At 40.1% G+C, this 72089-nt stretch overlaps 1 pseudogene; it reads left to right on the top strand.

Annotated features, from left to right (window-relative positions):
- The first annotated feature begins 12748 nt into the window (after positions 1 to 12748).
- On the top strand, positions 12749 to 67886 carry LOC122054770 (annotated as a pseudogene).
- Positions 67887 to 72089: the final 4203 nt, after the last annotated feature.

Below are 72089 nucleotides of genomic sequence, written 5' to 3'. Positions count from 1 at the left end.
ACTTTTTCTTGATAAAATGAGAATAATTTGATGATATTAATGTTTCCTGATACAGCTTATAGTAAGCCCTTTGTCTGCTGCTACTGTTGCAACAAATACTGCAATTACTGATAGAACTGCACCAACTATGGCAATAGCTAGAATGGTCTCTGAATTTTGGTTTCATGAAATTTTATTCTTCTAGTATGCTTTATTTTCTTCTTATACAATTTGTAAATTTATGTTTTAACATTATTTTGATATTAACAGAATGGAGATGACAGAAACCTGGTTAATGTCAAACCTAGAATCACTGATGAATCAATGGAAAAATCAAAGATCTGGAAGCTTACGTTGGGCCTGATATGAAAAGATATCAGACTCACGTTGGACCTAATATCTCTTCATATCAGGCCTATCAACAAAAAAAAAGAAAAAAAGAGAAAAAAAAAAAGAGAGAGATAAAGAGGGAGAGAGATTTAAGTTTTTCAAAATCTCTGGTCCACCACTAGGAATGTCAAAAATAACAATGGAGAGCATATTTGGACTCATTGTAATTTTAGAAATCCACAGGACCTGAAATGGCTGCAATCTGAGGTCTCTAGGTCGATCAGTGGGTTTCGGTCAAAGCCCACTTATGGACCTAGAAAGCTCCGATTGCATCCATTTTAGTTTCTGTAGATTTATGATGTTGCAAGAAGTTTAAATATGCTATCTATTATTTATTTCAACTTCTAAAAGATGTTAAAATATAATAAGAAAGAATTAGCAAAACAAGCCCCATACGTTTTAGGTTTTTCAAAACCTCTGGTCCACCACTAGCAATGTCAAAAATAATAATGGAGAGCATATTTGAACTCCTTGCAATATTAGAAATCCATAGGAACTGAAATGGGTGCAATCGGAGCTCTTTAAGTCCATCAGTGGGTTTTGACCAAAACTCACTGATCGACCTAGAGACCTCATATTGCAGTCATTTCAGGTCCCGTGGATTTCTAAAATTTCAAGGAGTCCAAATATGCTTGAAAGAGAGATTTATATATTAGGCCTGATATGATTCTAATGTTATCAAAAAAATCAATTAAACTTTAAACATTGTGGGCCTGATATCCTATGTTATGCATGCACCCATGGAAAAAAAAAAAGAGGAAAGAGAATAGCGTGTTGATGCAACATCCCTCAGGTCAAGGTTGACCTGGTTGATCAAGCTTGAGTCTTGGTTTGAGTTTCAATATTTCACAACACATGTAGATAACACATGGAGATTGCAGGTGCAATTGTTCATGTGTGGAGGTTGGTTGAAGAAGAGTCAAGTAGGTCAAGGTTGACCAGATACTTGACTGGGAAGTCCTAACTGGGATGTTAGGCAGAAGGAAATCCTAGTGAGTGAAGTCAGGTGAAAGACCTAGTGAGTGAAGCTAGGCAGAAGTAAGTCCTAGTGAGTGAAGCTAGGCAGAAAGGAAATCCTGGTGAGTGAAGCCAGGTGAAAGACCTACTGAGTGAAGCTAGGCAGAAGGAAATCCTAGTGAGTGAAACTAGGTGAAAGTCCTGGTGAGTGAAGCCAGGCAGATTGGAAATCCTAGTGAGTGAAGCTAGGTGAAAGTCCCGGTGAGTGAAGCCAGGCAGATTGAAAGTCCTGGTGAGTGAAGTCAGGCAGAAGAGAAGTCCTAGTGAGTGAAGCTAGGCAGAATGGAAGTCCTGGTGAGTGAAGCCAGGCACGGAGAAATCCAGATGGGTCAAGGTTGACCAGACATCTGGTGAAAGTCCAAGTAGGTTAAGGGAGTGACCGGATACTTGGCATGATGAAGAAAAGTCCAAGTGGGTCAAAGGGATTGATCGGACACTTGGTGAGGGAGACCTAGCAGGTCAAGGGTGACCGGATACTAGGCATGATGAACCAACATGTCATGGATGACCGGATGTTGGTTTGGGGGCTTTGGGACTTGGTTTTGGGCAAAAACTAGAAGCTGGATCGATCAGCCGATCGATTGGCTGGAGCCCAATCGATCGGTCGATCGATTGGGGTGTCCCTGCGAGAAGCCTTCGTCCCAATCGATCGGTGGATCGATTGGGAAGAAGTTGCGAACGCACAGAATGCCTCTGGATCGATCCGTTGATCGATCCAGAGGTCCCAATCGATCAGTGGATCGATTGGGAAGGTGCGTATTGTCGCGATAAGCCCTAGATCGATCAACCGATCGATCCAGGCAAATTCCCAGAGCACAGAGGCGCTCTGGATCGATTCACCGATCGATCCAAAGCCTCCCCGATCGATTGGGAGTATTCCAATCGATCAGGATCCGACCGTTGGCGTCGTATTTAGCTGCAGGCGCTCGATTCCTTTGGTAGACACTTCGCAGATCTTCTCAGAGCTCACACGATTCTTCTCAGCTCCTCCACAGCTCTCTCTCTAAGCTCCAGATCGCCAGTTCTTGAAGGTTCTTGGAGGCTCATCCAAGTCAAGAGGCGGATCAAAAGAAAGAAGAAGAAAGCTAGGGTTAGGGCTTTTACTGCATCTCTTGTAAGCTTTTGCTTATTCTTTACTACCCTTTCGTTCTTCTTGTATTGAGAGTCTTGTAGGGCTTCTCCGCCTTCGGTAGTTACCGAAAATGAGTGTTTATATAGTGGAGGCCAGGTGTGTGAGTGTGTGGATCCTTGGACTAGTCATCTCCTTTGGAGGTGGATACCAAGTAAATCTACCTTGTTAGCGTTGTTGTATTTGTTTCTTGTTTATTTCCGCTGCGCATCTTTGAAGAAACAAGCTACGCCAAGCACACGAGCACGCGACGAGCTATTAATCCCCCCCTCTAGCTTCATTTCGGTCCCAACAGAGCGGAGAGGAAAAATTAGATTAGTTGCATGCATAGGAAAAAGTAAATAAAAGAGAGAGAGAGTGAGAAACGATAGTAAAAAGAAAAAAAGTCAGATTTGTCAGAAGGATAAAATAGGAAATCCACTTAAAATGGTGTGATCTTTGGTAAATGTCAAAGTAGCATACGCCTTTTGGTAAATTTAGATCTCTACGTGCATCCTTTGGTAAATTGCCGGTCATTTGGTGTCATCTTTTCAAGTTCTTCTACTTGTTCTACTCAGATGAGAAGAGGTTGAGAAATTTTGCAAATAAAGCAAGGTTGGTGCAAGAATCAAAAGTCACAATGATCCAGATTAGATATCGGATACAGATTAGATACCTGGTACGACACGCGTCATGAGTGACGTAAAAGTAATATGAGGTTTATAATAAAGGTGGTATGGTAAGTCAAAGTTAAAATAAGATGGTAGTTAAAATTATGATATGTATAGTCGAATGAACCATCTTCCATAAATATATAGAGCTTAGCTTTCCATTTTTCATAAGTCAGACTCCTAGTATAAACCTTGACGGCCTTAGAGCGACTGAACATACGGAGCTTAGCTCCCCAATGTTCATAGGTAAGACTCCTAGCATAAATCCGGAGGGCCCTAGAGGCAACTGAATATTGGTGCTCAGCTCCCCACTTCTCATGGGCAAGACTCCTAACATAAACCTGGGTGGTCCTAAAGCTGATCGGAGCTCAGCTCCCCACTTCTCATGGGCAAAGCTCCCATCATAAAACCAGACGATCCTAGAGTCGGCCGGATATACGAGTTTTAGCTCCTCACTTCTCATGAGCAAGATTCTCAGTATAAACCCGGGTGACCCTAGAGCCAATCGGATATACGGGTTTCAACTCCCCACTTCTCATGGACAAGACTCAGCATAAACTCGGGTGGGCCTAGAGCCAACCAGACATACGGGGCTCAGCTCCTCTCTCTCCTATGCAACTCTTTCATCATACAGTCGATCAGACCAAGAGCTGGTCATACCCTTGGGACTTAGCTTCTTACTTCTCTTATATAAGTCTCTCAGTATATATTAGTCTAGCCCCATAGCCGATTGGACCTGCAAACTCAATTCCTCACTTCTCCTGTGCAAGTCTCTTAGTATACATCTGCCCAGTCTCAAAGCTGATCGAACCTTTAAACTTAGTTCCCCACTTCTCCTGTGTAAGTCTCTCAGTATACATGCACTTGGCCTTAGAGCCAGTCGGACTTCTAGACTCAATTCCTCATCTCTCCTGGGCGTGGCAGCCTACATCCGCCTGGCCTCAGAGCCAGTTAGACCTCCAGAGTTAGTTCCTCACTTCTCCTAAGCGTGACTCCAGTTATATCCGCCTGGTTTAAGAGCCGGTCGGATCTCTTCTAAGGGAATCGTAACTACTCGTCAAAGAATAACAACTACTCACCAAAGAATATTCTCTTATTATGGCATATGCACACAATGGAACTTTCCTCTGTCTAGAGGAAGATTGCTCTACATACTCCATCACCCGACATATTCTAACACCAGATATTCTCTGACACCTCATTATTACGGAGGTTATAAGGGCCAGTATAAAAAGGAAGTCCTCTCTATTGGCTAGGTACGCGCACACACACATCCATACTATTATTCTACTATTCATCTTCTTTTGCATTTTCAGCCTACTACTGTTCTGACTTGAGCATCGAAGTGCCTATGCCAGGGATCCCCTCCTTGGTTCTTGCTCTAACATTCTCGTTGGCTCTGTTTGTGGTGAGCGTGCTATATTTGAGAGGTGTCCTAAGGAAATCACCTTATGATTTATACTTATTTATTAGATAAATCAAGTTTCACTAATTGAGTGCACGTTCTTTATGTGTATGATTTGATTTTAAACTCATATTGAATGTCCGCAATACGCATAAGAGAAGTTGTGATTGGATCATAATTTGTGATCATCTTTACATGTGTAATTATGAATGTATTAAAATAATTCCTAGTCGATGAATTGATGTGTTCAAACATCATCGATTCTGTGAGACTAGCACGGGTTATACTCCTTGGTCTAACTAAGCAGTTATTCCTCACTGACTTGAGACATTGGGATATTGAGAGTTAAATGTGGATGCTAGTTATGGTAACTAATTTATTAGAGTGACCGGCTATGAGACTTCATGTGGTTGTCAACATATATAGATATGTCAATGAAAATATCATTGCAGCTCGAATGCAAGTTTTCTTCGACATAAGGTATTCAAGTCACCTTGGTCATAGAGACTTATACTTGACATCTTAAGTAAGTATCTCCATAGAAGTGTAGACTCGGGATTAGGTGTAAGTCAAAGTGTCTGAAGATATTTGGATAGCCTACAAAGGATTCACCGCTCCTTGCGAGGAGATGTATACCCTATGGTCACTTGTCAGGATTATTACTCAAAGTCTTTGGCAAAAGCATAACATGTTAAGAGTATTGTACTCTTGGACACATGTACGAGTAATTTGAATTTGCAGGATGAGGAAGTATTTCTTGAGCTAGGTGTGGCGTAGTTAGTTAGTGGGGACTGACACATAGATCATGTTCTGAACTAAGTAAGTATAAGACGAGTAAAAGGAACGAGACACGTCTCATTATAGCTACTAAAGGGTTCATAAATGATTCTGGAATCAACTGTGAGTTTCTGATCAATTGGGAATCATGATGTACTACTAAGTCTTACTCATGATCGATCCATAATTAATGATTAATTATGGACGACCAACATACCTGAGAACCTATAATTCTAATTTTGGAAAGTTCTTAAATAATTTAGAAAATTTTAATTTTAGAAATATTCTGTAAATAATTTAGAAAATTTTATTTTAGAAAATTATGAATTTATTAAGAAAATTCTAATTTTGAAAAGTTTCTTAGTTAGGAAATGAAAGTTTCTAAAATAATTTAGAATAATTCTAAATATAAAAGTTTTTGAATTAATTAAGGAATTATAATAATATTTTTTTTAATTTGTTAGGTAATTAAAATTAAGGAATTATTTCCTAATTAATTAGAGAAATCTTGATTTATGAAAAATCAGATTCTTAATCATATTTTATATAAATAAAAATTATGATAATTATGATAATATTTATGTCATGTCATATATGTATGTCATGTAGATGTATTATGTAACGACCACCCTTCTTACTGCTACTACTACCTAAGGATGACCGTTACTTATCTACTAACTCTACTTAACCGATATGATTAGAAATCACATGGAAACCCTACCGAAAAATTTCGACAGAATCTCCCCTGTACCGGTGACCTTAAACTGGCATACATAACATAATATACACAGCCACAGGCGACTGGAACACATATCAAACACACAAAAGGAATAACATCACCACGCAGTTTAATAAAATCAAATCATGCAAGTAATAAATAGCGGAAACAAAATAAAAACATACAATTAACTAACAGCGGAAGACTAAAATGACTTATCTAATACATTCTTAATAAATGACAATCTTAATAAATTCTTAAACTAAGTCCCAAGGCTTCCATAGTCCTGGCATCACACATCCTTCGAACACCTCCTTGTCGCCTTCCTTTCTATATCTTTTTCTTTCCTGTATCTGCAGTAAGAGGAAGTGTAGTCTATAAGCAAAATTTGCTTAGTAAGCGCTATCTAACTCACAAAATCTCGATGTGCATGAGGATATACTGAAATCTAAAACTGAATGCTCAAAAGGAAATCTACTCATGCTCATCTACTAGTGAAAGAAACATACTGAAAGGCTAAACATGTAAAGTAAATCTATACAATCATGCTAGCATAAAGGACTAAACTTACTGAATTCTAAACACCTTCTGAATCTTATTTCACTTGCTTAAAGACTTATTCTTTAATACTTTATACTTATGTAAAACTTGCTTTACTTGTTCAAAAACTTATACTTATAATACTTCAAAATAATAATCAACTTCTTCTTGGGCCCAGACATCGTGCCTTTTTATGTACTACGACCCGACCCATTCGGCGGCCCATTTGGCGACCCTATGGTCGTCGACCGTCGGCCGAGCCGTTACTACTAGGTTATCTAAACCTAGGGACGACTATGGGAGCCCAGCCCAAGGACAGAGAGCCCAACACAGTGCCACTGATAAAAGTAAAATACTTGTTATCTTTTAATACTTCTATATAATGCCTCGGTATTTTCTTTAGCACCTTGTGTGCCAAAATCCCTAAAGTCTTGACTTTGGGATTTACTTAAGGCCTTGGCCTTTTTCTTTCTTTTCTTAATTTTTCTTATACTTTTCTTATAAAAGAATGCTTCTTACAAAACTGAAATGTTTAAACAAATTCTAACATTGCAATGCTTAAACAAAATCTGCATACAAGTTTAAACAGAAATCTGCATATTAAGCTTATCTAAGGTCTGCATACTAAGCTTATCAAAAATCTGCATCTTAAGCTTAACTCATAGCAAACAAAACTGGAAAATAAATCTGCATATTCAAGAACAATAACTCAATAAAGCTACACATCCTAAATTATTTCCAACTAAGCAAAGCAATAAGAAAGATTACTGCTGCTAACGACCTTTACACGTGGTATACTGAAGCATGCATCACTAGATCTACACATGTTGAATTATTTCCAACTAAGCAAAGTAATAAGAAAAAGATTACTGCTGCTAATAAAAGAGAATAATCCTTATACAAATTAGATATGAAGAACAAACCTAATAACCTTCTCTAACAAAGTACTTGAACAGAAAAGATACAGGAAATAGAATCACTTGCTCATTATCCTTAAGTTACCATTCCAAACTCGGAGAACAAGGAAAATTCAAACAACTACTAACCTTTTCGATACAAAGGAATAGACAATCATGCAAAGATAGGGCTACATAGCTCCAACATTCTAACTTCCAAAAAGAATTAGAAATCAAGTGATAACCTATAGAACACTCACGGCAGAAATCTTCAAAGACAAAACTCCTTACAGCATGCTTCAACAATCAAGAAGAACAAGCATAATCTTTACAGCATGATTCGAAATCAAGAAGAACAAGTCCGAAAACTACTCCTACTACATGCTTCAGAAATCTAACTCACGCCAATAAGCATAAAACCAAAATCCTTAAACCATGGCAGCAAGGAAAGAAAATCTCGGAGCAATCCTACTGCAGGTGAGTAGCAACTTACCTTGCTTCTTGGACTCACAACCGAACAAAAAGGGCTTCTAGGACCTGGCTGTCCGCCGGAGATGATGCCCTAACTCCCTTTCGTTTTATGCCCGAGCTCTACCATCGTACGCAGAAGAGAAGGAGAGAATGGTTTAAGTCACGGGAAAACAGAGCATCAACTTATCCCTTTTTATAACTTAATATTTCTGTTAACTCCTTAAATAAATTTGCTATTTTTTCTAAACAGACAAATCCAACATCAACTTATCCCTTTTATAATCCAATATTCTGTTAATTATTTTAAATAAATTCGCTACTTTTTCTAAACAAACAAATCCAACATCAACTTATCCCTTTTATAATATTCTGTTAACTATCTTCAATAAATTCGCTATCTTTTCTAAACAAACAAATCCAAGATCAACTTATCCCTTTTATAATATTCTGTTAATTATCTTAAATAAATTCGCTACCTTTTCTAAACAGAAAAATCTGTTTGCCCACCTGGTCAGTTGGGTTTTGACCGAGTCAAAGGTCGTGGGTTCAATTCTCGGCTTGGACATTTTTTTGTCGAAACTTCCTTCGTTTAGTAAAAATACCAAATGACTTCCAAAAATTACATAAAAATACTCTAAAAATTTCTAAAAATCCCTAGAATATTTCTATAGCATTTTTAAATATTTTTAAATTACTTTTAGGACTCTAATTGAGAAAATTTGGGGCGTTACATATTAGATGTATATATATCATGTGATTGATGCGTTATATTATTATTTATGTCATGAGCATGTTATGGCATGTCATCATTTATGTCATGCGTGTGATGTCATATAGATAGTATAATTGCATGATAATCATGAGACCTAAATCTCTTACATCAATATTAAAGCATATGCCTACTATTAATATGGTAAGAACCAGAGTCTACTTTCTTATTTAGGTTGTTGGACTCACTCCAAGCTCGACCTGAAATTAGATATGTTCTAACCATTGAGATATGATCTCATGATTGATAAGTCGACTTTAACTTGAAACATTAGCTTGTTGGACTCACTTCAAGATGAATGTGGATAGGGATGAAGTTGGGTGATATACATATGATGTATACTTGTTAATGAGTTAACAACCCGATGTTTGTGTGAATATTCAAATAGTTGATAGCATAATGTGATAGTTATGTATAAGCGATGCATAATCAGTATTACTGATACCTACCACTATAGCTAAGAATGACTTGTTGGACTCACTCCAAGGTTGTTCTTATCTATGATGGATATCAACCCATTTGGAGAAAAACCTACAATCTTTCGAATTCAAAGTAAGAGCTCTTGAATTCGATGAATGAATGAGATTCTAAAATGTATGTAAATTGTTTACAAATACATTGTAAAATCATCTCTCTCATATTATTCTAGATTTTGTATTTTCTAGGTTAATCATTTGATCATGACATCTTTGAATTTGTGTTCGATTTTTGATTCAAATAGACTAGCTAGAAACCTGAAATTTGTTCTCAAAGTTGAAAAGCTTGCATATGTCCTTGATGAGCCTCTTCCCATTAATATAGGAGATGATGTAATTGCAGACTAATTGTTGGTCCATCAAAAGCATACGACTAATTCTGAGCTTGCTAGTTGCATCATGCTAGCCTGGATGACTCCTGAGCTATAGAAGCAGCATGAGCATATGAATGCTTATACAATTATCTATCATATTTGTGAGATTTTTGATGAGAAAGATAAATGCAAATGTTCGAGGTCTCCAAGTTTCTCTTTTACTCAAAGATACAGGAGGGTTCATCTGCGATGTAATATGTACTAAAGATGAATGGCTACATTGAGAGGTTGAGATCACTCGGTTTACGATGGATCAAGAATTAAGTATTGACATAATTTTGCATAGTTTGCTCAATAGTTATTCACAGTTTGTGATGAACTATCAGATGAACAATCTTGAATCCACCATTCCCAAAATGATTAATATACTCAAGACTGAGGAGCCTTGTGTTAAGAAAGAGCAAAAGTGTTTAGATCAACCAACTCAAAATTTTTAAAAGAATTATAACTTTAATAGAAAATGAATTTGAAATGAGTTTAGTTGGAGAGTTAAACTATTTTCTAGGATTATAAATTAAACAAACTAAAGAAAAAAATTATATACACCAAAGTAAACACACAAAAGAACTAATTAGGAAATTTGGTATGGAACACTCTAAAGAACTAAAAACACCTATGGCAAGTAACATAAACCTAGATAGTGCCCAAATGGTAAATCAGTTGACTTAAAATACTATAGAAGCATGATAGATAGCTTTACTATACTTAACTACAAGCAGACTTGATATATTATTTGCAGTAAGTATGTGTGCTCATTATCAGACATGTGGCAAAGATTCTCACCTATCTTATGTTAAAAGGATAATTAAATATCTAAAAGGGACCATAAATGTAGGAATGTGGTACCCAAAAATATCATATTTTGAATTAGTTGGCTATTCTAGTTTAAATTATGCTAGCTGTAAGTTAGATAGAAAGAGTACGAGTGCAAGATGTCAACTACTAGGTTCCTCTTTAGTTAGTTGGTTTAGTAGAAAGTAATATTGTGTTGTCTTATCTACTACTGAAGCCGAATATATAGCAATGGGCGAATGCGTAGCTCAATTGTTATGGATGTCGCATACTTTAAAAGACTTTAATTTAAACTATAAAAATGTGAAAACCTATATTGATAATATAAGTTCTATAAATCTAACTAAAAATCCAGTACATCACTCTAGAATAAAATATATAGAAGTTAAACATCATTTCATTAGGGATCATGTCACTAAAAGGAATATAGAACTTAACTATATTGACTCAAAATCCAACTTAGCTAATATATTTACTAAATCTTTACCTGAAACTGAATTTAGCAACTTAAGAAGACAATTAGACATGTGCTTTATAGAATATGTTTATTTATTTCTTATATTTTTGAAAATTATTGATTATTAGTTTTTAAAATTTCCCTTTCAAAACTTGTTTACAAAATAGACTTCAAAATATTTTATCTTTTTGGAGTAGTTTAGGCCTTAACGTAGAATTGCATGCTCCTATAGTTTTAGCAGCCACTATCTCACAAGCACAGTAGAATACCTTGCTTGTGTATTTTTGAAACATAGAATGGTGTGAGATGCTTAGGACTTAGCCTAAGATTTCAGATGCTTGTCTTAATACATCGCTAAAAATCTTGGCTTTAAAGAAAATACATTGATCAATTTAAGTTATCTAGCTAGTAACAAACTAGTTAGAACCAAATACTCTAATTGACCAACCTGAATCAGTAGCTGATATCTTATGGTAGTCAGTTATGTATGAAGGTAGGGCATTTCATCATATGGATATTTTTTTAGTTTTTCAAATTATACTTGGACTTTTAGGAATATTTCAGGTTAAGGGGGAGCATTCAATCAAGATTTTTAAAAAATTTCAAAATGATTTTCTTTTTTGATTTTCAAAATTTTAATATTTTCTAACCAATTCTTTGGAAATTATTTATCTTACAAATTTTCAAACCTTAGAAATTATCAATTTATTTTCCAAATTTGTTTCTGTCTTAGATATTTTTATACTTAGAAATTTTTATAACTATATTTTAAACACTTAGGAAATTTTAACTTTCAAAATTTAACCTTTCAATTCAATGCATCTTGTTCAATTTTACCCTTAAAATTTAACATATTTTTGGTTTCATATTTTTTTACTTTGACATAAAAATTTTTAAATTGTTTTCAAAAATTGAACTTAATTCTTTTTCAAAAACTTTAAAATTTTGTGAAAATTTTCAAACCTTATGTTAACAAACATTTCAAAATTTTCCAAATCCAACACTTTTTTCTTTATTTTGCTAAATTCTCTTTGGTTGTTGGTTCCCCTATTTTGATGTGTGTCAAAGAGGGAGAGATAATGAATTTAGGAGGAAGTTGTTAAACTCAAGGGGAGAGTAAAGTTAAAAGCAAATGCTTGTTTACTTATCTTTACTTATATTTGTATATGTTATAAACTTAACTATGAACTTTGATTGCCAAACATCAAAAAGGGGGAGATTGTTGATGCCGGGTACACTAGTATCGAACCTAAGTTTTGATATTGTCAAAGGTTCAAGTTAAGTCTTGTTGTGATCTAATAAGTTAACTGAGTGTGCAGGATGTTTACTCGACCGGGAAAGCACTACAACAAAATTGCACAAAGACAACACTACAAAGACAATAGTTTTAAGAAAAACTATTGTAAATTTAACAAAAGACAATGATTTTTGATAAAATCATTGTCTTTGATACAACAGTTATCCCAAAAGACAATCTCAACAACATTTAGGACAATGGTGTAATGAACAGTTGTCATTGAGAATATTTTGCAATGCTTGAAACAACGGTACATAAATCATTGTCAATGAAATCACAAGCGTTGCATTTTCTTGCCACAAAACTCACACTAGAAATTGGGGCGTGTGTCCAACTTTCATTAGTAATCACAAAAATAAAATAAAATGAAAAATCTTAACCCTACATCTAAAAGCAAACACCCAAAAGTACAAGTTGCCACACTTCTTCATTCCATTTTGAGGCCTCTCTAGGTTTCCCATCCGGCTGCAGTCAAAGGTGAAGGCGAAGACGAGAAATGCCAACACGTAACTCCTCCTCTTCCTCCTGGATCTTCATTTGTTACTCCTCCTTCTGGATCTTCATCCGTTACTCGTCCTCTTCCTCCTCCTCAGTAATCACACTGCAAGGCCATGGATGTGAAAGACAAGCTCGTGTTGCCTGGCAGTGACCACACGGAGAAGAAGAAGGTTGCTTCGTTGAGGGCCCTCGTTGAAGCCAAAGACCTTGACACCTAGGTCACACCTTATCATTTCTACGTCGTCGATCGACAAAGTATACGACTGGCAAATTTCTTTCCTTTTTAGTCCTTGTTTATTCTAGATGCATTTGGTCATCAAGGAACTTCTCTACATTGATCCTCATCTTTTATAATCACAAAACTTACCCTTTTGGCTTAAATTATAGGATGTAGACAATGTGACTCTCAGAAGGTTTCTTTGTGCACAAGATCTAGATGTTGAGAAGGCATCTGTGCAGTTCCTAAAATATCTTCGGCGTCTGGATTAGGAGGAGCGGTGGATTATGAAAGATGAGATGCGGTAGGAGTCTGGATTAGGAGGAAAGGGAGGGAAGAGGTCGTTGAGGAATATGCTTCCCTTTGATGTAGCCATGGGACAAGATCACAAATCCTTTTTGGACCAAGTAAGAAATATTTTATCGCATATGCAAAAATGTTAAAATGGCCACCCAAATTTTATTGAAATGCAAAATTATTGTCTTTTCTTCCTATCTACTCCTTTATATTTCATTCAAGTAATCATGCAGACTGAGGATGCCTATGATGCGATTATTGTCTTTTCTAATTAACAAATCCTTTATATTTCATTCAAGAAACATGCAGATAATAATTTTGAGAAGAAATTATTGTTATGGAAAGTTAAGAAGAAATTTTCTATTCCTCTAAAGTTTCTCCTCAACATTTTAGTTGAGAGGAAGAATTCAGATATTTATGGTTTGTATTTTTTCTATCTTTATTGTATCATTGTATATATTTGAGGTTAAGTATAATCCATCAACAAATCCATGGAAGCGCAAGTGTCTAGCTAATCATGGAATTATTTCTCGATGTATCGCCCCTACAAGAGTCAATGACCAGTACCTTACCAATGTGCTGCTTAAAATCAATGCAAAGGTGCCATATTCTGTCTCACTGTCTAGATATTTTTTCTCACTCTGTTTCTAATATTTTGTGTTTCCTTCACATATGGGTGGTATAAACTTTTACTTGTCAATTGAAAGATCATTAGCTATTCCTCTAGTCTCTGGTACACCGACAGTCATTTTGGGCATGGATGTTTCCCATGGATCTCCTGGGCATTCGGATATTCATTCAATTGTTGTAGTATATTTAATAGGACGCATTTCTAATGCTTTCATTACTCACTACAACAAAAATATTAAAAGACAACACCTCTATGACAACGGTTTTAAGAGAAAGCGTTACGTATTTGCTCAAAGACAATGGTTTTTGCCAAAACCGTTATCTTTGAACTCCCCATTAAATATAAAAGACAATGATTTTGGGAAAACTGTTGTCATTGAGCGATTTCTTTTTGAATCAACAACACTTTTTACAACGATTTTCTAAATCCATTGTCTTTAAGCGCTTTTTTAGCGGCTACGACAACAATTTTGAAAAAAATCGTTGTAATTAAATTTGGTCATTTTCCCCCTCGCTGTTTTGCTTTCCCTCGTTGTTTTCTTTTCGGTGCCGTGTTTTCCCCTTCGCGCTCCTGAACCCAAGTCATTTTTCTTTCCCTCTCCTCATACAATCTCTTCACGCCTCCCCTGGATCTTCCTCCACGACGGTGTGCTCCTCTCGTTTCCTGGTGAGCGGGTTTCTGAGTTCGACGAGGCCCTTTGATCTTCCACTGCTGCTTCTTTCGCTCGTAGAACCTTTTGATCGGACAAGGTGTATTTCTTCGCCAAAGGTGGCACTCCTACTCCGTCGATTCATAACCTAGGTCTTGTCTTCTTTGGATTTGTGCTAGAGCCATAGTCAAGGTAGATTCATAACCTAGGTCTTGTCTTCGTTCATAAATTTTGTCTCAAAAAATGAAACCTACTTTTGATTCCACTATGCTTGTATTTGCAAGCTCAACATTCTCTTTTCTTCTTCATTTTAGCTTTTGATTTGTTTCATCATGCCCTTTGCCTGCTCATATGTCAAAGTTTGTGGTGTTTGATCTCTGAAGGTGTCAGTTTTAAGCATCGATTTCTATTTGTTATTCACTTTTATTGGTCGAAATAGTGTGTTCAAATAGGTTTTCTAGGTCTTGCATGGCTCGTCACTTGATGGACGGAGATGGAATTTGGGGGAACAGAAAATTGGTAGAAGGGAAATGAAGAAAGCCCTTCCTTTTTGTTTTGATTACTGATTGAAGTTTATAGTTGTTTCATACATTGCCCGTTTGATTGTTCTTCCCATTTCCATGAGCTTCTTGGCTTTTTGTTCTGTTCCATGGGAACGGAGTCGATTTCTTGTGGTAATTTCTCAATACATTTTTAATTTTGTTCCCTTTGGCTCTTTAGGCATATGTTGACACTTTTGTATGTTCATGCTCATTTTTAGTTTTTTTTCTTATCTAGTGCAAGTTTAGGCTTTTTACATCCTTTACAACTACACATTGAATTATAGCTTGTTCTCTTATTGAATTTTTATAATCTGAAGTTCATTATTTTTTATGAGATTTTAATAATTAATTAATGTCATATTTATTATTTATGCTCATTTAATTTTATTAAGGAATATTTTTTAAAAAATAATTAGATTAGATCAAGACACATGTATTTTTTAACATAAACGCAAACATTAGATTAGATCAAGAGTTGAGATAATAACATGAACAAATAAGTTGAGATCCATTGTAACAACTAGGGTGAGGGTTTGTTAGCCAATAATCTTTCCAATTGATCCTCTTGTATATATGTACACCCAAGATTTGTTAATATCACCATTTATTTATTAATTAGTTCTCACAAAATCACACAACACATTTCTATCCAGTTGGTTTATGTCGAGTATTACTCTATTATCTTGAATGTTTTATTATAGTATTTGGTACTTGAGATTGTGTTTTGAACTTGTTGTATGATGTATAGTTTTTTGAAGGTAGGTTTTGACGCATTTCGGGCTGATAGTTATAAAAAATGGACAAAGATTGGATGTCAAAGAATAGGTTATCACATGAATATGAGGTTGGGGTAGAGTCTTTCTTGCAATTTGCATTACGAAACGCTACTGATCCAAATGAAATACCTTGCCCATGTTCAAGATGTGGTAATCTACAGAAGAGAAATGTTGACATTATAAGGGCACATTTGTGTTGTAATAGTATAGATTTAACATACCATAAATGGATGTGGCATGGTGAAAAGACTGAATACAATAACTCAATGAAAGATGAACATAAATCTTTTGCCGAGGAACCTATTGATATGGTACATGCTGCATTTGATAGTTATGCAGAGAATCCAAACCAATTTTATAAGCTACTTGAAGATGCCGATAAACCTTTATATCCAGGGTGTACCAAATTTATAAAGTTATCTGCACTTGTGAAATTGTATAACTTGAAGGCAAAATATAGTTGGAGTGACAAAAGTTTCATAGATTTACTAAGTTTGTTTGGAGAAATGCTTCCTGATGATAATGAATTGCCTTCATCATTGTATGATGCAAAGAAAAGCTTATGTGCATTAGGGATGAATTATGTGAAAATTCATGCTTGCCCTAATGATTGTATCTTATACCAGAAGGAGCATGAGAATTTAACTAATTGTCCTGTATGTGGGATGTCTAGGTGGAAGTTGGGTAAAAAAGGTACGATAAATGGAGTTCCTGCAAAGGTCCTTTGGTTCTTCCCGCCTATTCCAAGATTTCAAAGATTACTTCGGAACAAGGAGATATGTAAGGAGTTAACTTGGCATGCTGATAAAAGAGTACTTGACGGATACTTGCGTCATCCGGCTGATGCGCCCGCTTGGAAAGTAGTGGATCACAAGTGGCCAGATTTTGCTGCTGAACCTAGAAATCTTAGATTGGCCTTATCAGCAGATGGGATCAATTCTCATAGTTTGATAAGTTCTGCATATAGTTGTTGGTCACTTGTGATGATCACTTACAACCTTCCTCCATGGTTGTGTATGAAGAGAAAATTTATGATGCTGACTTTGTTGATTTCAGGTCCCAAACAATCGGGAAATGATATTAACGTTTACTTAGCACCTTTGATTGATGACTTGAAAAGATTATGGGATATAGGTGTTGATGCATATGATGGATGTCGAGAAGAGAATTTTTTTGCTTAGGGCTATCTTACTATGGACAATCAATGATTTTCCTGTATATGGGAACATGTCAGGTTGTGTTGTGAAAGGATATTGCACATGTCCTATTTGTGGTGAAGAAACATATTCGACAAGGTTGAAGCATAGTAGAAAAATGAGTTATACAGGCCATAGAAGATTTCTTCCTACAAATCATCCTTATTGAAGGTAAAAAAAAGCATTTAATGGGAACCCAGAGCTTAACCCCGCACCGAAACCATTAAATGGGCATGAAATTTTGGATTGAGTTGAAAGAATTAATTATCGTTCGGGAAAAGCAAATGGGAAGTTTCAGTTAAAGCAAGGCAAAGCTGTATCATGCTGGAAAAAGAAATCTATATTCTTTGAACTTGATTATTGGAAACATCTACATGTTCGGCATGTTCCTGATGTGATGCATATTGAAAAAAATGTGTGTGAAAGTCTGATCGGTACTTTGCTTAACATTCTTGGAAAATTAAAGGATGGAGCAGCTGCAAGACTAGACCTTGTGGAGATGAATTTGAGGATTGATTTGGCACCAAAGATGGGGGAGAAGAGAACCTTTTTGCCAGCGGCTTGTTATACACTAAGTAAGGATGAGAAAAGAAAACTTTACAAATCTTTGTTTGGAATAAAGGTCCCCACAAGATATTCATCCAATGTTAAAAATCTGGTGTCGATGAAAGACTTGAAACTTATTGGCCTTAAGTCACACGACTATCACACTTTGATGCAACAGTTGCTTCCAGTCACCATTCGTGATATCTTGCCTAAACATGTTAGAGATACTATCACTCGGTTTTGTGGCTTCTTCAACGTGCTATGTAATAAAGTGATAGATGTCTCAAAGTTGAATGATTTGCAAAGAGAGATTGTGACAGTGTTGTGTTTGCTTGAAAAATATTTTCCCCCATCTTTTTTTGATATAATGATTCATTTAACCGTTCATCTTGTACGGGAGGTCAAATTGTGTGGATCGGTTTGGTATAGGCAAATGTACCCATTTGAAAGATTCATGAAGATCTTGAAAGGGTATGTACGAAATCACAATCGCCCTGAAGGGTGTATAGCTGAATGTTATATTGCTAAAGAGGTTGTGGAATTTTGCTCGGATTACATATCTAGTGTGCATACAATTGGGATCCCATCAAGGTATCGGCAAGTACAACTTACTAGGCCTCTATCTAGCTCAGTATTACACTCAACTTGTCATGATGAGTTGCATCAAGCACATCATTATGTCTTGGAAAATGATGTTGACGTTGATCCTTATATCGAGTAATTCTCTTACTTATTAATATTTATTGCACTGTTCTTACGTTCTACTAATTAACTTATTAGTATTCCATTAGTTAACTTATCCCTAATATGTTCATTAGGGAGCACCTGGAATTTTTGAACTCAAGCTTTCCTCATAAAGCCAAGTCCAAAAAGTGGCTACAAGATGAGCATAACCGGACGTTTATTGGCTGGTTACGTGATCGTGTGAGAGCAGTTGCCAATTCTAGCTCTCAAATATCAGAAAGATTGAAGTGGATAGCGCGCAGACCTAACAATCAAGTGTTGAAGTACTCTAGTTATTTGATTGATGGAGTTACATATCATACAAAAGAGCGCGATGATACACGAGCTGTTCAAAACTCTGGAGTAAGCTTAGTTGCAAAGACAATGCAAGTTGCTAGTGCGAAGGACAAAAATCCAATTGTCTCGGACATGACTTTCTATGGAGTTATTCAAGAAATTTGGGAACTCGATTGTCATAATTTTCAAGTTTCGATGTTTAAATGTAATTGGGTTGAGAATAATACCGGTATTAAAGTTGATGAACTTGGTTTCACGTTGGTAAACCTCAACAGAATTGGATTTAAATCTGACTATTTTATCTTGGGGAGTCAAGCAAAGCAGATATTCTACATTGAAGATACTCAAGATCCTGCATGACATGTTGTACTTGCCACTCCTACTAGGGATCACATGGAATACATAAATGGTGATGAGTTCGAAAATGCTACAATCCACTATCCAAGTTCTACAGGAGGGTTTATATCAATGGAATCAATGGACGTTGACAGCATAGATGAAAATGAACAATCATGCGTTCGTGAAGACTGTGATGGGAGATGGATTGACAATAATTAAGTGTAATCTATTGTTTAACCTGTGTCTAAATTTTGTTTGTTGATCTATTTTGTTAACATATTTATTCTTATTGTAATATAACTGTCATTTGTCTTCATTCTCGTTTTATTTTCTCTATAATTTAAATGCCTAACAGGTTGCTACCTTTTGCAGGAAATAGGGTTCTCATCATTTCTTTGTGGACACAATGGCAGCAATGCAAAGAGATTACTGAGGATTCAGAAGGCTAAAGAAAGTTCTTCATATTCTGCCACTAACAATAGTTGCGAGGGTCAAACTTCAATGAAATCTACAGAAACGGAGTTAACAAGAACATCGAGGGGGCGTACACATTTGGATAGGCTTGTTAGGCTAAGGGTCCAAGGAATTAAAAAGGATGTTAGCTTCAATAAAATTGGATAGCCAGTTGGAGAATTTACGAGTGAAATGCAAAGCTACATTGGTGTTCTGGTTCGAGAAAAGATCTCAATAACTTTCAAATCATGGAGGTAGGTGTCAAATGATGTTAAAGAGTTAATATGGGAATCGATGAATGTAAGTTAGAATGCTTTGAGAACTTAAATTAGCTCTTGAATGGTTATGCTATATTTAATGTGCTTGTTAAATTTTTTATGTGTTTTTACAACTGACGTACAATATTGACCCAACTTGGAGGAATGTATGTTTACATTCAGCAAATAATAAATGGCGTCAATATAAAGCTTTTCTCACTCAAAAGTTTGTTTTCAGCAAGCTAGATAAACCTGATGAGTTGAAAGATCCATCGATTGACTATGGTATTTTACAAGAGGATTGGAGTTCCTTTGTAATAACTCGCATGTCTGTCGACTTCAGGGTAAGATTCAAAATTGATTTTAATTTTTAGAAGATAGTCCTAATGGTCCTTAACTGATGTTCTACAATATGATCTTTATTTAACATAGTATGATTCATTTATTCGCTATCTGTAAAATACCGGAAATAGGCGAATATTAATAAGGGAATTTTCCAAAATTTTTGGAAATTTTTCGAGAATTTTTCGGAGCTCGTACGGACGAGTTGACGGGGATAAAAACGGGGTCCGGAAAAGCCTGTTTAGGCTACCCGATTTAAGCGAGGAAAAGATTATATTTATATATATCCTTTTCCTTTTTATTTTATTTATTCCTTTCGTTTTCTTTTGTCGCCGAACCCGAGCCATCCCCCGCACCTCTTCCCTTTTTTCCCCGACGCCGCCGCACCCTCTCTGAGCCCTAACCGCCGGAGCACCAACCGCCTCTCCCACTCGTGCCTAAGCCCGGACAAAGGGAGAAGCCGACCTTCTTCTTCTCTCTGTGTTCCTTCTCTCTGTGCTTGTGCCGTGCGACACCGCCGATCCCTTGTCGCTTCCCTCTCTGGACCGAAGCAGCGCCGGCCACCGCGACCCCCTCCTTTCTTCTTTCCAAGACATCGCCGGCCACTAGGTTCGACCCAGCGCCGCTGCCTATCTCCGATCACCTCACATCAAAGCCGAGCTTTCCTCCATCTCGAGTGCCCTAGTCGGCTCCGACGCCACTGCCGACCACCGTCTTGTTCTTTGCTTGAGCAGCCGGCGATCGCAGGGATCTTCCTCACCAGTGTCGTGCCCTAGGTTATGATCTGTGATTTCAGAGGGTATTCGGTTGCTTCGACGCGAACTTGTAGCAACCTCCATTGGTTTGCAGTAGCTGGCAGCCTGATCCGGCAACAAATCCATCCAGCGGTTGCTAAGAAATCAAGGTAAAAATACTTGGTTTTTGGTCTAGTTGTGGAGTATTTTTAGTCCAGCAGACATTCTGTGTCCTGCAGCCACGATCCTTGTTGTTGATCAATAGGAGCCAGTGAATTGAGGTGAGGTGTAGAAAATGGATTTCGTAATTAGTTGTATATGTGTTAATTAGGGTTTGCCCTGTTTTAAGTGTTAAAGATTTTTATTTAGCTATTTCATTTGGATATTAGCTAAATAAAAATGTATATATTGGTGATACAGGACTTTGATTCGAGACGGTGTCTCGACGGGTATCTCGATTAGCGTATTGGACCATTTCGATTGGAGGCGGGTACTTTGACTTATGTCTTTTGATATGCATGATAAAGTGTTTAACATATAGCAAGAATTGTGTTTCCATTTGATTCGGTTGGTCACTACATGATCTGTTACATGTTGTTTGTTTATTTATTATGCACTGCATGTTATTATTTATCTGACCATACATGCTTTCGGTAGTGACCCAACCATGTGATACATCATGTTCAGGACCTAGGGTTTATATGATACCCTATCTGTTTGTGTACCTTCCATCTGATACATTGACTTGTGGTACACCTTTTATTTATGTATGGATCTTGCTATGCTATTCATGAGATTGTCATGCTTAGTATCATGCATCATGTTTACATGCTGTGCGATTGTCGGCTCCACTATGGTTGAGCCCATCGCCAGTTACTACACACACCACCCATGGATTAGTTGTATATCTGGCTGGTGTGGCGGCTCTGCTTGGCTCCGTTGGTCGGGTGACTCAGCGTAGTCGGCAGTCAGTTCCGTTCTGTTTGGCTCCGTTGGCATATAGGGTAGCAGCGATGGTGGACTCTGTTTGGCTCCGTTGGTCGAGACTCAGGTAGTGTGATGCAGCGTCCTATCATTGTGTAGGGACATGAGAGCATTGAGCTCCCCATTTATGATTTGGGGCCAGAGGACAGGATTTCCACTCAGTCACTGTCAGGAGCAGTGATGTCCGAGTGCACGGTCACCATATGCATTTATTGCATTTTTATTGTTTGTGATTGCTGCACTTATATGCTACATTTTTATGGATGCATTTGATTGACATGCATACAGGATTATGATTCCTTCGGTCTAACGACCTGTTACCTTTGTACCTTGATCTCGGTTAGTACAGTTATCTCCTGATTTCGTTTCAGTTGCATTTATTCCTTCTCGTATTCAGGAGACTGTACGCATGATTAGTGTTGTCTGTTATTTGTTTTATTATGCATATCAGTTGTACCTGCTGAGTGTTGGACTCACCCCGCCTCCATTGTTGATATTTTCAGGTTGACGCTGTCCGGAGCAGTTCCAGTCGCTGGCCCCCCATCTGCACGTAGAGCTAGTTCTCTACTAGTTCGTTATTTGTTTTATTTTGGCCTTTTTCTATATCAGACTTTGTTTTAGTATTATCTTTGGATTTTTCCTATGGTTATTGTATGGAGTGATACCTTTTGATGGATTTTTGATATGATATTGGATTTCATTCTACTACGTGCCTGCCTGGACGGCAGAAGAGGTGAGTTCGTTGGATTTGAGCTTTACGAGTGTAGTGGAGTAGGGTGGATTTCGAGTCAGAGTCCTATTGTTATTGATTACTATTATAAACTGCGTGGTGTTTGTTTTTATTTTTGTTATCATTCCAGCCGCCTGTGGCTGATGTATATGTGATATGTAGAAAGTTTCATATTGTCCGCCGTACAGGGGAGATGCTGCCGAAATTTCTTCGGACAGAGACTCCTCTGGGGTGTGACAATTTATTTGGTATCAGAGCAGGTATACGATACTTGCTGTGTGTTCTGGATTTATACGATCTTTGTTTTCGTATTATTGATACTTTGAATAATCTGATATCAGTTTATTGGGTATCAGCGCGCCAAAGTTTGGCGATATTTATTTGATTTCCGTGTTTTGGATTTTCGAGATTTATCTGATACCAATTTATTTGGTATCAGAGAGATGTTTTACGATCGTTGTTTTCATATTTTCGATATTTGGGATAACCTGATACCATTTTATATGGTATCAGAGCGCCAAAGTTTGACGATACTTGTTGGGTTTTCGTGTGTGGATTTTAGGGATTTATCTGATACCAATTCATTGGTATCAGAGCAGGGTGTGATACCTACGTTTGGTATTTTGGACATTTTTATACTAGCCCTAGTTGCGAGACAAATTAGTCTGGGCAGTTATTTTGGGTTGCACGGATTTTCCGTTTCGATTTTGTTATGGACTTCCGTTATGGATTTATATGGATTTCCACTGTTGTTTTTCTCGTACGGAATTTCGAGGTCAATTTGGGGGCTGGACAGCGATGGAACATCTCCAGACAGCAATTAGGTATGGTGTCATTTTGGTAATTGTTTATACCTGTAGTAATATCTGTAATATAATTTAACAGATATGAGGCGATCTACGCGTATTGCTGCGAGACGTGGTGTTGGACGAGCACGTGCGAGGACTGCAGGATCTCTGGATATACCAGAGATGCCTACCGAGGCTGAGCCTGTCGGTCAGGGACAGACTCAGCATACTGCGAGTGCGGCGGCCTTCAGACTCCGATGGCTCCCTTAGAGGTGCCTACCTCAGCTGCACCGACAGTATCCACTGCTCCTGTATTTCCGGTACCACCAGGGATACCATTAGCATATCCGACACCAGCTCCAGCTCAATCTATTGCGTACTCGGCACCACCGCCACCTGGGCCTACAGTGTACCCGGCATCAGCGGCGCCTGTGCCCCCAATACCTATCGTGTACCCAACAGCTCCGGCATTAGGGATACCGGTTGCTTCACATCCGGTACCAGTGCCTACTGTACCTCCAGCCGCGGCCACCTACATTCACCCTACAGTGCCACCGACAGCATATGCTCCCGGTTACCCAGCAGCACCGGGAGTACCTCCTCCAGTTTATACAGCGGTACCTTCTGTAGCATCAGCTCCAGTGTTTCCGCCATTTTCGACAGTCGTATCGACACACCTCATAGATTCTGTTGCGGCACGAGCCAGGATTCCAGTGTTGGCAGAGTCGATGAAGAGTCGATTCACACTCTTCCGAGGAGACCGAGATCCGAGTGTGGCCTTGTCTTGGATTGAGACTATGGAGCGTACCTTTTTCTATATGGCTTGCTCCGAGTGGGAGAAAGCAGAGCTGACTGCTTTACACTTACGAGACGCTGCTGATACATGGTGGCTCACCCATCGTTCCATCATCGGTGAGCAGAACATCACTTGGGCCAGATTCAGAGAGGCTTTTCAGAGCCGTTTCTTTCCACGAGCTTATCAGATGGCTCGCCGACAGGATTTCCTGGTGACTGAGTATAATGCAGAGTTTGACAGATTGGCCAGATTTTGTCCAGAGCTAGTTGCTGAGGACAGTTCACGTATACAGCAGTTCATTCAGGGGTTGGATAGACATTTGCAACTAAGACTTGTCGGTCTTGGTATCACATCTTATGCGGAGATGTTGGACAGAGCTCTCATTATTGAGTCAGCTCAGCAGAGAGTTTTTCCGGATAGGAAAAGGAAGCAGCCGAGTCAGACATCTGGACAGATCCAACAGCCTCAGGCTACACCACAGCAGAGCAGGCGTAGTCGGTCAGATCAGGGTACATCTGGGGGATCACGTAAACCCCAGAAATCCAGACAGTCTTCTTTTGGACGTTCCCGGTCTTCCCAGCAGAACCGGAAACAACCCGCCAGCGACATTCGTTGTTTCAGATGTGGGTCCAGAGATCATATCATCTCAGCTTGCTCTCTGGGATAGTCGGTTTACTTTTATTGCAAACTGCCTGGGCACCAGAGTCGAGATTGTCCGCAGAAGACTCAGCATATGACGTCCGGAGGATCTGATCATGGAGGACAGTCCAGTCAGTCCGGAACTTATCGAGGAGGGCGAAGAGCCCAACCTTTGCCTGGCCAGTAGCCGAGTGCTTCACCTGCAGCAGCGACATTTGGTATGCTTGGACAGGAGTATTCCAGTGCTTCCGTAGCACCTCAGAGTTCTGTTCCGGGACTTTATTATCCGACGCAGGGGCAGTATCAGATGCAGCCTCAGCCTTTAGGCCAGTACCAGACTCAGTCTCAGCCAGATGCACAGTATCAGTCGCCGTCTTCTCAGTCTTCTTTAGCGCAGTATCCAGCACCGCCTCAGTGGCAGGCTTCTGCCCAGCCGCAGCAGCCGCTGGCAGCGTTACCTCCTCCTCCTCCGCCAGAGACTGGACGTGTTCATGCGATGACCAGAGAGGATGCGCAGCGAGCCGACGGATCCGTTTTCCGCGGTATGATTTCTATTTATGCCTTATCTGCAGATATACTGATAGATACTGGTAGCTCGCATTCATTTATTTCTCGCACTTTTATGCGGGAGGTTGGTAGATTACCCACTTTCAGACCCCAGTGATTGACCGTCTCCCTACCGTCCGGTGATTCATTGGACGTCACCCAGGAGGTCAGAGGTTGCCCGTTAGATTTTGGCAACCTAATATTTACAGTGAATCTTTTAGTATTAGAAATGGTCGATTTTGATATTATTCTTGGCATGGACTGTTTGTCAGCATACCATGATTGATTTCCAGACGAGGGTGGTCACATTTCGGCCTCCGAACCAACCCTCGTGGGATTTCACTAGCATCGAGACAACGGCTTATCGATCATTACGGCGATTCAGGCGCAGAAGTGCTGTCTCACGGCTGTCATGGTTTTCTGTTATCTTTGATCAGGACTGAAGACAGCAGTAGTTCGCAGCTCTCCGACGTTCCTGTAGTTCGGGAGTACCCGGATGTATTTCCAGGAGCGCCAGGTTTGCCTCCCGAAGGCGGTGGAGTTCGCTATTGAGTTGATTCCGGAAACCGCACCTTATCGTATGACACCAAAAGAGTTGAACTAGCTGAAGGTTCAACTCCTGGAGCTTTAGACAGGGATTCATCGGCCTAGTGTTTCTCCATGGGGTTCTCTTGTGTTGTCAAGAAAAAAGGCGGCACCATGAGGTTATGTATTGACTACGGGCAGCTGAGACCGTCGAAATAAATATCCTTTGCCACGGATCGAGGATTTGTTTGATCACTCGAGGTACATCGGTGTATTCTAAGATTGATCTGCGATCCGGATATCATCGGTGAGAGTCGAGACTCGGATATTGAAGACGACTTTTCGTACGGATATGGTCATTATGAGTTTTGGTAATGCCATTTGGGCTTACCAATGCTCCAATGTGTTTATGGACTTGATGAACCGCATTTTTGGAGTATCCGGATCAGTTTGTTATCGTTTTCATTGATGACATATTGGTCTACTCTCGAGGAGGAGCACGCCTGATCTTCGCACGTTTTGGAGATTCTTTGACGACATCGGTACGCGAAGTTCGATGTGTGCGTTACGCTATCCTCGATCGGTTTTCGGGACACGTGGTTTCTAGCAGAGGTATTTCATTGATCCTCGAAGATCGAGGTCGCCACTAGTTGGGAGCGGCGAAGTCGATTCAGAGATCCGCAGGATTGGCGGATATTACCGACGTTTTGTCGAGGGTTTCTCGCGTATTGCTATGCCACTGACACGCCTTACCAGGAAGGGCGTGAAGTTTACGTGGACAGAGGATTGCGAGACCAGCTTTCAGGAGCTGAAGCGGAGATTAGTGTCGACTCCAGTTTTGGTTTTACCTTCTGGAGAGGATGGATTTGTACTTTACACCGACGCATCTCTTCAGGGTTTGGGTGTTGTTCTGATGCAGCACGGCAGAGTAGTCTCTTATGCTTCTCGTCAGTTGAAGGAGCATGAGAAGAACTACCCAGTTCATGACTTGGAGTTAGCTGCCATCATTTTTGCTCTGAAGCTTTGGCGACATCATTTATACGGTATCACATTTGAGATTCTCACTGATCATAAGAGTCTCAAATATATTTTTACTCAGAAGGAGCTTAATCTCCGACAGAGGAGATGGATGGAGTTCCTGAAGCACTATGATTGTACCATTAGCTACCATCAGGGGAAAGCTAATGTGGTTGCCGATGCACTCAGCAGGAAGTCCAGAGCGACTTTGGCTTGCCACCGGACTTCAGTCACGGACTTGATTCAGAGTTTTTCTGAGTTAGACCTTGAGGAGCAGGGATCTACAGAGCAGGGTATTCTGGTTACCATGGTTGCTCAGTCGTCGATCAGGACGAAAATCCGAGAGGCTCAGGCTGGTGATCAGCATTGTCAGTTCATTGGCAGTCAGATAGCTTCCGGGCAGCAGACCGAGTTTACACGAGACGAGGAGGGTGTTATATACTTCCGAGGCAGATTATGCATACCTCAGTCTCATCCGGTCTTACAGGAGCTACTTCAGGAGGCTCATCGTTCTCGATTTGCGATCCATCCAGGCGGGACCCGTATGTATCGAGACTTGAGGCATTCCTACTGGTGGAACGGCATGAAGAAAGACATCGTGGATTTCGTAGCTAGATGTCTTGTCTGTCAGCAGGTGAAGGCTGAACATCAGAGACCTGCAGGATTACTTCAGCGGATTCCTATTCCTGAGTGGAAGTGGGATCACATTACCATGGACTTTGTGGTAGGGTTGCCGAGGACACGACGAGGCCATGACGCGATTTGGGTAGTCGTTGATCGATTAACCAAATCCGCGCATTTCTTAGCGATCCGGAGGACTGATTCCCTGGATCGATTGGCAGATCTGTATTGCTGGGAGATCATCAGACTACATGGTGTTCCGTTGAGTATTATTTCGGATAGAGATCCACGGTTTACGTCTCGTTTCTGGCAGAGTCTGCAGCAGGCCTTGGGCACACAGCTCCGTTTCAGTACAGCCTTCCATCCACAGACAGATGGACAGTCAGAGCAGACCATTCAGACTTTAGAGGACCTGCTGGGTTCGTGTGTTATGGATTTCGGAGGCAGTTGGGAGGATCATCTGCCGTTAGTAGAGTTTGCCTATAACAACAGCTTTCATTCGGCTATTCAGATGGCACCGTTTGAGGCGTTGTATGGTAGACCTTGTCGGACACCCGTCCTCTGGGATGAGCTTGGGGAGGCCCAGTTATTGGGACCTCATAGAGTTCAGCAGGATGCAGAGTTGGTCCGTACTATCAGACGGAGGATGTCAGAGGCGCAGGACCGTCAGAAGAGTTATGCTGATCGGAGACGCAGACCACTAGAGTTTTCTGTTGGCGATCATGTATTTCTGCGGGTTTCACCCACGAAAGGGGTGAAGAGATTTGGCCTCAGAGGTAAGTTGGCTCCGCGGTATATTGGCCCTTTCGAGATCTTGGAGAGGATCGGAGCGGTAGCTTACCGACTGGCACTACCACCGTCCCTGTCAGGCGTACATGATGTATTCCATGTATCGATGCTGAGGAGATACGTACATGACCTGACACATGTGCTGGCAGATATCCCAGTTCCAGTTCAGCCTGACATTACTTATGAGGAGGTTCCGGTACGGATTCTCGACCGGAAGGAGCGTCAGTTGCGGAACAAGACTATCCGGCTGGTTAAAGTCGTATGACAGCATCATTCGGATGAGGAGGCTACTTGGGAGCTTGAGGACACGATTCGAGCTCGATATCCCCATCTTTTTACTGGAGGTATGTGATTTATTTACCGTTCAGCATTTATACTCTATATCTGTTATTGGTATTTGCTGATGGTAGATAACGAAATTTGGGGACCAAATTTTTATTAGTGGGGGAGAATGTAAAATATCGGAAATAGGCGAATATTAATAAGGAAATTTTCCGGAATTTTTGGAAATTTTTCGAGAATTTTTCGGAGCTCGTACGGACGAGTTGACGGGGATAAAAACGGGGTCCGGAAAAGCCTGTTTAGGCTACCCGATTTAAGCGAGGAAAAGATTATATTTATATATATCCTTTTCCTTTTTATTTTCTTTATTTCTTTCATTTTCTTTTGTCGCCGAACCCGAGCCATCCCCCTCATCTCTTCCCTTTTTTTCCCCGACGCCGCCGCACCCTCTCTGAGCCCTAACCGCCGGAGCACCAACCGCCTCTCCCACTCGTGCCTAAGCCCGGACCAAGGGAGAAGCCGACCTTCTTCTTCTCTCTGTGTTCCTTCTCTCTGTGCTTGTGCCGTGCGACACCGCCGATCCCTTGTCGCTGCCCTCTCTGGACCGAAGCAGCGCCTGCCACCGCGACCCCCTCCTTTCTTCTTTCCGAGACATCGCCGGCCACTAGGTTCGACCCAGCGCCGCTGCCTATCTCCGATCACCTCACATCAAAGCCGAGCTTTCCTCCATCTTGAGTGCCCTAGTCGGCTCCGACGCCACTACCGACCACCGTCTTGTTCTTTGCTTGAGCAGCCGGCGATCGCAGGGATCTTCCTCACCAGTGTCGTGCCCTAGGTTATGATCTGTGATTTCAGAGGGTATTCGGTTGCTTCGACGCGAACTTGTAGCAACCTCCATTGGTTTGCAGTAGCTGGCAGCCTGATCCGGCAACAAATCCATCCAGCAGTTGCTAAGAAATCAAGGTAAAAATACTTGGTTTTTGGTCTTGTTGTGGAGTATTTTTAGTCCAGCAGACATTTTGTGTCCTGCAGCCACGATCCTTGTTGTTGATCAACAGGAGGCAGTGAATTGAGGTGAGGTGTAGAAAATGGATTTCGTAATTAGTTGTATATGTGTTAATTAGGGTTTGCCCTGTTTTAAGTGTTAAAGATTTTTATTTAGCTATTTCATTTGGATATTAGCTAAATAAAAATGTATATATTGGTGATACAGGACTTTGATTCGAGACGGTGTCTCGACGGGTATCTCGATTAGCGTATTGGACCATTTCGATTGGAGGCGGGTACTTTGACTTATGTCTTTTGATATGCATGATAAAGTGTTTAACATATAGCAAGAATTGTGTTTCCATTTGATTCGGTTGGTCACTACATGATCTGTTACATGTTGTTTGTTTATTTATTATGCACTGCATGTTATTATTTATCTGACCATACATGCTTTCGGTAGTGACCCAACCATGTGATACATCATGTTCAGGACCTAGGGTTTATATGATACCCTATATGTTTGTGTACCTTCCATCTGATACATTGACTTGTGGTACACCTTTTATTTATGTATGGATCTTGCTATGCTATTCATGAGATTGCCATGTTTAGTATCATGCATCATGTTTGCATGCTGTGCGATTGTCGGCTCCACTATGGTTGAGCCCATCGCCAGTTACATGTACTGCACACACCACCCATGGATTAGTTGTATATCTGGCTGGTGTGTGGCGGTTCTGCTGTTTGGCTCCGTTGGTCTGAGGACTCAGCGTGGTAGCCGGCAGTCAGTTCCGCTCCGCTTGGCTATAGTAGCGTGGTAGCCGGCAGATGGTGGACTCTGTTTGGCTCCGTTGGTCAGGAGACTCAGCGTGGTAGCCGGCAGAGATTTTTCCTCCCCATCATTGTGTACCGGGACATGAGAGCATTGAGCTCCCCCATTTATGATTTGGGGCCAGAGGACAGGAGTATTCCGACAGCATTCCGTCCACTCAGTCACTGTCAGGAGCAGTGATGTCCGAGTGCACGGTCACCATATGCATTTATTGCATTTTTATTGTTTGTGATTGCTGCACTTATATGCTGCATTTGTATCGATGCATTTGATTGACATGCATACAGGATTATGATTCCTTCGGTTTGACGACCTGTTACCTTTGTACCTTGATCCCGGTTAGTATAGTTATCTCCTGATTTCGTTTCAGTTGCATTTATTCCTTCTCGTATTCAGGAGACTGTACGCATGATTAGTGTTGTCTGTTATTTATTTTATTATGCATATCAGTTGTACCTGCTGAGTGTTGGACTCACCCCGCCTCCATTGTTGATATTTTCAGGTTGAGGCTGTCCGGAGCAGTTCCAGTCGCTGGCCCCCCATCTGCACGTAGAGCTTGTTCTCTACTAGTTCGTTATTTGTTTTATTTTGGCCTTTTTCTATATCAGACTTTGTTTTAGTATTGTCTTTGGATTTTTCCTATGGATATTGTATGGAGTGATACCTTTTGATGGATTTTTTATATGATATTGGATTTCATTCTACTACGTGCCTGCCTGGACAGCAGAAGAGGTGAGTTCATTGGATTTGAGCTTTACGAGTGTAGTGGAGTAGGGTGGATTTCGAGTCAGAGTCCTATTGTTATTGATTACTATTATAAACTGCGTGGTGTTTGTTTTTATTTTTGTTATCATTCCAGCCGCCTGTGGCTGATGTATATGTGATATGTAGAAAGTTTCATATTGTCCGCCGTATAGGGGAGATGCTGCCGAAATTTCTTCGGACAGAGACTCCTCTGGGGCGTGACACTATCAGTTTAAAAATTTCCAGTTCTCCACCTTCTGAAAAAACCCATACTAGGGGTTTTTTATCTTATGCAAATCTACTCGATGCTAGGGTTCATACTTTTACTCCTTTCTGAAATCTTTACTTTTGTTATAACATAAAGTTGAAGAAACAAGCAATATGTTTCTAAAAATGGCTCAGATAACATTATCTCTCTTCCATTTGCTTTGTTTCTTAATAGAAGAGATAATTGTTATAGCAATACTTCTAACAGATAACATTGCTTGTTTCCTTGTGTAATTCTAAGGCTAAGGGTTTTCTAACTGTTTGTTTCCTTGAACCTTCCATAGATTGCTATTTTTTCTCTACACCACAGACAATTTGCATTAAAGTTCGCATATATATATTTTGAATGTTGATAGTGAACTTAATTGATTTTAATTTTTAAGTAGAGAGTAAGTGATGAACAAAAGAATAGAAGAAGGCAGAACGTATACCCTCATCGGTTGTCCCGTAAAGGATATGCACGTTTCGCTAACGAAATTGTGAGTATGTTGAAGCTGGTGGTTTATTTTTTAATCTAATTTTGTAGGAACAAGGCATGATTCATATTTTTTGTTGGCATCTGATTTATGTGATGATGATGATATAAATCGAGCTATTGTTTGGAAGAGAGGACGAGCCAATAAGGAGGGTGAATTTGAAGGCGATGATCTCAAAATTATAGCAAAAAAGATTGTATATGATACATGAAAGAATTACTATTTTTATTGTTTTGTTGTAAGTAACTATTTTGTTTGTTTGGGCATGTTAGGATGATTGTGTTCAACAAAAAAAGGAGGGGAAGCTGCAGCTTGAAGGGGCTAGGAAAGATATCCTCACAAATGTACTAGATTCTGAAGAACATGCTGGGCGTGTTAGGGGGATTGGAGGTCATATTACTCCAACAATCTATTTTAATGTTTCCAAAATCGGGAATAATCCTCTTCAAGATGGTGACTTAATCCTTCATCATCAAAAGGAGTTGTTAGAGGCAAAGAAGCTAATCTCATAACAAAGTGCATGAATAGTAGAACAAGATACACGCATACAGAAACTTGAAGAAATGTTCAAAAAGGGTGGATGCGACTTTGAGTTTGAGGAGAAAGGTAGTTGCTCGGTGAAGTTGCCTACCATGAGTGAGGATAAGATCAAACTAGAGAAGAGTAAAATTTTGAATGATGAGGGCATGCAAGTTTTAAGCAAGACTGAGTTTTTGCAGGTATATATGTATTTAATTGTGGATACTTAATACTATTTGCAATAATGAGTACATCAATGTATGACATGATTGATTGTCTTCTAGGGTATGCCAGTTGCACTGTCATTGGAATCAAAGTCCAATATTGTGGCCTATGGTACAGTTGTTCATGTCAATGGGGATGGAAAATTACTTCATGGTGTCCCGTTACCTATGAATTGCATTCTCGTCTCGATTGATGAGGTTGTGGAGAATTCAGCAAGGTTGCCATTTCCCATTCCAAATGAATGTGACACCATTGGTGACGCTATAGGGACCCATGTTGCTTGGCCTGCACGTTGGGTAGTGATGAAAAATGAGGTAAATTTCCTACTCATTCGGGCACCACACTGTGAGTACATATTTAATTCTTCATTGGGAATATTTGAGGACTCGTTTCAGCAACCACAAATTTCCAACTTCTGATTTGGTCAGTGTATGTTTTTCTGATTTTTTTTTCTCATTTGCTTGGCATAGTTGTTTAGCTGGATTTTTCCAACCAAACCTTCTTAGATTTTGATTGAAGGTTGTACGTATTTGTTGGATACAATTTAGTAATACAAGATATATAAGAGCTAACACACACATGTAATCTGTACATTGAGGTTACATGCATGAACAAGAACATTGATGGTAATTGAAACCCAATTAAAGGGTTATTCAGAAAGATGCTGAACATAAGAGATAGAACTTTCCACTAACATGTTTATATTTGCAATTTGTAGAAACCTCAAAGGAAGAAAAGTGTTGCAAAAAGAAGTAATCCTGTTTTGCCATCAAATGTGCCACGGTCATTACATTTATTGTACTGTTACTCTATACGTGTTTTGGACAGCCCCGAAAAAACTATATCAATTATTTTTTATCATGATTTATTTGACAATGAGTACGAACTGCTAGTGAACATTGAAGACATCACACCTTTTTATGAGTTGGAGCCAATATCTGCTAATTGTCTGGTTGCTTACATGTGGTAAGTTTTCGCATCACTCATTTTTTTCCTTTTATTTGTATTAACATACTAACATTATTTTGCTTGAATGGAAGGTTTCTCTTCAAAGAGATGAAAAAAGAGAACAAGGTCGATAAGTTCAGATTTGTGGATCCACAAACCCTTCCAGTAATGCCATATGTATCCAAACTTGACAAAAATGAAAAGACTGAATACTTGAATAGCTGGGCAAGTGTTTTGGCTGATAGGCTGAGTGGTGCAACAAAAAATCAACTAGTTTTGGCACCTCATAATGTTGGGTAAATAAATATTACAATTTCATTTTTAAATAGATTTATTTCAACAATTCTGTTGAATTTATGCATTGACTATCTGTTTTGTGCATAGTTGTCATTGGATTTTGACTGTCATCGACCCTTATGTGGAGACGGTTTATTTGTTTGATTCACTTAATCATCGCAATCGTTATGAGGACTGGAAATATGTAGTGGATATGTGAGTACATATTTGTTTTTTAATTAAGCATTTAATTTAATTTATTACTCATATGTCAACTCTTGTTGTACAAAGGAGTTTGAAATTGTTCAATTCAAACAAGCAAAGGAAAGGGAAAAAGAAGCCTATGTGGGAAGTCGTAAAGGTTTGTATATTATATATACACACATATGTTTACTTGTGATTAATTTAAAAATATTTAACTGTGCATTATTCGTTGATAATTTTTTGTTAACATAGGGTCCTCGACAACCTGATGCTAAACAATGTGGGTTTTATGTGATGAAATTTATGAGAGAAATTATTGAAGGAAACGCTACCAGCGAGAAGGATTCACTTAGCTCAATGGTAATATTTGACATATTCTCAATTTTCTCAAATAATTTCTTTTATTTGACTTTGCTTCTTCATTACTGATTTTTTATACTAAATTAATCTGGGTTTGTTAACAGCTCAAGAAAACAATTTACTCCAACGAAGAAATTGACGAAGTGCGATCTGAATGGGCGGATTGCGTAGTAGACTATATTCATTATTAGGTATAAATTACTAGACTTCAAAAGATGGTTGAACACTTTGTTTGTGACTCCATGACTTATTGATTTTGATTCCTTAGTGCCAATAATTTGTTTGTTTACAGCTAGCTATCTCCTTTGCTCAATACTTCATTCTTGCATTTCTACTATGAGCAGAATTAGTTGACATTTCCCTTATTTATTGCCTCTCTTTGTGGTCCAAAATTAATAATGGTTGGGTTGTGTGAGTTGCTTATTTAGTTGTTTCTGAATTATGCAAGGACTGACAATGTGGAAGTTATCTCTTTGTGAATTGTTAGATGATGACCTTTTGTATCTTATGAGTTGCTCTACAAATTTCTTGTTTGTTCTCTCCTTATGGTTTTCATCTATATGCCATGACTTAATCTTGTTTTTCCTCCTATCTCACAGTCTCCATGTATACATCTTTAACGTTTTACCTAGCATTTTTCTACCGTCGAAGGAATATCTGATATCTGTTGGGATGCCCTAAATTGTGTACCTGTGTTTGTTTCATTTGCTAATTTAATTTCCTTGTCTAATCCTATAATTTATTTTTTTTTCTTTTTACAATCGCATTTAAATTTTTACTATGTTGAACTACATACTTTGTTGATGACTCCTTGAGCATAATACTACTGTGGCAAAAGTACATTGGGAATTCATTGTTGATGACAAATTTTTATTTCCTACTTCCATCTTGTTGGACCATGCAAGTATCATCGTGTAAAGCCCGAAAAATTCCCGAATTTATTTTAGAAATATTCTATGATTTTTCTGGAATTTTTAGATATTTTTCCGGAATTTTCCGAGTAGCGGAAGTAGCAAAAATAAATAGAATCGTAAAACGACCTAAGCGGGAATTGAACCCGAGACCTATGGTTTACGGATAATGTTAGAAACCAGTGAACCCAGCAGGGCCGTGCTGAAAGAAAGGAGAACCGAATATATTTATATTAGAGTTGGGTTCATTAAACCACTTAATATAAATAGGAAACTTAAAGAGGGTTTGGTTTATTTTTTGGTTCGGCACCTCTTCACCTCACGCCACTTTTCTCTTCCAAAACCTCACCGCCGCCTCTCCCTTCTTCTCCTCTTCCTCACGCACGGCACACCAAGGCAAGGGTCCATAGGATCATCTTCCGGCGACGACTCCAATACGAAGACGGTCCATCTCCGCGAGAGGAATGCGAAGACATGAACGGATCGTCGAGAGGATCAGTTTTTCGGAAAACCTAGCGGATAGAATCGTAAGAAAAACCTTGCGATTGAGGTAAGAAACCCCTCACCTGCAGTATAATTGCTCTCGCTTGTTAGTTTTGGCATTAGATCAGTAGTTCTACAGTTTTCAGTTTTAGGGTGTGCTTTTAGTGCACACCAAGCATTCGGTAGAATGCCCAGTTCAGAAGGATGCACCAGTAGGCGTCCAACAGTATGTAAAATGTATAGAAACATTTTATTCAGCTTAGTATCAGTTATTACAGCTATATGGATCAGATATCCATTGGGTGGGCTCCCACAGTAGCCTCTAGGTTCAGATAACCTACCTCTAGGTTCAGATAACCTAGAACAGCAAAGTAAAATAAAACAGTATTCAGTATTTTACTTTTATTCAGTTGGCACTGTACTTGGATCAGATATACACCCTAACAGTCCCTAGGTTCAGATAACCTAGTAACCCTGCTGGATTCGGAACTTGCAATCCCGGGTCTCGTAGGGATGCGCGCACAGTAAGTACAGTTGCCAGGGCCCAGCAGCATATTTAGTATTTTCATCTATTATATGTATAGTTTTCAAATTTGAAACCAGTGATGAGAACACTAATTTAGCTTTCAGTTCAGTTCAGGTTCAGTTTACATGATTTGAGTTCATGTACAGATTTAGATATATGCATGACTAGTTCAGTTTCATGCTCAGTTTATAAGTATGCCATGTTCAGTTTCATGTTCAGTTTATATGTTATGCCATGCTTTGTATGATACCATGCCATGCCATGCTTGCATGTTCAGCATATTTTGCAACCAGCATGATTTAAAATCATATTTGCATCGTATGCATGATTTTGTGAGGTAGATGGCTTCTTACTAACCTTTAAGCTTACAGATACTATTTTCCTTATACTGCAGATACAGGTAAAAGGAAAATAGACTAGCAGTGGAGGCTGGAGGTCAATGCAGATGAGGATGTGTGTGTGGAACTGGAATGAAAGATCTTAGAGATCTAACAAGCTTTAATTATACATTAGAACTCTTTAGCAATTTCAATTCGGCATATGAACTTTAGTATTTCCATGTTTAACATGAGTTAACGAACCATGCTTTAGATTATGCTTAGAATGTTAAATATATGATGTTAGAATGTTAGTTGTTATTCTTAGAGTGTTTTCTAGCTATCTTAGAACATATCATGTGAGTTGTGGTACGTTCCAGTGCCTGAAAGTTCTGAAATCAGAAACTCTGATTTCATATCAGAGTTGGATCGGTCTGCCGACCGATCCGTTGCAGTATCAGGGTCCTGGTTCGGTCAGCCGACCGATCCAGAGGCATACAGTATGCTACTGTATGCTATCTGATCGGTCGTCCGACCGATCCAACACCGAACAGAAAGCTAGGAAGTGCACTGATCGGTCTACCGACCGATCAGGGTGCTCCTGGATCGGTCGGTAGACCGAACCAGGTGCGTACAGAATGCAGCAGAAGCACGGAGGTTCACTGATCGGTCTCCCGACCGATCAGTGTGCTCCTGGATCGGTCCGCAGACCGATCCAGCAGGGCATAGAATCGCAGTAAGTTTGATCAATCCGTGGATCGATCAGCAGCTGGCTGGGAAGTTAGTTTTGAGTTCCTAGCTCAGATGGGAGGTCAAGTATCCTCCTTAGCACATGTACACCAACCGAAAAGGGTCTTGAATCCTTCCTTATAACAGCATGGGTGTATCAGTTGTCAGATTAACAGAGTCAGTTAGTGAAATTTTAATTTAGCTCAGTTGTCCGCACAGTCTGTACAGCAGTTGTAAAATACCGGAAAAATGACAAATATTAATAAGGGAATTTTTCGGAATTTTTGGAAATTTTTCGGGAATTTTTCGGAGCTCGTATGGACGAGTTAACGGGAACAAGAACGGGGTCCGGAAAAAAGCCTGTTTAGGCTACCCGATTTAAGCGAGGAAAAGATTATATTTATATATCCTTTTCTTTTTATTTTTTTTATTTTCTTTTCCTTTGCTTTTGTCGCCGAACCCGAGTTTTTCCCCCCGACGCCGATTTCCCACTAAGCCGACTCCTCCGAGCCCTAACCGCCGGCCACTCGGCGGTTTCCTTTTCCTCCTCCTCTTCTTCCTCATTCCCTGCCCCTCACGACGACAGCGTTCTCAGCCCTAGCACCGTCGCCCGACCGCCTGCCCTAGCCACCCGGCGCCGACGACCTCAATCGCCGGTGCCCTAGCCCTGCCCCGACTCCAGCGACGCCGGCCTTCTCCACACCGACGCCTGCCGTCTCCGAGCAGCAGTGTCGCTGGCAACTCCTCCGAGGAGTGCCCTAGGTGCCGACGCCGCACCTCTCTTCCTCTTCTCCTTTCGGCATTTGAGCCCTAGGCTCCGACCACCTCTCCTCTGAGCCCTAGTGCCGTCGCTGTGCTATAGCGAGCCCGACGCCACTGCCGCTGCACACTTTGCCCCAGTGCCGAACCGACCCTTTCTTCTGCCCTAGCCGAGCCTCACATTGGCGTGAGTTGCTGCCCTGGATTCTACCGAGCTTTGGCATTAGGGTAAGCTGTTGGTTTAGAACTGTGGAGGTAAGGTTAGGGTTTAATTCATAGAGGTCGATGTATTGACTACAAATTTTGGTGTTTGATGTGTAGATCAGTGGCTCACTCTAGTTACGACCACGGTTCCAGAAACAGGTGTTCCATCGACAAATTAGCGACGAAGAATACGAATTTGGGTGAGCGTGGATTGAGGTAATGCGTTGTTGCGCGTATAATTGATTTAGGTCTTGATGCGGATAAGTTAATTGATTATCAGTTAAGGTTGATCAATAATTAGGGTTTTCCTAATTGAGTGAGTAGTTTGATTTAGTTATTTAATATATGTTGAGTAACTAAATTATATGTGTTAAATTAGGTAGGTTGATGATTATGACTCAGGGTTTTACCCTAAATTATGTTGAGAATTTTATTTAGCAATTCATTTGAATTTTAGCTAAATAAAATATCTGTGTATTGGTATTTCAGGACTTTGACGCGAGACGAGTATCTCGGAGTCAGGATTTGGACCATTTTATCGGAGGCGGGTACTTTTGACTTATTGTCTTTGATATGCTTAGTAATTAAATTAACAAGATGCATTAATTGTGTTTCTTACTTGTTTCGGTTAATCACTGCCCAATACATGCTACCTGTTGATTGATTGTTTGTTTACATCTTGTATGGATATGTACCTGATTCCACATGCTCATGGGTAGTGATATAACCATATTTTACCATGTCAGGACCTAGGTTTGATACCTTATATGATCAGATACCTTGATATGATTCATTCGCTTTGGTGCACATTATGATATGTCCAGAGGTTGGTTTAGTATATTACCATGTTTAGTGACATGCACCATTCGCATGATTGCATGCTGAGTGATTGATTGCTCCTTTATTGTCGAGCACTTTGCCAGTTTCATCACTGTTCGGTGCTCCGTTGTGACGCTCATGGGTAGCGGGACACAGCGTGGTAGCACGTCAGTTTGACTCTTCCAGTGCTCCGTTGATCCGCTCATGGGTAGTGTGACGCAGCGTGTAGCACGTTAGAGATTCCTCTCCGTCATAGTGTACCGGGAGATGAGAGCATTGCGCTCCCCCATTTATGATTTGGGGTAGGAGTACGTATGTACTCCGACAGCATCCCTTCCACTCGATCACTCATCAGGAGTAGTGTTGCAGAGTGCACGATTGTCATAACCCTACCCACTCGGTCCCACTGTTGTTGTGAGTCGGCTGACTGGCGTCAGGGGTGACCATGACATTGGCATTATATGCATGATGCATTTACTGTTTGTGTTTGTGTTTGTTGCACTTATATGCTGCACATTGCTTGGATACCTTGATTGACATGCATACAGGTCTTCTATACCTTTCGGACTGTTTGTCCTTTTACCGGGTCCTGGTTAGTACAGATTCTCTCCTGTCTTCTTCGGCTTGTAGTTACCTTTATCTTTATCAGGAGACTGTACGCATGATTAGTGCTAGGTGTTATTTCTTTACTTTGCATATCAATTGTACCTGCTGAGTGTTGGACTCACCCCGCCTCCATTGTTGATATTTTCAGGTTGATGCTGTCAGGAGAGAGTTCCAGTTGCTGGTCCCTGCAGACCTCGAGGATGTGATTGTTTTTTCATTTGGTTTCCTTTTCTGTTCTAGACTATTTGTGTTGGAACCCCAAGGTTGTTTTAGTGTGATCAACAAGTTAAGTTAGGTCCTGTGTATTTAACCTTGTGTCTAAGTGTGCAGGAGCTTAGGAACACAGGTACTCGAGTGGAAGACGCAGCTAGCGAGAAGGACGGCACGCTGTGCGTCCGAGGGACGAGGCGCTGCGGAAGAGTACACCGGCGGACGAGAAGGAAGCGCGCGGTGGTTCCGAGGGACGAAAGCCGGAGCGGAAGATTGCTCGAGGAGCAAGAGACGCAGCTAGCGAGAAGGTCGACGACCGAGGGACGAAGACTGCGGATGAGTACGCTGGCGGACGAGAAGGAAACACGCGGCAATTCCGAGGGACGAGAAGCCGGAGGGAAGCACGCTCGAGAAGACCGGAAGTTGGGTTCGGGTGAGCCCTTTTCCGGAAGGCAGAGATCACCCAAACGAGCGGATCCGGAGCGGAAGAACCGGACCGAAGCGGGACCGAACCAGAGAAGCGGTCCCGGATGAAAAAGTCAACTGTGTTGACTTTCGGGGTCCGGGGCTCCCGGACCCATCCGGGGCGCCCGGAACCCTTTCGGGCGCCCGGAACAGTAATTTTGACCAGATCGAGAATTATCTCGATCTGAACGTTGGGGGATAAAATTTATCCCCCCCAGGGCGCCCGGAACCTTTCCAGGCGCCCCGACCAAGGCTATAAATATAGCCTTGGTCCAGAAGCTCTTAATTAGTTCAGAAATTGTAAACAACACTTGTGTGCTTCCACTGTTTAGATTAGCTTCTGTTTTTCTGTGCTTACACTGCTGTAAACGAGGCTTCTCCGCCTGAAGGAGCTCTTAGTGCGATCTTCATCCTTGGATTAACAACCTCCCCGGTTGTAACCAAGTCAAATTCGGTGCCTCGTTTTTATGCTTTATTTTCTATTTAATCTATTTTTTATGTGTTAGTTTAATCGTACGAGAAAGGGTTGTGTTTGATTTTTCAGGGCTATTCAACCCCCTTCCGCTTCCGTGCCCTACAAGTGGTATCAGTCGAGCGTTCGGAGGACTAACCATGAACGAAGCAACAAGATGGCCGGATCCAACATCCACGCACCAAAATTCAAGGGACTTCCATGTGGAAAAAGAATGGAGGTATTTTTGAAACAGATTATGAATTATAATTTATATGAAATTTGACTTTGAAGCACCACAAAGCAAGAAATCAATGGTCAAAGAAGGAGCAGGTGACCACGTGGCAAACAAGAAAGCGAATTTCATCTGCTAAGTGTACTTCCAACACAAGAAGTCAATCGAGTCGGTACTTACAACTCGGCAAAGGAGCTTTGGGATAAATTCCTTGAGTTACACGAAGGAACATCCAAAGCCAAACTTGCAAGACGGGATTTACTTCGTAACCAACTTACAAACCTCCGATTTGAAGAAGGTGAAACAATTGCACATCTACACTCGAGGATTCAGGAACTCATCACTAGACTTACGAATCTCGGAGAAGAGGTAAGTAACCGAGATTCGCTAAGGTATGCCCTAAATTCCTTTCCTAGAAACTCAAAATGGGCATCACTAGTAGATGCCTTTTACATTTCAAAAGATCTAGAAAAAATTTCATTAGACGAATTCTTTTCAACTTTTGAAGTGCATGAGTCAAGATGTGCAGGTCCGAAGGAGCCCAAGAATAATGTCGCTCTTAAAGCTTCGAGAGACGAACCTGAGTCAGAATCTTCTCTCGACGACGAGGAAATGGTAATGATGGTAAGACGATTTAAAAATATTTGTAAATCTAGGAAATCTAACCATCCGCAGGGAAGAAAGAAAAGAACCATCCGCTGCTACCATTGCGATGAAGAAGGGCACGTCAAGGACAATTGCCCTAAACTGAAGAACAACGGGAAGGACAAGGGTAAGAAGACTATCCAAAATCGCAAGGCCCTAAAAGCGACGTGGGACGATACGTCGTCGGAATCAGAAGTCAAGGAGTTCTCCGGGCTCGCGTTAATGGCGAGTCATCAAGACGAATGCGAATCAAGCTCTTCCGAAATGAGCATCGAAAGCATCAATGAAGGGGGAGCCACGTCCGAAGAAAGCAGCAGTTCAGGGGGAGAAATCGACAACGAGATCGACAAGGTAAGTGAGGTACGATCTCTTCCTCCTAATAAAATGTTTAAATTCATTAAAATTTTAACAAAAGATTGCTGCAAATTAGAAAATGAAAATAAAGACTTAAAAGCAATATTAGCTACATCTTGTCCGTTAGAAATGCTAGATAAATCAAATTTAGAAAATGAAAAATTAAAATTAGAAATTCAAAATTTAAAAATTCAAGTAGAAAATTTGAAAAACTCTGCTTGCTCATCTAAAACCAATTTTAGAAGGTTCAATAATTTGAATTGGTATTATAGATATCACCAGGGACAAATTAAAAATATCTCTAGAAAATATGTCCCTAAAAACTTTTTAGTTAATCCAGTAGGTTGGAACCTATATTGGGTTCCTAAATCATGCTTAAATTAATTTTAAAAGTAAAATTAGCGCTTTAAGTGAGAAAATTAAATAAAGAATTTCTTTATGAGGCTTTGTCTAAGGAAGTGGTTGTTGCTCCAATAACCAAGAAGGCCTAGTGCCTCGCCACGACCTGGAAGCCAAAATATTGAAATAAATGTTTAATTAACTTACTAATGAAGCATTAATACAAGCATTAATTAGTGCTTGAAAAAGGTTATTAAAAACATTTTATTTCAATTTACCTACTTAGGATTTTTTTTTGGATTTTATTTATATACTTAGAAATATTCTCAAAAACTTAGATTTTTTTTAGAAATATTTTTTCTAAGTCTTTAACCCTTAGATTATTTTTCTTGGAACCCCATTTTTTTTGTGATCAAAGGGGGAGAAGGGAAAGTATAAGTCTAGGGGGAGGTAGATAGATTTAATTTTTTTTCTATCTTTTTTGCACTTAAATTGGAATTTAAGTTAATTTACTTAATTCAATTTTATGTCTATTTTAACCCTAGCTTAACTTGGGTTGATCACACCAAAAAGGGGGAGATTGTTGGAACCCCAAGGTTGTTTTGGTGTGATCAACAAGTTAAGTTAGGTCCTGTGTATTTAACCTTGTGTCTAAGTGTGCAGGAGCTTAGGAACACAGGTACTCGAGTGGAAGACGCAGCTAGCGAGAAGGACGGCACGCTGTGCGTCCGAGGGACGAGGCGCTGCGGAAGAGTACACCGGCGGACGAGAAGGAAGCGCGCGATGGTTCCGAGGGACGAAAGCCGGAGCGGAAGATTGCTCGGGGAGCAAGAGACGCAGCTAGCGAGAAGGTCGACGACCGAGGGACGAAGATTGCGGATGAGTACGCTGGCGGACGAGAAGGAAACACGCGGCAATTCCGAGGGACGAGAAGCCGGAGGGAAGCACGCTCGAGAAGACCGGAAGTTGGGTTCGGTGAGCCCTTTTCCAGAAGGAGAGATCACCCAAGCGAACGGAACCGAAGTAAAAGATCCGGACCAGAAAGTCAACTTTGTTGACTTAGGGGTCCGGGCGCCCGGATCCATTCTGGTCGCCCGACCCGTCCAGGCGCCCGGAACCCTTCTGGGCGCCCAGAGTTGGAATGTTTCTAGATCGCAGTCAAACCGTGATCCGAACATAGGGGATAAAATTTTATCCCCAGTGCCCTGGAACCTTTCAGTGCCCCGACCAAGGCTATAAATATAGCCTTGGTCCGAAACTTTAATCGCCTCAGAAATTGTAAACAACACTTGTGTGCTTCATTTTTAGATTAACTTCTTTCTTTTTGCGCTTCATCATGTAAGAGGCTTCTCCGCCTGAAGGAGCTCTTAGTGCGATCTTCATCCTTGGATTAACAACCTCCCCGGTTGTAACCAAGTCAAATTCGGTGCCTCGTTTTTATGCTTTATTTTCTATTTAATCTATTTTTTATGTGTTAGTTTAATCGTACGAGAAAGGGTTGTGTTTGATTTTTCAGGGCTATTCAACCCCCCCTTCTAGCCGGCCGCATCGGTCTTACAATTTGGACTTGTTATGTTCTGGATTTATTTACTTATGGACATGGTATAGATTTTATTATATCGATGGATTTGGATTTGGTTTTTATTCTACTACATGCCTGCCTGGACGGCAGAAGAGGTGAGTTCGTCGGATTTGAGCTTTACGAGTGTAGTGGAGTAGGGTGGATTTCGAGTCAGAGTATTATTTTACTGTTTAATTATCTTAACTGCGTGATTGTGACAGCCAGAGGCTGAATAGATTATATATAACTGCGTGGTGATGTTTTATTTTGTTGTTATTATTCCAGCCGCCTGTGGCTGAGGTATTTGTGAGATGTAGAAAAGTTTCAGATTGTCCACCGTACAGGGGAGATGCTGCCGAAATTTTCTCGGACAGGGACTCCTCTGGGGCGTGACAATTTAGTGGTATCAGAGCACAGTTTTACGATCTTTTGTTTCGTATTTTGGATTTTCGGAATTTATCTGATACCAATTTATTTGGTATCAGAGCGGGTTATGATACCTGCTTTTGGTGTTCTGGAGATTTATCGGATACCTGTTGTTGGTATTCTGGATATTTGGGTTAGCCAGGTTTGCGAGTCAAACTGGGCATTATCGGATTTTCGATATGGTTATGTTTCGGATTTCCGTTTCGGATTTATTTGGATTTCCGGCGATATGTACGTTCGGAATTTTGAGGTCAAATTGGGGACTGGACAGCGACGGAACATCTCCAGACAGCAAATAGGTATGTTGTTATTTTATGTTTGTTATATTGGTATTGATATCTGTAATTTAATTTAACAGATATGAGACGATCTACTCGTATTGCTGCGAGACGTGGTGCTGGTCGATCACGTGCGAGGACCACGGGATCTCTGGATATGCCGGAGATGCCCACTGTTAGTGAGTCTGTCGAGGGACAGACTCGGGATGCGGCGGGAGCGTCGGGCTCTCAAATCCCGATAGCTCCTGTAGAGATACCTACTTTGGCCACACCGACGGTATCCACGCCTACCCGTTTACCGTACCATCGTGGGTACCATTGGTGTACCCGACATCCGCTCCAATACAGCCCTCACGACGTATTCAAGGTCACCACCACTTGGATCTACGATTGTATCTTATACCAAGGGCACCTGTGCTCCCAAGAGAATGCACCATATCCCACCATTACCTCACCGTACTCCACCGCCACCACTTTTGTTCCCAACAAGACCACCGACCGCTTATGCTCCCAGATATACAAGAAGACGGAGTTCCTCCTCCGTTTATTCCGCGGTACCACCTGTAGTATCGCTCCAGTGCCCGCCCGCCTGCACCGTCCCGACACAACCATCGATTGCATTGTTACGCACGAGCTAGGATTCCAGACCGCCGAGTCAATGAAGACTGCTTCACTATTTTCCGCGGAGATCTCGATCCGAGTATGGCTCGTCATGGATAGAGACTATGGAGCGCACTTTCTTCTATATGGCTTGCTCCGAGTGGGAGAAAGCGGTGGTCGCTTACCATTTACGGATGAAGCTAATGCCCGTGGGTTACTCATGCTCTATTATGGTGAACGAACGCCACATGGACGAGTTCGAGAGGCTTTTGAGAGCCGCTTTTTCCACCGTCCTACCGATGGCTCACGGTGATTTTATGAGTCCGAGGCGTAATAATCGCCAAAGGACCGAGTATAATATCAATTCCTCCGCTGGCTCCGCTTTTGTCCGAGTTAGTCATGAGGACGAACTCGATCACGATGCGTTTATGTGGATTGGATGGTTATCTCGCATGTACGGCTTGCGGATTAGGGATTACATCTTACTCGATGCATTGAATCGAGCTTTGATGATAGAGTTAGCTCAGAAGATATCCGGACAGAAAAGAAAGCATACGTCGACATCGAGGCGTGTCCAGCACATGCGAGACAAAGATCGAGTAGTCACGCACGATCAGCCGAGTTCTTCCGGGTTCTCGTAGGCCTGGTCGTGATTCCTCAGACGCTTCCGGTCTCCTCGGCAGATCGAAACATCCACCAGCGATATACAAGAGTGATGTGGTTCCAGACCATCACTTCACCGACTGAACAGTCAGTTTGTTTTTATTGCAAACTGCCTGGGCACCAGAGCCGAGATTGTCAGCTGAAGGCTCAGCACACGGCTTCCGGAGGGTCAGAGCAGAGGGGACAGTCTAGTCAGTCAGTGTCTCGACGAGGAGGGCGGAGATCGATTAACCAAATCTGCGCATTTCTTAGCGATTCGGAGGACTGATCCCCTGGATCGATTGGCAGATCTGTATTGTCGGGAGATCATCAGACTACATGGTGTTCCATTGAGTATCATTTCGGATAGAGATCCACGGTTCACGTCTCGTTTCTGGCAGAGTCTGCAGCAGGCCTTGGGCACACAGCTCCGTTTCAGTACAGCTTTCCATCCGCAGACAGATGGACAGTCAGAGCGGACTATTCAGACTCTTGAGGATCTACTGAGGTCATGTGTTATGGATTTTGGAGGCAGTTGGGAGGACCATCTGCCGTTGGTAGAGTTTGCCTACAACAATAGCTTTCATTCGGCTATCCAGATAGCACCGTTTGAGGCGTTGTATGGTAGACCTTGTCGGACACCCGTCCTTTGGGATGAGATTGGAGAGGCTCAGTTGTTGGGACCTCATAGAATTCAGCAGGATGCAAAGTTGGTCCGTACTATCAGACGGAGGATGTCAGAGGCGCAGGATCGTCAGAAGAGTTATGCTGATCGGAGACGCAGACCACTAGAGTTCTCTGTTGGCGACCATGTATTTCTACGAGTTTCACCCACGAAAGGGGTGAAGAGATTTGGCCTCAGAGGTAAGCTAGCTCCACGGTACATTGGTCCTTTCGAGATCTTGGAGAGGATCGGAGCGGTAGCTTACCGATTGGCACTACCACCGTCCCTGTCAGGCGTTCACGATGTATTTCACGTATCGATGCTGAGGAGATACGTGCCTGATCCGACACATGTGCTGGCAGATATCCCAGTTCCAGTTCAGCCTGACATTACATATGAGGAGGTTCCGGTACGGATACTCGACCGGAAAGAGCGTCAGTTGCGGAACAAGTTAAAGTCGGATGGCAGCATCATTCAGACGAGGAGGCTACTTGGGAGCTCGAGGACACTATCCTATCTCGATATCCTCATCTTTTCACTTGAGGTATGTGATTTAGTTTACCGTTCAGCATTTATACTCTATTATCTGTTATTAGTACTTGCTGATGGTAGATATTGAAATTTGGGGACCAAATTTTTATTAGTGGAGGAGAATGTAAAATACCGGAAAAATGACAAATATTAATAAGGGAATTTTCCGGAATTTTTGGAAATTTTTCGGGAATTTTTCGGAGCTCGTATGGACGAGTTAACGGGAACAAGAACGGGGTCCGGAAAAAAGCCTGTTTAGGCTACCCGATTTAAGCGAGGAAAAGATTATATTTATATATCCTTTTCTTTTTATTTTTTTTATTTTCTTTTCCTTTGCTTTTGTCACCGAACCCGAGTTTTTCCCCCCGACGCCGATTTCCCACTCAGCCGACTCCTCCGAGCCCTAACCGCCAGCCACTCGGCGGTTTCCTTTTCCTCCTCCTCTTCTTCCTCATTCCCTGCCCCTCACGACGACAGCGTTCTCAGCCCTAGCACCGTCGCCCGACCGCCTGCCCTAGCCACCTGGCGCCGACCTCACGGAGTGATCCCGACGCCGCCGTCTCCGAGCAGCAGTGTCGCTGGCGACTCCTCCGAGGAGTGCCCTAGGTGCCGACGCCGCACCTCTCTTCCTCTTCTCCTTTCGGCATCTGAGCCCTAGCAGCGGCCGACTCTCTGTGCCAGCACCCGAGCCCTAGTGCTGTCGCTGTGCTATAGCGAGCCCGACGCCACTGCCGCTGCACACTTTGCCCCAGTGCCGAACCGACCCTTTCTTCTGCCCTAGCCGAGCCTCACATTGGCGTGAGTTGCTGCCCTGGATTCTACCGAGCTTTGGCATTAGGGTAAGCTGTTGGTTTAGAACTGTGGAGGTAAGGTTAGGGTTTAATTCATAGAGGTCGATGTATTGACTACAAATTTTGGTGTTTGATGTGTAGATCAGTGGCTCACTCTAGTTACGACCACGGTTCCAGAAACAGGTGTTCCATCGACAAATTAGCGACGAAGAATACGAATTTGGGTGAGCGTGGATTGAGGTAATGCGTTGTTGCGCGTATAATTGATTTAGGTCTTGATGCGGATAAGTTAATTGATTATCAGTTAAGGTTGATCAATAATTAGGGTTTTCCTAATTGAGTGAGTAGTTTGATTTAGTTATTTAATATATGTTGAGTAACTAAATTATATGTGTTAAATTAGGTAGGTTGATGATTATGACTCAGGGTTTTGCCCTAAATTGTGTTGAGAATTTTATTTAGCAATTCATTTGAATTTTAGCTAAATAAAATATCTGTGTATTGGTATTTCAGGACTTTGACGCGAGACGAGTATCTCGGAGTCAGGATTGGACCATTCTATTATCGGAGGCGGGTACTTTTGACTTATTGTCTTTGATATGCTTAGTAATTAAATTAACAAGATGCATTAATTGTGTTTCTTACTTGTTTCGGTTAATCACTGCCCAATACATGCTACCTGTTGATTGATTGTTTGTTTACATCTTGTATGGATATGTACCTGATTCCACATGCTCATGGGTAGTGATATAACCATATTTTACCATGTCAGGACCTAGGTTTGATACCTTATAGGATCAGATACCTTGATATGATTCATTCGCTTTGGTGCACATTATGATATATCCGGAGATTGGTTTAGTATATTACCATGTTTAGTGACATGCACCATTCGCATGATTGCATGCTGAGTGATTGATTGCTCCTTTATTGTCGAGCACTTTGCCGTTCATCAGCGGTGCTCGTGCCAGACGCTCATGGGTAGCGGGACAGCAGTGGTACACGTCGGTTTGACTCTTCGCTCCGTTGATCCGCTCATGGGTAGTGTGACGCAGTAGCACGTTAGAGATTCCTCTCCGTCATAGTGTACTGAGCATTGAGCGCCCCCATTTATGATTTGGGGTAGGAGTGCGTATGTACTGTCAGATAGATCCCCTCGATCACTCATCGGGAGTAGTGTTGCAGAGTGCACGGTTGTCATAGCCCTACCCACTCGGTCCCACCGTTGTTGTGAGTCGGCTGACGGGGTGACCATGACATTGGCATCATATGCATGATGCATTTATTGCTTGTGTTTGTGTTTGTTGCACTTATATGCTGCACATTGCTTGGATACCTTGATTGACATGCATACGGGTCTTCTATACCTTTCGGACTGTTTGTCCTTTTACCGGGTCCTGGTTAGTACTGATTCTCTCCTGTCTTCTTCGGTTTGTAGTTACCTTTATCTTTATCGGAGACTGTACGCATGATTAGTGCTAGGTGTTATTTCTTTACTTTGCATATCAATTGTACCTGCTGAGTGTTGGACTCACCCCGCCTCCATTGTTGATATTTTCAGGTTGATCCAGTTGCTGGTCCCTGCAGACCTCGAGGAAGTGATTGGTTTTTCATTTGGTTTCCTTTTCTGTTCTAGACTATTTGGACTTGTTATGTTCTGGATTTATTTACTTATGGACATGGTATAGATTTTATTATATCGATGGATTTGGATTTGGTTTTTATTCTACTACATGCCTGCCTGGACGGCAGAAGAGGTGAGTTTGTCGGATTTGAGCTTTACGAGTGTAGTGGAGTAGGGTGGATTTCGAGTCAGAGTATTATTTTACTGTTTAATTATATATAACTGCGTGGTGATGTTTTATTTTGTTGTTATTATTCCAGCCGCCTGTGGCTGAGGTATTTGTGAGATGTAGAAAAGTTTCAGATTATCCACCGTATAGGGGAGATGCTGCCGAAATTTTCTCGGACAGGGACTCCTCTGGGGCGTGACAGCAGTATTGTAGCGATTCGCCTTACAGCTTAGTCAGTAGAAGGCGGGTCGTTACAGAGTGGTATCAGAGCAGTGTTCCTTACTTCCTACACACACATCAGCATTGTGCCTACAGCTTCCAAGTTAGAACATCTCTCACTCAGTTTTGTTTTCAGCTTTCATATCAGTTATATGTGCTTTCATGTTTGCTCTCATGTTGGTAGTTAATTAATTCATGTTTACAGTGATAGTATTTAACATGTTACCAGTAGTTAACTAAAACATGATAGCCTAGTTATATATGTGTTCTCTGCTATTTAGAAAATGGTACGAGGACGTCCAGCTAAGAAAGCATCAGCGGCTGAGCCCCAGCATGAGACAGGCAGTTCAGTGCCTCCCCCAGACCTTACAGCACTAGTGGCTCAGCTACAGCAGCAGTTAGCTGAACAGCAGCAGGAGATAGCCTCCTTAAAGGCTAACCAGCAGACTACTCCCCCAGTCACTCCAGTACCGAACCTCACGACTCCAGTAATCACAGAGGTTGTACCAGCTCAGCCTGCAGTACCAGTCCCAGTAGCCCCAGTAGCAGGGGCTAAGAGAGAAGCTTACCTTATCCAGTGGCAGAGAATTAAGCCCGAGAACTTCTCAGGCACCAGTGAACCATGGAATGCTCAGGCATGGTTTAAAACACTGGAAAGCACGATGGAGCTTCTAGACTGGCCAGAGCATGAAAAGGTGAAGTGTGCCTCCTTCTGTTTAACAGGAGACGCACGCATGTGGTGGGAGCGGATTAAATCGAAGTGGCCAGTAAACCAGATGACATGGGCTAACTTCGAGAAAGAATTCTTCGAGGAATTCTTTCACATGCAAGTCACGAACCGACACTATGACGAGTTTACAGAATTTCGTCAGGGCAACCTATCAGTTCAGGATGCCATGAAGAAATTCAACAGGTTGGCCCGTCTGTGTCCAGAACTAGTCAGCTCAGAGAAGGAACAAGTACGGTTGATGCTGAAGATGCTCAGACCAGACATCGCAATGAATGTGGCTGGTGGCGTTTATAGGCCACAAACCACGGAGGAGCTAGTGAGTAGTGCTCTGATCACCGAGCACTATCAGCACAGCATCACCCAGCAGAAGCAGGTTTCCACAGAGCCCAAGGGACAAGCTGGCTCAGGTACTCAGCAGAAACAACAGGGACATAGCTCCAACTGGAAGGGGAAACGTAAGGCAAGCAGTGACCCAAAAGGAGGACCAGCTGGGAAACATTCCAGACATCCCAAGTGTGCTACTTGTGGGAAACATCATCCAGGAGTTTGCCGCAAGGGTACGCGAGGTTGTTTTGAATGTGGACAGGAAGGGCACATGGCTAAGCAAGGTTCGAACAAAGAATCTTCCTCACCTCACCGATACAAGATGGAGCTCACCAAGTATAGCCTACACCAGATGTATGTGCCTTAGATGGTCCACACTACCAGTAAGGCAGATTAGAAGCCCCACTAACACAAATGCCGGATTTTCTCACCACCGCAGAGGACGAGCAAATGCCTCGGCGGTTGTCACAGTCGATCAGATTTTACAAAGATAATGCAACTGTCTTATTCGATACTGGGGCAACCCACTCTTATGTATCCAGGGCATTTGCCGAGAAATTAGCAACACCTCCAGAGGTATTCAATAGTCAGTTTCTGACAACACTACCCTCAGGAGACATTATGGCATCTACGCATTGGCTCAGAGCAGTGCCAGTCATTATAGCAGACAGAGAACTTTTTGGTGATCTAATAGTGCTAGAAATGACTGACTACGATGTCATCTTTGGAATGGATTTTCTGATGAGATACGGCGCTTCTATAAAGTGCCGTAAACAGAAGGTCATATTCCAACCTGAAGCAGGAGTACAGTTTGAGTACATGGGAAAACCAAAGAGAAAAGCCAGGAAATTTCTCTCAGCATTGAAAACACAGTAGCTAATGGATTCAGGATGCATGGGATTTTTAGCAAATGTAGTCAACACCAGCCAGGACAAGAACCAACAGCTATCAGAGGTTCGAGTAGTTTTTGACTACCCAGCAGTCTTCCCTGAAGAGCTACCAAGCTTAGCACCAGACAGAGAGATTGAATTTGAGATAGAGCTCATTCCCGGCACAAATCCAATTTCCAAGGCACCGTACCGCATGGCTCCAGCAGAATCAAGGAACTTCAGAGCAATTACAGAGCTTCTTGACAAGGGTTTCATCGCCCTAGTCACTCACCATGGGGAGCACCGTGTTGTTCGTGAAGAAGAAGGATGGAAGCATGCGCTATGCATAGACTACCGTGCCTTGAACCAGTCACAATTAAGTACCTCTCCCGTGATAGATGACCTGTTTGATCAGCTAAAGGGAGCCACAGTGTTCTCTAAAATTGACCTCGGATCAGGATATCACCGAGTTAGAGTCAAGAAAGGTGATATACCTAAAACGACTTTCAGGACGAGATACGGACATTATGAGTTCGTAGTCATGCCTTCGGCGTGACAAATGCTCCAGCTACTTTCATGGACCTCATGAACAGAGTATTCAGAGAATACTTAGACAAGTTTGTCATCGTGTTCATCGATGACATTCTTATCTATTCGTGCACTCGGGAGGACCATGCAGAGCATCTGAAGACAGTTTTGCAGATCCTTCAACAGAACCAGCAGTACGCCAAATTCATGAAATGTGAATTTTGGCTAGACCAGGTAGCCTTTCTAGGTCACATCATCTCCAAGGATGGTGTGATGGTAGATCCTAGCAAGATAGAAGCAGTAATGGAAGAGACCCAAGAACGCCAAGGAAATCAAGCTTTCGGGATTAGCAGGCTACTACAGAAATCGTGAGAGGACTTCTCCAGATAGTCTCCCCACGATGCCTCTCACCAGAAGAACAAGAAATTTCGTGGAGGAGGGGCTGAGAACAAATTTCAAATAACTAAAAGCGGAGATTGACCGGTGCTCTATTTTAGCTATACCAGAAAACACAGACAGCTTCGACATCTACAAGGACGCCTAAACCGGGATTAGGAGCGATCTGATCTGCGAGGCAAGGTGATCGCCTATGCCTCGCACAACTCAAGGATTATGAGAGGAACTATCCTACTCACGACCTTGAGCTTGCAGAGGTGTTCGCTCTCAAGATTTGGAGACATTATTTGTACGGAGCTCAGTGCAGAGTGTATACAGATCATCAAAGTCTGAAGTATTTCTTTACTCGAAGGATCCGAATATGCGACAGCGCAGATAGTTAGAGCTGGTCAAGGATTATGACATAGATATCCTCTACCATCCAGGGAAAGCTAATAAGGTAGCGAGCGCACTCAGCAGGAAGTCCAATGCTACCTTATTATCTTTAGCGACTATGTCACCACCCCTAAGGAAGGAGATTACGACTTTTAGTCTCGAGCTTATAGTCGGGTAGCTTTCCACTATGTCCTTAGCATCTACCTTGCTTGATGATATCCAGACAGAGGAGCAGGATCCCGAAATCCGTAAAATCAAGCAAGGGTTAGCGGAATCGAAAGTGGAGAGTTGAGTGTCCGCCATGGGGTAGTGTACTATGGTGACAGACTTTGTGTTCCGATCGGAGGAACTACAACAGATTCTAGACGAGGCTCACAGGACTCCTTAGATGCATCCCGGTTCCACCAAAATGTATCGGGATCTAAAGAAACGATTTTGGTGGCCCAGGATGAAGCAAGATATCGCCAGAATCGTCGATCTGCTCTAACTGCCGAGGGTTAAGGCGAACATCAATGACCGGAGGAGTTCTTGCGGTGATCCAGATTCCGAATGGAAGTGGGAGGATATCTCTATGGACTTCATAGTGGGATTACCCAACCACGAATGGTTTTGATGCTATCTGGGTAATAGTCGACAGTTGACTAAATCACCCACTTCTTAGCTATCGAATATCCTATTCCATGGAGCGACTAGCTCAGTTGTATCTCAAGGAGATTATCAGTGCATGGAGTCCCACAAACCATTATATCAGAGAGATTTACATCACACTTGAAGTGTGTCGACTATGGGCACCAAAATTCAGATGACCTTCCATCCTCGACATGATGGTCGACGGAGCGAGTAAATCGGTACTCAAGATATGCCTCGAGCTTGTGCCCTAGATTTCAAGGAAGTTGGTGCAAATATCCGAGTCTAGCGAATTTGCATACAACAACAGTTATCGTGCCACTATCGGCATGGCACCTTATGAGGCACTCTATGGGCGCAGATCACCAATCTGTTGGTATGAGAGTGGTGAGCAGAAGGAACTAGAGCTTGAGACGGATCTAGTAGCAGATACCACATGACCATCTGCAGATTCGTAGAGAATAGAGGACAGAGGCCGTCGGAAGAGCTATCTTGATACATGACGCACCCCTAGAGTTTTCGATTGGGATACAGTTTTCCTCAGAGTAGCTCCCATGAAGGGAGTCATGCGTTTTGGGAAGAAGGGCAAGCTAGCTCCCAGATATGTGGGACCATACCTTATCACGAAGAGAGTGGGCAAGGTAGCATATGAGCTAGAGCTACCGCAGGAGATGTCAGCTGTCCACAATGTATTTCATGTCTCCATGCTGAAGAAGCATATTCCAGACGCCACTCAGGTGATTGAGCCCCAGTTGGTACAGGTCCATGATGATCTCAGCTATGACAGTCGGCCTATTCAGATAATAGACCGAGCAGTAAAGAAATTACAGAACAAGGAAGTACCATTAGTCAAAGTCAGCTGGCAAAATCACACAGCAGCAGAGGCGACTTGGGAGACAGAGGCCAGCATGAGACAGAAGTACCCAGAGTTGTTTTAAGTTCGGGTACGAACTTTTTATAAGGTATGGGGGATTGTAAAGCCCGAAAAATTCCCGAATTTATTTTAGAAATATTCTATGATTTTTCTGGAATTTTTAGATATTTTTCCGGAATTTTCCGAGTAGCGGAAGTAGCAAAAATAAATAGAATCGTAAAACGACCTAAGCGAGAATTGAACCCGAGACCTATGGTTTACGGATAATGTTAGAAACCAGTGAACCCAGCAGGGCCGTGCTGAAAGAAAGGAGAACCGAATATATTTATATTAGAGTTGGGTTCATTAAACCACTTAATATAAATAGGAAACTTAAAGAGGGTTTGGTTTATTTTTTGGTTCGGCACCTCTTCACCTCACGCCACTTTTCTCTTCCAAAACCTCACCGCCGCCTCTCCCTTCTTCTCCTCTTCCTCACGCACGGCACACCAAGGCAAGGGTCCATAGGATCATCTTCCGGCGACGACTCCAATACGAAGACGGTCCATCTCCGCGAGAGGAATGCGAAGACATGAACGGATCGTCGAGAGGATCAGTTTTTCGGAAAACCTAGCGGATAGAATCGTAAGAAAAACCTTGCGATTGAGGTAAGAAACCCCTCACCTGCAGTATAATTGCTCTCGCTTGTTAGTTTTGGCGTTAGATCAGTAGTTCTACAGTTTTCAGTTTTAGGGTGTGCTTTTAGTGCACACCAAGCATTCGGTAGAATGCCCAGTTCAGAAGGATGCACCAGTAGGCGTCCTAACAGTATGTAAAATGTATAGAAACATTTTATTCAGCTTAGTATCAGTTATTACAGCTATATGGATCAGATATCCATTGGGTGGGCTCCCACAGTAGCCTCTAGGTTCAGATAACCTAGCTCTAGGTTCAGATAACCTAGAACAGCAAAGTAAAATAAAACAGTATTCAGTATTTTACTTTTATTCAGTTGGCACTGTACTTGGATCAGATATCCATGGGCTGGACTCCCACAGTCGTCCCTAGGTTCAGATAACCTAGTAACCCTGCTGGATTCGGAACTTGCAATCCCGGGTCTCGTAGGGATGCGCGCACAGTAAGTACAGTTGCCAGGGCCCAGCAGCATGTTTAGTATTTTCATCTATTATATGTATAGTTTTCAAATTTGAAACCAGTGATGAGAACACTAATTTAGCTTTCAGTTCAGTTCAGGTTCAGTTTACATGATTTGAGTTCATGTACAGATTTAGATATATGCATGACTAGTTCAGTTTCATGCTCAGTTTATAAGTATGCCATGTTCAGTTTCATGTTCAGTTTATATGTTATGCCATGCTTTGTATGATACCATGCCATGCCATGCTTGCATGTTCAGCATATTTTGCAACCAGCATGATTTAAAATCATATTTGCATCGTATGCATGATTTTGTGAGGTAGATGGTTTCTTACTAAGCTTTAAGCTTACAGATACTATTTTCCTTATACTGCAGATACAGGTAAAAGGAAAATGGACTAGCAGTGGAGGCTGGAGGTCAATGCAGATGAGGATGTGTGTGTGGAACTGGAATGAAAGATCTTAGAGATCTAACAAGCTTTAATTATACATTAGAACTCTTTAGCAATTTCAATTCGGCATATGAACTTTAGTATTTCTATGTTTAACATGAGTTAACGAACCATGCTTTAAATTATGTTTAGAATGTTAAATATATGATGTTAGAATGTTAGTTGTTATTCTTAGAGTGTTTTCTAGCTATCTTAGAACATATCATGTGAGTTGTGGTACGTTCCAGTGCCTGAAAGTTCTGAAATCAGAAACTCTGATTTCATATCAGAGTTGGATCGGTCTGCCGACCGATCCGTTGCAGTATCAGGGTCCTGGATCGGTCAGCCGACCGATCCAGAGGCATACAGTATGCTACTGTATGCTATCTGATCGGTCGTCCGACCGATCCAACACCGAACAGAAAGCTAGGAAGTGCACTGATCGGTCTACCGACCGATCAGGGTGCTCCTGGATCGGTCGGTAGACCGAACCAGGTGCGTACAGAACGTAGCAGAAGCACGGAGGTTCACTGATCGGTCTCCCGACCGATCAGTGTGCTCCTGGATTGGCCCGCAGACCGATCCAGCAGGGCATAGAATCGCAGTAAGTTTGATCGATCCGTGGATCGATCAGCAGCTGGCTGGGAAGTTAGTTTTGAGTTCCTAGCTCAAATGGGAGGTCAAGTATCCTCCTTAGCACATGTACACCAACCGGAAAGGGTCTTGAATCCTTCCTTATAACAGCATCGGTGTATCAGTTGTCAGATTAACAGAGTCAGTTAGTGAAATTTTAATTTAGCTCAGTTGTCCGCACAGTCTGTACAGCAGTATTGTAGCGATTCGCCTTACAGCCTAGTCAGTAGAAGGCGGGTCGTTACACATCGCAAATGACAATTATGATGCTTCATCAAGCACAACTATGTTAATCTATATGCATGTTAGTGATTGCTTGAGAATGAAATGAAAAGCTTGTAAAGGCATTTCATGTATGATCCATAGTATATTGATATACAAAACATCTATATACTGCAGTTTGATTTCTTAATAGTTCCCTCTATATACTGCATGTTAGTTTGGTCAAACGAGTGACAAGGAGGTATAATTCTCAAGGATGAAAAGATCATTCCTTCTTTTGTGTTGAGTATAATGGAATTTTGTCCTGTGTGAATGGATGTTGCCGACTGTTTCTTGATACACACTGATTTGTATCGTTTTGTTTGACTAGTGTAGCATGAAACAACACCTAATATCTGTTCTATCTTGTATTGCTTGTTTCCAGGAATTCGTGTTGTCATGTAGACTATAATCTGGAATTCTGGAATTTTATAAGTTTTGTTAAATTTTTTTCTTGCAGGTCTGGGCAATTTGTGAGGCTTGAGTTTTTTTGATGCAAGAAGTGAGCTTTGTTAGGATGTAGCTTGCCTTGCTAATTTGTAAATTAAAAGTCTTATGGAGAACAGCAAATGGAAAACATGTGATTTAATGTATATGGAGAATAGTAATGAAAACATGTGTATTTTGATGAGTAACAACTCATTTTGTATATTTTTGTATATGTGTGGCTACAAGATGAATTATATATGGATGTTTATTTTGGATTTAATGTAGTAAATATTTAGTTTTGTATTGGTGGTTTGCTTATAGTAAAATAAGATTGGTTGTTTGGTATTAATGAACATTAAAGACAACAGTTAAAAATGTTGTAAAAACTATATAAACCACAACGAATTTTTTTTTATAAAAACTGATAAAAGACAATGGTTTTATCCGTTGTAAAATATATTAAAACTGTTGTAAAAAAAACAAAACGAGTAAATATTATCTACCACAGCAGTTTATATCTGTTGTAAAAAGAGTCTACTACAATGGTTTATTTCTGTTATTGAAATTATCTACCACAACAGTTTTAAAACGTTGTCGTATCCTTCGTAGCAAAATTTTGAGCATATAAACAACAACGGATAAAAATCGTTGTCAGATGTCTACAAAGACAACGGATTCAAACTGTTGTCATAGGGCAATACATTCTACAACGCCCTCAGTTACAATGGTTTTTTGACCCTACGACAACGGATAATATCCGTTGTCGTTTGCAATTTTTATTGTAGTGACTTCTCTAATTGTATGACTATAATTACTATTTGCATTTATTTTTTTTCTCTAACTAGTCTTCTTTTGCTATTTCTTACATGCCTATCCATTTTGTATGGTTTTAAGGTTGTAAGCTCGAGGCAATAGCCATATATTTCTTGCTATAGAGCTTCTGTGTGAACACAATCTCCTAAGGTCGAAATGATAGGCTTACTTTTTAAGCTTGTAATAGGGAATAAAGGAGAGAAATATGACAATGGCATAATTTAGTTTGTTAACATTTCTAAATTATTTTTCTTCAACTTCTTTACTGAGTATTATTCTTCTTTTAAACAAAAGCCATTATCTATGATGTAGGGAGTTGGTGGTCGATTTCTACACCAGTCCAGGAAAAACAAAACTAGAAAACATTATCATTTTCAAGTAAACTCTGTTCTAGTTTTTAGTATTGAATTAATACATATGGATCTTGTATCTTGATGGGGTGTGTTTTCCAATATGTTTGAACTGTTTGTGATGAGTTCTTGATATTTAGGGATGGTATTAGTGAATCACAATTTATTTAAGTTCTCAACATTGAATTGGATCAAATTATTAAGGTATGTCAATGTATAATACATATGCTGATGTCAGTTGAATCTTGATTTTGTTCAAATTGTTGCTACTATCTGTAGGCCTGTAAGTTTCTTGATGAATAGTGGTATCCAAAATTCACATTAATAATTACCCAGAAAAATCATCATATCAAGTTTTTCCTTCTAAACTCGTCTGACAATGTCCAGCCCGGTATGTATTTTATTATTGTCGGTCTTCAATTTTCTATTACTTTTTGAGCATTTTACCTCCATCAAATTATAATTTTGAATTTTAAATTTGCCTATTTTTACAATTACAGGGACTGTTATCGATAACAAAATTTGTCATCCAAAAAACTATAACTTCTACATGTGCACTCATGCCGAAATAATTGTAAGCTCTGTTTTCAACAATTGAATTCAAAATGTTAGAGTAATTCAAGTTTTTGTTATATTGGTGTTTGCAATTCCACAGGGCACAACTTGGCCCACTCATTATCATGTGCTAATGGATAAGATTGGGTTTACTGCTGATTCCTGCAAAAGCTTGTTCATTCTCTTTCTTATGTGTAAGTATACATGTTTACACATAACTAATACTTTTGTTCTCCAATGTTTGATATCGTAACTGAGATTTTTTCCCCAATCTATGTCCAAATGTTTAGATATCAGAGGAGCACAACTGTGATATCTGTTGGTAAGTTGGGTAGTTCTTTCTTGATTTGTGTAGTTTGTTGTATTATTTCTAGTTATATTATATCTATATATAATTTTTCTTTTGTGATGTAGTTGCACCCATCTATTATGCTCATTTGGTTGCTGCACAAATTGGGCAATTTGTGAAATTTGAAGATTTATCTGATTCTTCATCCAACCAAGGTAATTATTGTCTTTTCTGTTATACATGTTGGACCCCATGGTGGTTTTGATGTAATCAACCAAGTTAGTTAGGTCCTATTTGCTTTTGATCTCTGTGTCTAAGTGTGCAGGAGCTTAGGAGCACAGGAAGTCGAGCGGAAGATGCAGCTAGCGAGAAGGACGGCACGAGAAGGGAGCCGACGGGCCCGGTGTGCCCGAAGGACGAGAGAGCTGCGGAAGAGTACACCGGTGGGCGAGAAAAACGTGCACGACATTCGAGGGATGTAAAGCCGGGACGGAAGACTGCTCGAGGAGAAGGCCGGGAATTGGGTTCGGGTGAGCCCTATTCCGGTTGGCCGCAATCACCCAAACGAGCGGAACCAGAGCAAGTCAACCGAAAAGTTGACTTGACAAGTGTTCGATCGACCGGACGCCATAATCCGTCGACCGAACCCCTATCATCAGAAGCCAGCCGTTAGTGACACGTCAGCAGCCACGTCAGCAACCAACCATTGGCTGATCGATCGACCGAACCTTCTGATCGATCGACCGAACCAGAGATAAACCAGAGACTTAGTCGAGCATGCAAATCGGGCCAGCTCAGGGAGAGATCGTTGGCTGATCGGTCGACCGAACAATGGGATCAGTCGACCGAACGCAGGCTCGATCCACACAGACTGCATCTGGATGGAAGGCTGGTCAAGTACGCAGGTTCGGTCGACCGAACCTGGGGATCGGTCGACCGAACCTGGGGATCGGTCGACCGATCCCTCTCGAGTCAAATCCTGATCCCGAAGATCAAGAGAACTGGATAAGTCTTGGAACCCCTATATAAAGGGGTCTCGAACAGCTATTCAAGATTAATGAAAAATCAACTCTGTATTTCATTTCCAAGCAACGTGTAAGAGCTTTCAAAGTGTAAAAAGCTTCTCTACCTTCAGAGAAGGAGACTCTGTTAGTGCACCTGTTCAACCGCCTTGGATTAACAACCGTCTCGATTGTAACCAAGTCAATTCGCTGAGACCCTTTTTCTTTTCTGTTATTTTTACTTTACTTTACTTTACTGTTGCTTTTGTTTTGAGTTGAAAGTTTTGAGGAGTGTATTTTTTTTTACAGGCAATTCACCCCCCCCCCTCTCTTGTCGGTCCCGCTGCACCAACAAGTGGTATCAGAGTCTGACAGCCTCAGAAGGACTAACAGCCGACTGGAGCACAAAGATCGAGACAATGGCCGGCGCGAACATTCATCCCCCAAAGTTCGACGGAGACTTCGTAACATGGAAACGAAAAATGGAGGTATTTTTTAAAACTGAATTTGATATACTTTTAATAATAAAATATGGATATGCAGCACCAAAAGACAAAGAAGAGTGCAACTGGACGAAGAATGAGCAAGCCGATTTCGTGGCCAACGGAAAGGAGGAATTCCACCTGCTCAGTGTCCTGCCACCCTAGGAGGTAAGTCGGATCGGAAGCTGCGACTCCGCCAAAAACCTCTAGAAAAAATTCCTAGAGCTCCACGAAGGCACCTCAGAAGCAAAGCTAGCGAGGCGTGACATCCTCCGGACACAACTAACAAACCTTCGGATGAACAATGATGAGAAGGTAGCACAACTCCAAGTGAGAATCAAGTAGCTGATAACGCAATTGACAAATCTCGGCCAATCGGTAATGAACCGAGATTCCATCCGATATGCGCTCAACGCCTTCCTCAGAACTCCTAAATGGGCGTCCTTAGTAGATGCATACTACATCTCTAAGGACTTTGAGGTAAGTAGTTTAGAAAGCTTATTCTCTACCTTTAAACTTTACGAGTCTCGACTTGCAGAGCCTAAACAAGTAGAGAAGTCGAACCTCAACATCTCCCTAAAAGCCGAAAAGGATGATTCCGACTCCGAAGCATTGATCGACGAAACTAAAGCGGCTCTTCTGGTAAGAAAATTAAATAAGTTCGTTAAAACTAATAAGTTTAAATCGTAGTCGAGGAAACATCAACGCAACAGAAGGACGGTCTGATGCTACAACTGCAATGAGGAAGGACACATCAAGGATGATTGTTCCAAACTGAAGAAAAAGAACAAGGAGAAGCCTCAAAAATCGACGTCCTCAACACGCAAGAGTCCAAAGGCTACATGGGATGATTCTTCATCCTCTGAGTAAGAAGTCAAAGTCTTCTCAGGAGTAGCACTGATGGCCAATCATCTCTTTGAAAATGACTCGAACTCAGAGATGAGCATATATGACGGGGGAGGATCATTAGAGGAAGAAGAAAGCTACGATGAAGGGGGAGCATCACCAAGTGAGGTAAGTAAGGTATGTGATTTCACCCCTACTCAGTCTTCTCAGTTCATCAAAGCGCTGACAAAAGATCTTGCAAAATTAGAAAAAGAAAATGCTGAATTGAAATCGAACCTAGCAAAAGCATGCCCATTAGAAATGTATGATAATCTAAAATTTGAAAATGAAAAATTAAGAGTTGAAATTGAGAAATTGAAAGATAATGATGCATGCGTTAATAAATTCCCAAAATCTAAACTAAGAATTTATGAAAAATTAAATTGGTATATTAGAAAATATCAGGGAAAACTTAGGAAAGTTCCTAGAAACTATGTATCCCCTAAGTTTTTGAATAACCCAGTAGGAAGGAATTTATACTGGATTCTAAAATCTTTGCTAGATTAAAATTTTTATAAGTTAAGAGCTTTCAGCGAGAAAATTAAGCATTAAAAATTTCGTTATGAGACTTTGACTAGAAAGTGGTTGTTGCTCCAATAACCAAGAAGGTCTAGTGCCTCGCCACTGCCTGGAAGCCGAATATAGAAATAAAATGTTTAATTAACCTTCTGAAAAAGTATTAAAATTAAAAATAAATAATGCTTTGAAAAGTTTTTAAACATCTTCCTGAAAATTCTTCAAAAATATTTTTTATCTAGAAAAATGTGTCTTGCTTAAAATTTTTACTTAGAAAAATTCTCATTTTTTTAAAATTTTTTTTCTGAAAATAGATTTTTTTTTCTAAGCTAAGATTTTCGAAAAATAATATTAAATTTTTACTTAGCAAAATTTTTCAAATGACTTAGAAATTTTTTTTGGGGATTTTGGAAATGACTTAGAAAATTATTTTTACCCCGTTTTTGTTGTGATCAAAGAGGGAGAGTTAAGTAACAACTTTAGGGGAGTTAGGAAAATTAAAATTTTTAATATTTTTATGTTGCAAATTTTATTATTGTAATTTTTGTGCTTAAAATGTTAGTTTAGTAATTTTCTTAAAATTACTATTTGTTTGTTTTTACCCTAACTTGAACTTGGGTTGATGCACATCAAAAAGGGGGAGATTGTTGGACCCCGTGATGGTTTTGATGTGATCAACCAAGTTAGTTAGGTCCTGTTTGTTTTTGATTCCTGTGTCTAAGTGTGCAGAAGCTTAGGAGCACAGGAAGTCGAGCGGAAGACGCAGCTAGCGAGAAGGACGCACGGGAAGGGAGCCGACGGGCTCGGTGCGTCCGAAGGACGAGAGAGCTGCGGAAGAGTACACCGGTGGGCGAGAAGAACGTGCGCGACGTTCGAGGGACGTAAAGCCGGGACGGAAGACTGCTCGAGGAGAAGGCCGGGAATTGGGTTCAGGTGAGCCCCATTCCAGTTGGCCGCAATCACCCAAGTGAGCGGAACCAGAGCAAGTCAACCGGAAAGTTGACTTGACAAGTGTTCGGTTGACCGGACGCCATGATCCGTCGACCGAACCCCTATCATCAGAAGCCAGCCGTTGGTGACACGTCAACAACCAACCGTTGGTTGATCGGTCGACCGAACCGGAGATAAACCAGAGACTTAGTCGAGCATGCAAATCGGGCCAGCTCATTGAGAGACCATTGGCTGATCGGTCGATCGAACATTGGGATCGGTCGACCGAACGCGGGCTCGATCCACAGAGACTGCATCTGGACAGAAGGTTGGTCAAGTACGCAGGTTCAGTTGACCGAACCTGGGGATCGGTCGACCGATCCCTCTCGAGTCAAATCCTGACCCCGTAGATCAGGTGAACTGGATAAGTCTTGGAACCCCTATAAAGGGGTCTCGAACAGCTATTCAGGATTAATGAAAAATCAACTCTATATTTCATTTCCAAGCAACGTGTAAGAGCTTTCAAAGTGTAAAAGGCTTCTCCGCCTTCAAAAAAGGAGACTCTGTTAGTGCACCTGTTCAACCGCCTTGGATTAACAACCGTGTCGGTTGTAACCAAGTCAATTCGCTGAGCCTCTTTTTTTCTGTTATTTTTACTTTACTTTACTGTTGCTTTTATTTTGAGTTGAAAGTTTTGAGAAGGGTATTTTTGTTTGCAAGAAATTCACCCCCCCCTCTTGCCGGTCTCGCTGCACCAACAATACGATTCTCATTCTGATTCTTCATATCTGATTCTTCATATGTTATGTGATTATTGTCTTTTCCTATTTGATTCTTCATCTGTATGTGATTATTTATCTGCACAAATCCTTTATATTTCATTCAAGTAATTATTATCTTTTCTTCCTATCTACTCCTTTATTGAAATGTGATTTTCAAATCTAAACTTTTGCAATTTTATGCATTGTTTATTTGGATTATAGTAGTCAACTTAGTTCACCTTTCTTCTCAAGTATCAATTCCTTTTAGTGAAGACACAATTTCTTATAATTGAGCTTGAAATAACTTTTATTGATTGAATCTATTTGCTATTGAACTTTTTGCAAACTATCAATTTGAATGAGCAAGATTATCTCGGAGAAGCTTCTTTTGCTATGTCTGAGGTAAAATCTTTCTATTCTTTGTGTGACATTTTGAAATGGTTTTTGATGATTTTATTTCTTCTAAGTTATTTTTCAAATTCTTTGTATCTATATACGTTGGTATATATATATATATATTTAATTGTGTGTTATTGTGTCTGTATGCATGTGTGTTTTTAGAAGCATTAACATGTTTTCCCCTTAAAAAAAACAAGAGTGAATACTCTTCTCAGATGTATACTAACATGTTTTTGTTTCTAACTAAATGTATTTATATTTGTTTATATCGCCTCAAATGGAGATCCAAGACTTCCTGCATCCTTGCATTTTATTGATCCTTCTAGGAGATTAAATTCCTATAAGAAAGTAATTATTTTCTGTCTTTCATCATCAAGATTATGATTATGATGTATTTTCATAATTATTATTGTTCATATCTATATTTTCATTATTCAATTAACTGGATTATGCTTCAGGCAATAATAGGAGTTGGGGAGGTTCTACAGAGTGAGGTGAGGGTGATTCATTCTCTCCAATGTTCTTTTTTGTTATTTAAGCTAACTCTCTAATAAATCGTCATTAACTATTGGTTACAGTGTCAAATACACCTATATTCGGCATTGAAATTGGCTTATTTTGATCTTCTTATAAGTTGAGTTGAATTAGCATTGACAAATAGTTTTCCAGACATAGGTAGATAATAATGGCAATAGCAACAGTTTGATAGGTTGGGAGAAGAGAAAACAACATAACCTATCTTGAGTTTCAATAATTCTTCATTGCACTTGTTCCAGACATGTTTTTATTGATCCAACTACCTAAAGTGAGGTTAGAAATAATTCATGCCCTAAGTTCCTGGGCAATTTCCTTTTTTTACTTTCAATAGACAAATTTTCAAAGATTTCTACAAAATCCTTTAGTATTTTAACACTTCCATTTCTAGCTTGTTTGTTAGATTTAGCATATAAAAGATTCTCCATTAGAAGGTTATACTACAACAATCCGGTAACATACTTCTATCTCCTCTCTTCGGTTGTTTTTATTGTGTCTTCTATAGCCATACTTTTGGCTATATTTTGTATTTTGAGGAGCTTGTTGTGATATAGTACGATAGGATATGGAAGAACTAGTTTAAATAATGTTGCATGCATTTGCATGTCGAGTTATATCTTATGTGCTCTTTTCTCCTAACAAGGTTTACAACTGTATAATTAATATTTATTTTGTTATTCTAGCTATTAGTCAATTTTATACCACCAAGTTCATGTTATGCACCAATTTGTGAAAAAGCCTTCAAGGTGCAAATATACCTTGTCTTGATTTCATTTTATGATATGCTATTTTTCTTGTCCGGGTGCTATCATTGGTTTGCTGAATACATGTTTAATCATTCTCTAGAATTATAAAGGCTAAGATTATAGGAAAATGACAAGCAATAGAAATTAGATGCTTTGTGGGTAGGATTTAGTGAGGGTAACAAATCTCTCAGTGACTATAGGTAGCATTTATCTTATTATTTAATACTTTTAGTAACACCAAATCCCATCCATCTTATAGTAGCCAACCCCTTTATTAGGTAATTATTTTAAGGATACAACATTGGTGCATAACTGAAGAGAGGGAAATATGAGAATTCAATTATCTTGGGTTCTCCTTTCTGCCTGTATATATATTCCATCATCATAATATTACATATAGACACTTTAAATAAGTTATCTACAAATAGTCCTAAAATTATATTACAGTCACTAACACCACCCTCTTGAGTTGGTTTAATGGTATCATGAACTTAGTTCATGATACATATTATAGATCCCATGACCTTTTATCGGCTTAATTATCAAGTAGCTAATTGGCTATTAGAACTAATGTAATGATGTCACACCTTTTCGGTAACAAAATAGCAATCAGTCTCTGATGTGCTTTGCTCTCTCATGTTACACTTGATTAGAAATTTGTGCATGAGAGGTTGATTTTAACAATATAATTTTGTTTGTTCTTTAGGAGCATATTCCAACTTGTTTATCAGTTGCTTAACCTAGATAATCTCATATATGGCTAGGATCATACTTCTACATCCACCTTTGTACTGATGTGGTTATAACACTATGCTTCTTACATTTGCAAGAAATCAGATTACCTTTTGAAAGAAAATTAACTAATCACAATTTTTGCAAATGATATATTTGTTCATATAAATAATTTGGTTTCCAAATAAGTTTTTGTTTTTCTAAATATGTTAATGGCTCTCTATGTCTTAGCAATACGTTGTCATTTAATCCATAGCGTTAACTAGATTAATCACCAATATACTAGCTTTCTCAAGCATATATACATATTGTTTTATGAGTTATAAATGTAATTTGAAAATATTGATGAAGATAACTTTTACCCTTGCCATAGGTTGGATCTCAACTACCACAGATTCTCAATTATGGAGGTTTTGGTATTGACTATCCTGCAGTTAAAGGTAATGATAGAGGTAATAAGTTGGACAATGGTGGAACCTCAATTACAGACTCTGAAGTAGATGGGAAGTTTGAAAAGAATAGAGTGGAAATAAAGGTGTCATCAACAAAGATAAATACACATTATAACTTAGGTAGTAGCAACAATCCTTTTTGAAACAATAGTAGGCAAGGAAGGCACACTTATTGCTTATCTCATTCAAAATAGAAGTTGTGAACAATATGACAAATAAAGTTGTCCTTTTTTATGCAAAAGAACATTTATGGATAATATTGGAAAACATAAACAAAATGTCTATATCCTAATTGACAGGTGTATTCGTAATTGATATATAGTACTCAAAAGATTTAGTATAAGACAAATTAGAAACTATCTTTTGAGGTTTAAAAAATATTTCAATGTCCAAGATGACTTTAAATCTACTGATAATGTTGAGAAGGGTCAACCACAAGAGTAGATGTAAGTGGTATGCTTAGTCAATATATATTTCATGACTTATACTATATGTTCACCTTACCTGCCTGCTAATCCTAAACAGAAACAAAGTTACTTCTATAGATGATGTAACATTATGTTGAGTAATTTGGGATTGGATGGTATTTGGTATTTGTTAGATTGTTCATCTTACATACTAGGAAAATTTTATAATTATAATTTTCTGTTATTTTCCTTTCTCCATCTTGTTTATGATTTTCTTCCTCTTGATTGCGAAATTCACGTTCTCTGCATGATTATTTTTAATGGTGCAATTTTTTTGAATGAAAGTTAATTGACAGTTGTGGGTGTTAACTAGTTGTTGATCTAGTGTGTTGTAGTCATAATCTTGATCAAGTTGTTTGGATATTCAGAATTTTACCTTTGTAATATGCATGATATTATCACATGCTTTGAATTCTAATTGCATTGGTTATTCATTGGATTCTATTTGTTATTATTATAAATAATACTGATTACTAAAAGTTTTCTATATGTTTCAGGTATTTTTGATCTGGAGCATGGAAATCAGGAATTAAAGAGTGATTTGAAGGCTCTTGGCATTTTGGCTTTGCTCCCATGGAGCTTTGAGGCTTTAACTCATGGTTCTCTCTAGAAAGTGCTTCCCTGGAGGAAATCTTGTATGCAGTAATTAAAGGATTTGGTAGAATAATTTTCATGATGGTCCTCATTAGTGCCTGTGGCAAATGCGTATTGAGAAGCTTTGCAAATCATTTTGATAGTCTCTTTAATCTTTTGGAGATATTTTTTTGGACGAATTTATTTTTGGACGTTGTTGTTGATTTTTAGGGTGATGAGCTAAGACTTTATGTTGGCTTTGTACTTTCTGTTTAGGTCTTAAGCCTCCAAATTGTAGGACATGAAGTGACTAAATAGGGTTTCAATTAATATGGTTTGCTACATGTTTGTATATGTTTTGTTACAATTTAATTTGTATATATAAGAAGTCATCATTTAAATTGGGATGATATATATGTTTGTATCAAATTATTTATTGTATATGTTTGTAGATAATGGTTTATTATTTTCTAGTGTGGGTTGAGAAACGATAACGATTAAAATGATATGATGTGAAACGACAGCGGTTAAAATGAACAAACGGCAATGGTTAAAAACATTGTCTAAGACTAAAAAAAATTGCCACATTGCAAAAGAAAGGTCGTTCAAAGACAACAGCTACAATCTGTTGCCTTTGTACTTGAAAGACAACGGTTAAAAATCATTGTAAAATACCCAAACAAACCAATGTTAATCAATGCGTTAAGAAATATATGAGCAATCAAAGACAATGGTTTTTAACCATTATCTCTTAACATGAAAATACAACGGTGAAAAACCATTGTAATTATAGGACAAAACTATTGTAATCTTTACTAGAAACATAACGGTTCAGCTTGAAACACGATAGTTTTTAACTGTTGTGTTTAAGGTTAAGGGATAATGATTTTTAACCATTGTCTTTGATTGTGACTATCTTTCTCAACGTGTTGATTAACAATGATTTGTTTGGGTCTTTTACAATGGTTTTTAACCGTTGTCTATTACCAATTTTGTTGTAGTGAAGTCTTAGTAGATCATGGAAGCTAAGCAGAAGTCCAAGTGGGTTGAGAGGGCACGACACTTGGCAGAGAAGCTTAATAGGTCTGGAGAACCGAAGATCGAGAGGAAGTCCTGGTGAGCTAATTTGATGCTAAATGGCAAAGACCAAACATGTCTGGAGGACCAATGTTTGATAGGTAGGTTGAAGTAAGCAACTAGACAAGAGTGACAAAGAGGACGTGTTCTAGAAAGGAATAAATGTTAGGTCGCTGATCCAACTGAAAAAACTAAAAAAGTTTTCAAGTTGAGATCAAGACAATTTTACTATCAAATATTATTCATGCATCTTACTATTCATGTATTATACTGTGCTAACTTGGTTTTGCAAGAATATTGGTCATGAACATAAGAATCGGTCAACTGAACCAGCATGATATCAAGCAAAGATATGTTCAATAACAAAGTTGGTAAGTTAACTGATCGGTCGACCGAACCAACAGATCAGTCGATCGAACCAAGTCAAGATGGCACATATCAAATCAATCAGAAGTAAACTTGGAAGCTAGCCTGTTCGGTAGACTGAACCTAAGGATCGGTCAATCAAACATTAAATTCAATTAAAGGCTCATTATTGCTCGAAGATCATATCTCGGCGAAGAAAGAAAGCACACTATTAAGTCGATCGAAAGAGGATTCGGTCGACCGAACGTATCAGTCGACCAAACATATCTTATAAAAGGGGAGCTCGAGGTCCAAGGTAGGCATTCATTTGAATTCCAGTACACTCAGTGTTAAAGCTTTCATTCATGTTGTTCTGCTACTCGACTGTAAGCAAGCTACTGCTCTGACAAAGTGCTGATGATTTTCATCACTTCTTATTCATTTTAGTATAATTTTATTCAACTTACTTTGTACTTAATCTCAAGTAAGATAGTAGGTTGTTACTATCTTATATTTTTTGTTGTAGGAATTGATTCTTTTTGGAGATTTCAGAAAGAAAAATTATAGTGATTTGCCCAACGGTGCAATCAAGGATAGCGGGTCTTGGAGTAGGAGTCGACACAGACTCCGAACCAAGTAACCACTTGAGTCACTTGTATTATTTTCTGCTGCCACTTGAATATTTGTTATATGAGTTGATATGAAAAGAAAAGTTTCAACGTGCGATATTCCCCCCCCCCCCCCCCCCCTCTATCACATCTTTCGATCCTTCAATTAGACAAAGGCAGATTCTTGAAAAGAATTGCCTTGGAATGAGATTAGAACGAGAAAATCCTAGGTTTCAACCTTTTAGGTAATAAAAATAATGAAAAATATGAGTGGTTAAAGGAATATCACACAGACGAAGAAGGATCCGAGCAAAAGGTGTTGGGAGTAGGTTGTTGAAGTGGAATGCGGCAGTATTGGCTGATATGAGATAGTAAAGTGGGGATAAGGAAGCGTAGACCAACTGGAAGCTGATCTTTGAAGAAAGTAAGGTAGCTCGAAGGAGGATAATGGGGGTGATCTTGAGGGTTAGGAATAAGAATACAAAGGTTTGTAGGGATTTTCAGAGATAAGCGGACCATTTCACAGATAGTTATCAAAATTGGAATGTGTAAATGTATACCGGGTGTGAAGGACTCCTAGGATATGGATTAACAAGAAAAGGAGATAGAAGAGGTCAGATGAAGCACTTACTGGGAAGAGTTTGGAAAAGGAAAAGTGGATAGGAGAAGTCGACAGAGAAGGAGAATGAAGAAGACAGAGCACGAATGGTTGAGTCAGGTGACTCTCTGAAGCCATTAGGGTTTTTAAACAAGAATACGAAGATACCTTCGAAGTCTAGCCACCCAATTGAAATGACCTAATTGATTGCAACTGTTAGATCAAAGGAGGTGAATCGTCGTTGCCTCGTATAAAAAGATGTGCGTTAATTACCGCATCGTAAAAAGGGAAGTTGGGGGGGAGGGGGGACACGTAGCACGTGCTCATGAAACGATATTTATGATGGACAAGATAACCAAATCCATTGCATCCAAAACCAATTCACGTAAAATCCCAATGCATAATTAAAATAAGATAAAATATTTAATTTAAATCTTAATTAATTCAAAAGTTATTTAAAAAACTTAATAATCAATCAATCCAACTTAATTACCCTTAATTAAATAATCAAACTTAATTAACAAATCTTAAATCAATTGTATTTCTTAATTTAAATTATCAAACTTAATTAATAAACCCAAAATAATCAAATTAAACCTAATTAAATGATTCAACTTAATTTAATTTTAACATAATTAAATAATCTTAGTTCAAACTAAATCTTAATTAATAATTTAACCTAATTTTAATATTAACTAATAATTTTAATTTAAACATAATTAATAATTCATCAACCTATCTTCAATAAGTAAACTTAGTAATAAATCATTAAATTATTGGACCTAGTCTTCATTAATAGGTACTTGGTAAGTCTTTATTAATTACATAGGATTTAATATATTTGGTATTAAATCATTGGACATAGTTTTGAGCTAGAAATAAACAAACTTGGTAATAAATTATTTAATTATTGGACCAAGTCCTTGTACAACCAATAAATAAGACTTAGGGGGTTCTTCCTCTGGGGAGGATAGTCGTCGTCCCTACTCTAAAGAGGAGAGAAGCCGGGAGTTGTTGTAGTGTTCTATATCCTTTTCTTTTGCTTGTTTTGTTTAGTGCAATCTTCAACTCTAATAACCTAGTTTGTCAATTAAGTTCATGCTTTTAGACCTACGTGTTACGCTTCCCTTCGTTTAGGGTTTGTTTTCTTTTGAACGGTTAAGGAACGACTCATGTTTTATCCTGGTGTGTTCTTTGTTTAGTTTGAAATTTTTAATTCATCAAAAAGAAACATTTACAAATTAAATACATGCATTTTATGAAACAATGATTATAATTGTTGTAGGAAAGTTGGATAAAATTGTTAGGGTCGGTTTGTATTGGGGGGGGGGGGGGGGGGGGGGAATAGCTCGTCGCGTTTTGTTGTCTTGCTTCGTGATTATGATATACAGCGGAATGAACACGAAACACAACTTACAATGCTAACACAAGGATTTACTTGGTATCCACCTCAAGAAGAGATGACTAATCCACTCCTTCTCGGTAACTACCGGAGGTGGAGAAACCTCGTACAAGACTCACACAACAAGATACAACTCACACAAGAAGAAAATACAAGAATGAACTCTTCTTCCTTGACATTGTTGATGAGAACGCCTCTGGACTAGCTGGA

This window comes from Zingiber officinale, chromosome 3B (genome assembly GCF_018446385.1).
Source record: "Zingiber officinale cultivar Zhangliang chromosome 3B, Zo_v1.1, whole genome shotgun sequence".
Classification (NCBI taxonomy): domain Eukaryota; kingdom Viridiplantae; phylum Streptophyta; class Magnoliopsida; order Zingiberales; family Zingiberaceae; genus Zingiber; species Zingiber officinale.
The sequence above is the reverse complement of the archived record's forward strand: the minus strand, read 5'-3'. Positions and strand labels throughout refer to the sequence as shown.